The sequence below is a fragment of the Oryx dammah genome, unplaced genomic scaffold (assembly GCF_014754425.2).
Source record: "Oryx dammah isolate SB20612 unplaced genomic scaffold, SCBI_Odam_1.1 HiC_scaffold_1, whole genome shotgun sequence".
NCBI lineage: Eukaryota > Metazoa > Chordata > Mammalia > Artiodactyla > Bovidae > Oryx > Oryx dammah.
The window spans coordinates 87,939,969-88,012,057 of NW_024070185.1; the positions used below are offsets into that span (position 1 = coordinate 87,939,969).

At 42.8% G+C, this 72,089-nt stretch overlaps 1 pseudogene; it reads left to right on the forward strand.

The window, feature by feature from the left end:
* Positions 1-35,904: 35,904 nt before the first annotated feature.
* LOC120860621 lies at positions 35,905-39,826 on the forward strand (annotated as a pseudogene).
* The last annotated feature ends 32,263 nt before the right edge of the window (positions 39,827-72,089 follow it).

The window sequence follows — 72,089 nt, forward strand, 5'->3', positions numbered from 1 at the left end:
AATGAGGCTAAATCATAGTTCCCCTCACAGGAACCACGATGAGAGAAGGAAATGATGCAGGAAAAGCACAGTGTCTGGTGCCTGATGCAGTGCGTGTCCAATGACCTTGGAAAAGAACCACTTGTTTCAACATGAAAAATCCACAGCAGGCCCATGAACTCTCGGTCTAGTAAAGAAAGTTCTGAAGGCTGGATATTCCTTGTTTAAAAGCATCCAGAAAGCTAGAAAGCAACTGATGGAAGAAATACAAAAGGATGATAATGATCAGAGAAAGTGGATTAAAGAGAGATCACTTTTCTCTGCTTAGGTTGGCAAGAATGTAGAAGATTGGTAGTACTTAGCACTAACAAGAATGAGGGGAAAGGAGAGAATATATTAATAAATAATATTATGAAACAAGCTCTGCCAGGGCAATTTGGCAGTGGTTGGACTCCAGGAATTCATAGTTTAGAAATATTTGCACAAACTCTCAAGGCTGTAGACATGAAGCTGTTCAGTGTTTATAAAGGCAAAGGCATGTAGATAACTGAGATGTACATCCATCAGGATTGTTAATAAATTATGCTTCAGCCATTCTGCGTAATGTCATGCAATCCTAAAATGAATGTGAGAAATACACTCAATGACATGGAAGAATGTCCCATACACATAGTTGAGTGTTTTTTTTTTTTAACTGAGTTGAAAAATGCACAAAGCCTCTGTTTTGTAAAACATATACCAGACACATGTTTGTGTCTGCATGGGAGTTATTTGCATATGCATGCATGTGTATGTCATTTGCCTATGCTGCTAAGTCACTTCAGTCGTGTTCGACTCTGTGCGACCCCATAGACGGCAGCCCACCAGGCTCCCCCGTCCCTGGGATTCTCCAGGCAAGAACACAGAACAATTCTGGACAAAAACACAAGGTACTGCTTGTAATGGTACTCTAGGCAACTGGGCTCAAAGAGGGAACTACGGGGCCATTTCCCTCTGTATCTTGACACTTCTACTATACTTGCTAAGTTATGCAGCCATCATCCCACTCAATTTTCCAAAACTTTCAGCACCCCCAAAAGAAACCCCATCTCTATCAATGTCACACCTTATTTTCTGTCAACAGCCTGCCTTTCCCCAAGTGAACACAAACCTACTTTCTTTATAGATCTGCCTCATCTAATTCCCTTTTCTCTGTTTTGTTTTTGTCTTTCTGTTTCATGCTGGAGACTTTTGTCAAATCCTTAATGCTTTACCTGTGTCATTCATAGTTGAGTGAGGCACCAAAAGATTTACTAGAAGCTCCTAGGTGCACCTTACTATAAAACCATGGCAGCATTTTTCTTTGTGAGGCTCCCAAGTCAATGACTCAGAGAAGGAAGTGGCAGCCCACTCCAGTACTCTTGCCTGGAAAATCCCATGGACAGAGGAGCCTGGTAGTCGGACACAACTGAGCGACTTCACTTTCACTTTTCACTTTCATGCATTGGAGAAGGAAATGGGAACCCACTCCAGTGTTCTTGCCTGGAGAATCCCAGGGACGGGGGAGCCTGGTGGGCTGCCGTCTATGGGGTCGCACAGAGTCAGACACGCCTGAAGAGACTTGGCAGCAGCAGCAGCAAGTCAATGACTATACCGGGCCACAGCTTGTGTATTTTGATGTCTTTAGACTAAATCTCTGGGACCCTGTCAGGCACAGGAGAGGTGTAGGCACCTGCTGCAGGATGTGGTGGAGGAAGAGACCAAGATAACTCACCTGTTTGCCATGCACACTTCCAACTCTCATGATGTTAGCAGCTCCACACACAAGCCCACCTGTCACAGTGGCTGTTTTCTTCAATACAAAGACTTCAGAGAGTCTTCAGAACACATTTGCCCACTCTCCACAGTTATCCACCCTTGCAGGCATTTAAATGTTCATTTCATCTTCTCCGCTAAGTCAATTACACTCCTGTCCACTTTATGTCTAAAAATTCATGTTTTTTATGTTCTCTTTTTTTCCAAGACTCTATTCTTGTACTTTGATTTTACCTATTTGTTTATTCTTTGTTCACTTATTTATTCATTTAGTCATTTTGCTCTTTTAGCAAAGACCAAAACATGAAAGTAAAATTTATATATTTTTTAATTGTATTACATTAGTGGGATTTGCAAAGGGAGAGATGGTAAATGTCTTTTAAATAGAAATCCTTTTATTATTCAACCTTTAGATTTTGTCAATTTTATAGTAATAAATTTATTATTATAATAAACTAATTTGAAATGAAATAGTTGAATCTTCCTCATTGTTAGTGAGAATGATATTTTATCAGATTACCCCTTTTACAAGTGCCCATTGACATCCTTTGCTAATTTTTCTATTTCTTGTCCTTTATTCTTGTTTATTATAAGTATTATATATGTTCTAAATGTAAATCCTCTTTCTGATTTGTACACTAAAAAATGTCTTCTCCCAGTTTACTACCTGTCTGCTAACTTAATGGAACCAATTCCAAATTCACCATGGAAAAAATATTTCCTAATTCTGATATAGCCAAATCCATCTAATTTTTTTGCCTATTCTTCAGGCTTTGGAGAGCTTGTTTACAAAATCTTTCCACTTCCCAAGATGACTAAAGTATTCTATATTTTCTTCCATTTCTTTAAAATTTCATCTTTTAGATTTAGGTCTTTAATCCAAACTGTTCAAATATGACATGATGTCAGGATCCATTATTAACACAGTCAATTCTTTATTAACACAGTCAATTTTGCCATCAACATTGACTAAATAATCTACCTCTATCTTATAAATTTATGAAATTATCTCCTACATAAAAGATGCCTGTGAACACTTGAGTCTGTTTCTGGGCTTTCCATTCTGTTCTACTTGAAACTGAAAGTGTTAGTCACTCAGTCATATCTGCTCTGCGACGCCATGGACTGTAGTCCACCAGGCTCCTCTGTCCACGGGATTTTCCAGGCAAGATACTGGAGTGGGTTGCCATTTCCTTCTCCAGGGGATCTTCCCAACCCAGGATCAAATATGGCTCTCCTTCACTGCAGCCAGATTCTTTACAGTCTAAGCCACCAGGAAAGTCCCCTAGATATCGCATTTTCATTGTGTGGTTTCATTTTCTACTTGTTTTTTGCAGACATAGAGGATGACGTTGACTGTTGTTTATTAACTTTGTTTTTGAAATGTATTTATTTTTTAATTGAGGGATAATTGCTTTACAGAATTTTGTTGTTTTCTGTCACACCTCAACATGAATAAGCCATAAGTGTACATATATCCCCTCCCTCTTGAACCTCCCGCCTATCTCCCCTCACATCCTCCCCTTCTAGGCTGATGCAGATCCCCTGTTTGAGTTTTCTGAGACATACGGCAAATTCCCATTGGCTACTATTTTACATATGGTAATGTAAGTTTCCAAGTTACTCTCTCCATACATCTCACGCTCTCCTCCACTCTCTACCCATCCATAGGTCTGTTATCTATGGTTTACTGACTTTATATCTGGAAATCCTTGAGACTGACATCTGTAATTGCTAAAAATCATGTTCATCTTGCTATCAATGTGGCAAAAACCACAGTCACAGAAAACTAACCAATCTGATCACATGGACCACAGCCTTGTCTAACTCAATGAAGCTATGGGCTATGCCATGTAGGGCCACCCAAGATGGATGGGTCATGGTGGAGAGTTCTGACAAAATGTGGTCCACCGGAGAAAGGAATGGCAAGCCACTTCAGTATTCTTGCCTTGAGAACCCCATGAACAGTATGAAAAGGCAAAAAGCTATGACACTGAAAGATGAACTCCCCAGGTCGGTAGGTGCCCAATATGCTACTGGAGATCAATGGAGAAATAACTCCAGAAAGAATGAAGGGATGGAGCCAAAGCAAAAACAATACCCAGTTGTGGGTGGGACCGGTGATGGAAGTAAAGTCCGATGCTGTAAAGAGCAATATTGCATAGGAACCTGGAATGTTAGGTCCATGAATTAAGGCAAATTGGAAGTGGTCAAACAGGAGATGGCAAGGGTGAATACTGACATTTTAGAAATCAGCAAACTGAAATGGGCAGGAATGGGTGAATTTAACTCAGATGACCATTATATGTACTACTATGGGCAAGAACCCCTTAGAAGAAATGGAGTAGCCCTCATAGTCAACAAAAGAGTCCAAAATGCAGTACTTGGATATAATCTCAAAAATAACAGAATGATCTCCATTCATTTCCAAGGCAAACCATTCAGTATCACAGTAATCCAAGTTGATGCTCAGACCAGGAATGCTGAAGAAGCTGAAGTTGAATGGTTCTGTGAAGACCTACAAGACCTTCTAGAACTAACACCCAAAAAAGATGTCCTTTTCATTATAGGGAACTGGAATATAACAGTAGGAAGTGAAGAAATACCTGGAGTAACAAGCAAATTTGGCCTTGGAGTACAGAATGAAACAGGACAAAGGCTAATAGAGATTTGCCAAGAGAACACATTGATCATAGCAAACACTCTCTTCCAACAATACAAGAGAAGACTTTACACATGAACATCACCAGATGGTCAATACCGAAATCAAGATTGATTATATTCTTTGCAACCAAAGATGGAGATGCTCTATAGAGTCAGCAAAAACAAGACCAGGAACTGACTGTGGCTCAGATCGTGAACTGCTTATTGCCAAATTCAGACTTAAATTGAAGAAAGTAGGGAAAACCACTAGACCATTCAGTTCACTTCAGTTCAGTTCAGTTGCTCAGTCATGTCCAACTCTTTGCGACCCCATGAATTGCAGCACGCCAGGCCTCCCTGTCCATCACCAACTCCTGGAGTTCACGCAGACTCACATCCATCGAGTCAGTGATGCCATCCAGCCATCTCATCCTCTGTCATCCCCTTTTCCTCCTGCCCCCAATCCCTCCCAGAATCAGAGTCTTTTCCAATAAGTCAACTCTTCGCATGAGGTGGCCAAAGTACTGGAGTTTCAGTTTTAGCATCATTCCTTCCAAAGAAATCCCAGGGCTGATTTCCTTCAGAATGGCCTGGTTGGATCTCCTTGCAGTCCAAGGGACTCTCAAGAGTCTTCTCCAACACCACAGTTCAAAAGCATCAATTCTTCGGTCCTCAGCTTTCTTCACAGTCCAACTCTCACATCCATACATGACCACTGGAAAAACGATAGCCTTGACTAGACAGACAGGTATGACCTAAATAAAATCTCTTATGATTATACAGTGGAAGTGGCAAATAGATTCAAGGGGTTAGATCTGATAGAGTGCCTGAAGAATGATAGACAGAGGTTCATGACATTGTACAGGAGGCAGGGATCAAGACCATCGCCAAGAAAAAAAATTATAAAAAGGCAAAAAGGTTGTCTGAGGAGGCCTTACAAATAGCTATGAAAAGAGAAGCAAGAGGCAAAGGAGAAAAGGAAAGATATACCCATTTGAATGCAGAGTTCCAAAGAATAGTAAGGAGAGATAAGAAAGCCTTCCTCAGTGATCAATGCAAAGAAATAGAGGAAAACAATAGCATGGGAAAGACTAGAGACCTCTTCATGAAAATTAGAGATACCAAGGGAACATTTCATGCAAAGATGGCACAATAAAGGACAGAAATGGTATGGACCAAACAGAAGCAGAAGATATTAAGAGGTGGCAAGAATACACAGAAGAACTATACAAAAAACATTTCATGACACAGACAATCATGATGGTGTGATCACTCACCTAGAGCCAGACATCCTGGAATGTGAAGTCAAGTGGGCCTTAGGAAGCATCACTACGAACAAAGCTAGAGGAGGTGATGGAATTGCAGTTGAGCTATTTCAGATCCTAGAAGATGATGCTGTGAAAATGCTGCACTCAATATGTCAGCAAATTTGGAAAACTCAGCAGTGGCCACAGGACTGGAAAAGGTCAGTTTTCATTCCAATCTCAAAGATAAGCAATGCCAAAGAATGCTCAAACTATCACACAATTGCTCTTATCCCATACACTAGCAAAATAATGCTCAAAATTCTCCAAACCAGGCATCAGCAGTACATGAACCATGAACTGCCAGATGTTCAAGCTGGATTTAGAAAAGGCAGAGCAATCAGAGATCAAATTGCCAACATCCATTGGATTATCGAAAAAGCGAGAGAGTTCCAGAAAAACATCTATTTCTGCTTTATTGATGATACCAAAGACTTTGACTGTGTGGATCACAACAAACTGTGGAAAATTCTTCTAGAGATGACCTGACCTGCCTCCTGAGAAATCTGTATGCAGGTTAAGAAGCAACAGTTAGAACTGGACATGGAACAACAGACTGATTCCAAATAGGGAAAGGAATACATCAAGGCTATATATTTTCACCCTGCTTATTTAACTTATATGCAGAGTACATTATGAGAAATGCTGGGCTGGATTAAGCACTAGCTGAAATCAAGATTGCTGGGAGAAATATCAATAACCTCAGATAGGCAGATGATGCCACCCTTATGGAAGAAAGTGAAGAAGAACTAAAGAGCTCCTTGATGAAAGTGAAAGAGGAGAGAGAAAAGTTGGCTTAAAACCCAACATTCGGAATACTAACATCATAGTATCTGGTCCCATCACTTCATGGCAAATAGATGGGGAAACAGTGGGAAAAGTGACAGACTTTATTTTTGGGGGCTCCAAAATCAATGCAGATGGTGACTACAGGCATGAAATTTAAAGACGCTTGCTCCTCGGAAAAGTTATGACCAACCTAGACAGCATATTAAAAAGCAGAGACATTACTTTGCCAACAAAGGTCCATCTAGTCAAGGCTATGGTTTTTCCAGTAGTCATGTATGGATGTGAGAGTTGGACTATTAAGAAAGCTGAGCACCAAAGAATTGATGCTTTCAGACTGTGGTGTTGGAGAAGACTCTTGAGGGTCTCTTGGACTGCAAGGAGATCCAACCAGTCCATCCTAAAGGAAATCAGTCCTGGATGTTCATTGGAAGGACTGATGTTGAAGTTGAAACTCCAATGCTTTGGCCACCTGATGCGAAGAACTGACTCATTTGAAAAGACCCTGTTTCAGGGAAAGATTTTGATGGGTGGAAAAGGGGACGACAGAGGATGAGATGGTTGGATGGCATCACCAATGCAATGGACATGAGTTTGATTAGGCTCCAGGAGTTGGTGATGGACAGGGAGGCCTGCCCATGCTGCAGTCCATGGGGTCCCAAAGAGTTGGACATGGCTGAGCAACTGAACTGAACTGAATGAAACATCTGTCTATTTTGTTTACTGCAGCATGTTTACCCAGCTTCTTGACTATTTTTCTTAATAAGATTTGGTATCTATTATGACTTGACTGTAAGATGTAAACTCATTTTATAGAATGAAGGCGAGCTATTGGCACATTCAGGCCACCAGTGCACAGTTCAGTTCAGTCGCTCAGTTGTGTCCTACTCTTTGCGACCCCGTGAACCGCAGCACACCAGGCCTCCCTGTCCATCACCAACTCCCAAAGTCCACCCAAACCCATGTCCATTGATTCAGTGATGACATCCAACCATCTCATCCTCTGTCGTCCCCTTCTCCTCCTGACCTCAATCTTTCCCAGCATCAGTGTCTTTTCCAATGAGTCAGCTCTTTGCATCAGGTGGCCAAAGTATTGCAGTTTCAACTTCAACATCAGTCCTTCCAACGAGCACCCAGGACTGATCTCCTTTAGGATGGACTGGTTGGATCTCCTTGCAGTCCAAGGGACTCTCAAGAGTCTTTTCCAACACCACAGTTCAACAGCATCAATTCTTCTACACTCAGCTTTCTTAATAGTCCAACTCTCACATCCATACATGACCACCAGAAAAACCATAACCTTGATTTGATGAAACTTTGTGGACAAAGTAATGTCTCTGCTTTTCAATAGGGGATCTAGGTTGGTCATATCTTTCCTTCCAAGGAGTAAGCATCTTTTAATTTCATGGCTGCAGTCACCATCTGCAGTGATTTTGGAGCCCAGAAAAATAAAGTCAGCCACTGTTTCCCCATCCATTTGCCATGAAGTGATGGAGTTAATTCCCAAAAGTTTTCCAAAAACACTGTGAGCCCTACCAGCAGCTCTGGTGAAAGTGCTCTGGCCTCAGGAGCACCTACTGCAGGACAGGCATCCACTGGGGTGTGCAGGCTTTAGGATGCTTTTTAATTATCATTCACTTTTTTACAGCACCAGTCACATAGAATATTATCTCAAATACACTTTCTCATCTATAAGAACACAATAGTGAAAAAGCAAATAAATCAGTGTAACAGAAGCTGAAAGATATTTATCTTTTTTCTCCAGAACTTATAAACCAAAGTGATACCTTAGTCTAGAATAAAAGGTTAAAGAATTGAAGTAATGAGGGAAGGCTGACATTCTATACTTCACAACCACTTGGGAGATTTCTTTTGCTACCCCAACTGAATGCTCTTAACTGGCTAGCCCTCCTTATGTTAACTTCTGATAGCATGAGGGTTTTGTACAAAAGGAGCATCAGATCTCCCTCAGGTTCATTCTGTTTTCCTTTGCTCACAGACGGGTTCATTTCCAGATTAAAACAGCATCTTCTCTGTGATGTTTAATTATGTGTCAACTAGGCTGGGTCTCAGGGTGCCCAGATATTTGGTCAAACTTTTTTCTGGATATGTATGTGAGGGTGTCTGTGGATGAGATTAGCATTTAAATTGATAGTCTAAGTAAGTTGAATTGCTTTCCCTTATGTAGGTGGGCCACATCCAATCAGTTGAAGACCTGAATAGAACAATAAGACCAATCCTCCCAAGAATAAGAGGGAATTCTCCAGCAGGAAGTCTTTACCCACACCTTTGACTCTTCTGGGTCTCCAACCTTCTGGCCCCAGCCTCCATAATTACATGAGCCAATTCCTAAAAAGATATGATATCTATATATACACATACATATAAAATTTCATGAGCCAGTTCCTTACAATACATAAATCAATCTCTGTGTGCATATATCATATCAGTTCTGTTTGTCTGGAGAATGCTAATCAATACACACCCCTTTGCCAAGACTGAAGTACAGCAAAACTACTACTTTGGATGAACTTGCACTGTTGACATCCCACCACAGCCATGAAATAGACCAAGAGAACATAAACACTTGACATGGAATTCTTCTTTTTCAAAGAAAAGATATTGGAAGCTGGTTGAAAATGATTCTTTGATTTGTGTTCTGCATTTTTGTCATTGAAATCCCAGATTTTTGGCAAAACAAAATCTCCAGAGCACACGATAAAATACGTTATTATCTCCAGTCTTGAGGAGTGATTCCAAGATCACTAAGAAACATGTGTCTTTTCTGAAACAACATTTAAGTATTTGGAAGCATAGCTGCATTCATGCACACTCATAAGAACAAAAATACATATTTGGTCTTCGGGGGTAAACACAGTAGCCTGACTCTTCTCATTAATTTTAAAGCCACATTGAATATAAGGAAACCAAAGGAGCAGTTGCTTCATTGAGGATGTTTCTAGACTAGAAACCAGTGTTTCTAGAAATATAACTAGAAATCTATGACCTCATCAATTCCAGGGAGTCCAGATACAAACAAGCCCCATCGATACTGACATGGCGAGTAGCTTCAGTGTGATGATGCAGACATGAGTCTCCCGTGCATGCCTTTCGGTGAGTAGAAGCACAGAAGACAAAACATTTCCTGAAACTTCTGACACGGAACCTTCAGGATTCACTGCACACAAATATTTCTTACAGGCTCCAAGTTCCTGTCTGCTTTCCTGTAGATAAGAATCCTCTACAATCAGATCAGCATTAACCCAACAACTTGAAGAACGGTATTTTGGGAACAATGTTTTTCTGGAAAACTGCAAGGGAATAGAAGTACTTTTCTTGAGGAAAAACAAAATAGATTTCCTTCCTCACAAATTTTCCTTATTTCTAGGAGCTGCTATTAGCTGGTATATGTATGTACTAAAAGTTTGGGCTTGTATTGACTACCATGAATGGTAATTGTCAATGGAGAAAATGAGAAATACACAAGAGGCCAGAGTGTTGGCTTACTCTGAGCATTTGTGGGGTTTTCTACTTTCCAGGTTAATGCCCAGTTTCTGTGTCGTTACTAATAGGCCTACTTCAGGGGGCATGATGGAAAATGAACCTGAGAAGGGGAATGTCTTCATGCATCGATCGCACAGTGCCTGGCACCTAGAAAGAGCCCAAAGTATAGTGGATGACAGGGTTCCTATTTCCAGTATTTTCAATGCTAATGGTCTGTCTCTGTTACCTTAATAGTACAATAAAAAGATAAACTTCATTCATGCTGAATTATCAGATAAAAAATTCTTTCCCACATCTGTTACTTCACCTTGCTTTTACTGAAGGATGAGTGAAGTGAAGCCGCTCAGTCATGTCCGACTCTTTGTGACCCCATGGACACCAGGCTCCTCCGTCCATGGGGTTTTCTAGGCAAGAGTACTGGAGTCTGTTGCCATTTCCTTCTCCAGGGAACTTCCCAAACCAGGGATCGAACCAAGGTCTCCCACATTGTAGACAGACGCTTTACCATCTGAGCCACCAGGGAAGGGATGCCTAGATTTAAAAAGCATAGGGCTACAATGTTTATTTTGGTCTATCAGCAGTAAAGCATTCGCCTGGAACACAGGAGAGGCGAGTTCAATCCCTGGGTGGGGAATTGGTTTGTATATTAGTTGGTATATGTATATACTATACTGGAGGAGGAAATGGAAACCCACTCCAGTATTCTTGCCTGGGGAATCTCAAGGACAGAGGAGCCTGGTGGGCTACAATCCATGGGGTCATAAAAAGTCAGACACAATTGAATATACAGGCTTCCCTAGTAGCTCAGACGGTAAAGCAATGTGGGAGACCTGGGTTTGATCCCTGGATCGGGAAGATCCCCTGGAGAAGGAAATGGCAACCTACTGCAGTACTCTTGCCTGGAAAATTCCGTGGATGGAGGAGCCTGGTAGGCTACAGTCCATGGGATCACAAAGAGTTGGACACGACTGAGCAACTTCACTGTTCACTTATGGAAGCTAGTGGTTCATTGGTTTTTAGATATCCAAAATATCTGGAGAACAAGTAATAGGTAAGAAGCAAGTCTCCTGGTGGAAGCTATTTTTAAAGTGAAGGCATTCTGCCAGGGTTACACATATGTTACAAATACTATGTTATACATATTCTGGGAGTATAATTACGTCTATTTGTTGTTATTCAGTTAGTAAATCATGTCCAGCTCTTTGCAACCCAAAGACTGTAGCATGCCAGGTTTCCCTGTCCTTCACTATCTCCTGGAGTTTGCTCAAACTCATGTCCATTGAGTCACTGATGCTATCTAACCATCTTGTCCTCTGCCACCCCTTTCTCCTTTTGCCTTCAATCTTTCCCAGCATCAGGATCTTTTCCAATGAGTTGGCTCTTTGTATCAGGTGGCCAAAGTACTGGACTTTCAGCTTCAGCATAGTCCTTTCAATGAATATTCAGAGTTAATTTCCTTTAGGATTGATTGGTTTGATCTCTTTGCAGTCCAAGGGTGTTTTTAAGAGACAGAAAGTCCTAACTCCATTTCTTTTGCATTTTATTCAATCCACATTTCCTTTTAGGAAACTATAAACTCCTAAAGTTTATAGTTTACAGTTGTGGTAATGTAATAGTGAGAAATTCAACCACAGAAGTAATAAAAGAAATACAAATAATACTGAAAACATTTTCCATCCATTGGATTGGGAATATTTAAAAGATTGATGATACAGTGTTAATGAGTTCTGTGCAATCCCTACTCTCACCAGTGTTGTTGGGAGTGTTCCATGCACAGTAGCTGGAGATGGCAGGTTGATAATAGGTGGCAAAATTTTAACAAGCATCAATTTTGATCCAAAGGATCACTTCCAGAATTTATTCTAAAAAGATAATGAGACAAATCTGGAAAAAAATATAAAGTAATTTCCATTGCTATATTGTTTTATACTAATCTTACAAAAGGGGGAAAGCTACATCTTAAAATTATCAGCTTTTCTCTAAATCCCATCTCACAATCCCTTACTTAACATGCTCATCCCTTCCTCACCAGCAGCCAAGTTCAAAGTCCTTGAAAGACCAACAAGGCCACATCCGATCTGGCTCCTCCTGTGTCTCCAGTGCTGGCCATTAGCCATGGTGAGTTTTTCTTTGCTCCCAGAAACAGGCCAGGTCCTCCCTACCTCAGAGTGCTTTCTGTTCAGAAGGTTCCCCCCTTCTGTTGTTCCAGGCCAACCTGAGTTCCCTTTAGGTCTTTACGAACACCGTCTCCCCTGCATCACTCTAGCTCTTTTTTCATTGTGGCCTTAGAGCACCTTATGTTGTTCCTACAAAGCATTTACACATTTCATGAAGCCAGAGGACCATGTCCCCCTGTGTTATATCCATGCCCTTCAAGCCTCCTGCCAGAACATAGTACATGCTCAATAAACACTTGCCAAAATAATATCTAAATTGTAGGACCAGGTTTAAAAATGATCTTAGCACTAGCTGCATTCCAAGCAGGAAGAAAGTGGTAGCTGAAGAGGCTTAGGCAAAGGCCATGTTCCCTCTATAGACTCAGCCCCATGGCTGTTCTCAGCTGTGAAGGCTCTGCGAGGTAAGTTTGCAGCATCTAGAGCAGATAAAGAAGAGCACAAAAACCAATTCTCTATAATAATCTAAGTGGGAAAAGAATAGACATATATGCTTGTAAAAGTGAATCACTCTGCTATACACATGAAACTAACACAACACTGTTAACTAATTATACTTCAAGATAAAATTTTAAAAAAAAGAGTAAAAAGGGATTGAAATTTAAAACTGAAACTTCTATATCCACCTTCATCTACTTGGCAGAAGAAAAAATGCAAGGACATATATGATTACAGTTCTTGACATTCTAGAAAAGGCACAACTAGGGAGAGAGTAGAAAGATCAGTGTTTGCCAGAGGTTAGGAGAGAAAGCAGAGACATTACTTTGCCAACAAAGGTCCATCTACTCAAAGCTACGGTTTTTCCAGTAGTCATGTATGGATGTGAGAGTTGGACTGTGAAGAAAGCTGAGCACCGAAGAATTGATGCTTTTCAACTGTGGTGTTGGAGAAGACTCTTGAGAGTCCCTTGGACTGCAAGGAGATCCAACCAGTCCATTCTAAAGGAGATCAGTCCTGGGAGTTCTTCGGAAGGAATGATGCTAAAGCTGAAACTCCAGTACTTTGGCCACCTCAGGTGAAGAGTTGACTTATTGGAAAAGACTCTGATGTTGGGTGGGATTGGGGGCAGGAGGAGAAGGGGACGACAGAGGATGAGATGGCTGGATGGCAGCACCGACTCGATGGATGTGAGTCTGAGTGAACTCCAGGAGTTGGTGATGGACAGGGAGGCCTGGCGTGCTGCGATTCATGGGGTCGCAAAGAGTCGGACACGACTGAGCGACTGAACTGAACTGAGGAGAGAAAGATGAAAGGCAGAGAAATGAGGATTTTTAAGGCAGTGAAACTCTTCTGTATGTATAATGATGAACACATGTCATTATACACTTGTCTAAACCAATAGGATAGGCAACACCAGGACCAAACTCTCCTGTAAACTATGGCCTCTGGGTGACTGTGATGTCGGTGTAGGTTCGTCAGGCATAATAAATGCACCAGTCTGGTGGGGGTATTGATAACAAAGGAGACTATGCATTGTGAGGGCAGAGGGCAAGTGAGAAATCCCTATTCCTTCCTCTTATTTTTGCTGTGAACCTAAACTGGTCTTTAAAAAAAATATTTTTAAATTGCAAGGACATAAGCATTTATTCCAGCATTGTTCATATTGGCAAAGGGGAGGAATGGAAATAAATGCTTATTCACAAAGGCATGTTCAAATAAATTCTGGTTCATTCACACCACAACCATCGAAAAGGATGAATTAGAGCTATATTTAATGACTTTGCAAGGTTTCTATGAGCAATTATGGAGTAAGAAAGACCAAATTCAGAATAGTGCATATTTTATTATCCCATTCTTAAAACAATGAAGAAAAGTTCTCTGCATCAATGTACATACAGGCAGACAAGCATGTGTGCAATGAACAATACCTACGGGCAATTCCACATGTGCAAGGAAAACCACTGGACACATGGAATCCTGCTGTCACATCTGAGCAGGAGGAAAGGAGGGAGCTTGGCGGGGACAAGGAGGTAAGGACAGCAAACACAAAAAGATTTTTGAAAAGCAAATTGTATGATCCATTAATATATTTACTTAAAATATATGTGTTTTATGTGTATAAATGGGGAACTTCAGCTTTACATATTATGTCTTCCCCCCATCTCTCACATCAGTCTAGCAATAAAATGCAAATTGCCACTTGTTTTGATTCCTCAGAAAATGTTCTTTCTCTACAAAGTAAACAGAAATCAGACAGATATCATTTCATAAATGGATTTCCAGTGACTGTTCTGGATAAGGAGATGTTTCTACAGTCATCTGGCCAAAGCCATTTGAATCTCACCAAATGACATTTTTTTTCTCTTTCTAGTTTGTGCTTTTCCTTGGAGAAACAACTCTATAAATGTTTAAAATTGGCACTAATTTTCATGCTGAATAAAATATGGTTGCATAGAAAATTGACTCCAGTAAATTTTTAAAAAATCAATGTACTCTAAGAATTAAGATAGGATGGAAAACTTTGTGCTGTCCATATTGAGATGTCCAGGTAATGCAAAACAAAAACAATCACTATTATAAAAGAAAATTACAAGAGAAAACATTTGTCATCCTCACATGAGAAATAAAATTGAAGGAAAGAAAAGGTAGCTTTGCTTGCATCTTATGGAAGCCACCATGAACGCAACTTGGTGCTAATTTGCCTCTTTCAAATTTACCATTCTTAGCAGCAAACTGTTCAGGATCCACCCAGCCTGAGGACATACTTTTCTAATTAAGCATCCTCACTGAATATTCTGACTTTGACCTCATTTCAAAGTTACTTAAGTTTTAAAGCTTGATTCAAGATCTCCAATCAGGATTTTAATAAAGGCCTGGAGCCATGATGAGTTAGTAAAGGCAACTAGGGATGTGAGGAAGATAGCCCAGTTCAGTCAGCTCAAGAAACATCTGGAGAGTCCACATTCTATGTGGGAACTCTGGAAATAATCTACAAAGTGCTGCAAACTTCTCCACTTTATCCCTTCACTCGTTCTCTCTAATCTAGCAATTCTTTACATGCATCCCATAGAGCAGCACTTTGGAACGTTAACATGTGTAGGAATTTAATGGGATAACTCACAGTCCAGGGAGGGGGTTGCCATTCTGCATTTCTAACAAGCTCCCAGATGATGCTGTTGCTCCTGGTCCACAGGTCACACTTCAAATAGAAAGGCTGTAGAATACCAGGTTAAGCAAGATGTTAACAGATCTTTAAGGAAACTAAAAGATTCCAAAGATGAAACTTTTGGGGAAATATTATATTAAGTTGAGGACTTCCCTGGTGTCTCGGACAATAAAGAAACTGCCTGCAATGTGGAAGACCCAGGTTCAATCCCTGGGTCAAGAAGATCCCCAGGAGAAGGGAATGGCTACTCATTCCAGTATTCTTGCCTGGAGAATTCCATGGACAGAGGAACCTGGCAGGCTACATTCCACGCGGTTGCAAGAATCATACATGATTGAGCAACTAACACTTTCACTTTTTTCACTATATTAAGTTGAACAAATGTCTGAAACTCCACGGAAAAGGGTGAGCTATCAGTTCAGCTCAGTTCAGTCGCTCAGTTATGTCCAACTCTTTGCAACTCCATGGACTGCAACACGCCAGGCCTCCCTATCCATCACCAACTCCCGCAGTTTACCCAAACTCATGTCCATTGAGTCAGTGATGCCATCAAACCATCTCATCCTCTGTCCTCCCCTTCTCCTCCTGCCCTCAATCTTTCCCAGCATCAGGGTCTTTTCAAATGAATCAGCTCCTCACATCAGGTGGCCAAAGTATTGGAGTTTCAGCTTTATCATCAGTCCTTCCAATGCATACTCAGGACTGATCTCCTTTAGAATGAACTGGTTGGATCTCCTTGCTGTCCAACAGACTCTCAAGAGTCTTCTCCAACACCACAGTTCAAAAGCTTTCTTTATAGTTCAACTCTCACATCCATACATGACTACTGGGAAAATCATAGCTTTGACTAGATGGACCTTTGTTGGCAAAGTAATGTCTCTGGTGAGGTATAATATATTAAAAGGTTTTACTGGAAATAAACAGTAAACAAAAAAAAGTCTCCAATCATCTCCTAAAGAGTTTAATATATTTTATGTTTCTATTATTAATTCTTCAAACTTAGAGATGTTTAAAATAGTAGTTAAGAACATGATTTTTACAATAGAACGCTTGCTAATCTCTGGCTCCCACTTTCCAAAGAGGACATTCGAACCTTTGAAAGATAATTTGCCTACCCCACGTAGGGCCACTCCCAGACTCAGATTCCAGGCCTAGGGAGTTAGTTGTTGAAGAACCTACTGCCTGCCCACGCCATTACACACACACCATCAGACCTGGCTTGGAAACCCCTCCTCGTAAAAGGACAGAATGGGGCAGAAAGAGAAGCAATATCCTGCCCTTCCTAATTCCTAAACACAGCCTTCCTTTCTAGACCTCTTTGACATTCTCCTGTTTCTGGACAGAGACCCAACTGTGCCCCTCCTTCTTGGTAAAATCCCCCAGGGCCTGCTTTAAATACACAGTAGAAGACAGGCAGCCTTAGCAGCCAGGCTAAGCCCATGGGGTAGGCTGCCCCCTGGTGGTTAGTCTGACCAGTCCTAGCAGTCTTGCATCTTGGCAAACGGAGAACAGTAATGATACGTGAGGATATGTGTCCTTCCGTTAATCATAAACAACTATGTCCCTGCTAGAGAGCAGGTGTCTTTATGTGCTTTGTTCACTGAGGTGTTCCAAGCACCTAAACAAGTCCGGCTCATAGTGAGTGGGTACTCAGTAAAGGTGTGCTGGTTGAATGTCCCATTGGAACAAACAGATGAGCTATGGTCAGAGATGACCAGCCAAGGAACTCTGACTGGCCCCATAGCTGGACATAGATATTCAGGATGCCCTGTAACTACTTTGCAGTTTCATTCATGGATTTTCTATTGCCATTTGCCTCCAGAAAAAAGGTGGCCAGTCCAACCCCAAAAGGTCCAGTCTAACAGTCTTCTCTAACAGAGAAGTCCAAAGGGCTTCTCTCCTTTGGAATGATGATCTATTGTTAAATGGGCATCATCTTAGATATTAGATAATAGGTTTAATACTCCCAAATCTTTGTTTTGATTTAAACTATTGGATGCTTTGATTACACTTTGGCCATAACAGGAAAACACGATGTTTTTCTGACCATTTAGAAAACTGACATTTCCCCAAACGTACATTTTGTTAGCCCAGGCCACATCAACATGGGGATAAAAGAGATCATACAGAGAGAGCAAAGTGTAGGAACTCTCTGACTTGTGCTTCCTAGCTCTCCAGACCCTCATGCTTGCATCCATTTCCCCACAGAGATTCAAGGACCCAAGGACTCAAAGTTCAGAGTACTCACATCCCCAAACACAAAACCCACAACCCCTCCAGGCCAAAGTCATGCCAAACTTTAAAGATGTTCCCATCACAGGACGTCAATAAATGTTGAACATTAACTGCACGGTGAAAGGTCACTCTGGAAATGATTCACAATGTTTGTAGATCACCCAAAAAGTGCACAGTGCATGAAGGCCCAAGTAAAGGGTATATTTGCCTTATCCCAGGCTTAACTTTGGGGTTAAGGAAGCCTCCTTATAAAATTCAGCTTTCTCCTGTGGCCCACATTTTGGCTTTCACACGTTCCTCAGAGGCTCAAAAAAAGCCTGCACTGACTGCCTCACCTCTGCAGCTACACCTGCAGGGTGACTGATGGGTGGTTTCAGCAAAGCTAACTAGTTTGGTTCTGGTTTCATTTGACTGGTCTCTTTGGTTACTCTGGAAAACTACTAGATTCTCACATACAAGCTCCAGGTAGAGACCTTTATCCATGGAAATTTGAGATGGAATGTGTAGATGAGCCATTTATTGCTTATTGCTGAAGAATCTGGGTGGACCTAACATTCAAATAAGAGGGTCTCCCTTGGGTCGTCTCTTCCCCACACCTCCTCTTGGCACACCATGACTGTCTCCACGAGGTCAGCTAATAGCTGGCAGAGGCTGTGTTTCTTTCTGTTTCAGAAACCGATGGCTTATGCAACCTGGGAAAAATTGCCCACAGCTGTCTCCCAAGAGTATGGATGAGTCAGCTCTCTGCCCCCTCATCAACTGGCTGTTCCCAGATGGGACACTCTATCTAGGGACCGGCTCATTGCCAAGGTCATGGGGATCAGAGGGAGGGCAAAGGCAGGCAAACATCTAACACACACCCTGGTAGGAATTTACCAGAACTGAGGACATGAAGCAGAGCAGAACTTGAAGGTTTCCCTTCAAGGCTGTTGACTAAAGACTTCCACTATGTTATAACACTGAAGTTTGACGAGCGTTTTCCAAGAATGAGCTAAAAGAGTTAACTGTCTCGCTTTACAGGAAAATTGTAGCATGCTCTAGGCACATAAAAGTCATTTTCTTTTCACAAGAATGTATCTACATTCATTGTGTACCTATCCTAACTCTATAAACAGTCTTCATTCTAAAGGGAGCCCTCCTACACTGTCGATGGGAATGTAAGCTGGTGCAGCCACTGTGGAAAACAGTACGAGGTTCCTCAGAAAACCAAAATAGAATTACCATATCCCACTCCTTCCCAGGAGAAAACTGTGATTCAAACAAATACATGCACCTCTATGTTCATAACAGCACTGTCCCCAGAAGCCAAAACATGAAAACAACCTAAATGTCCATCTACAGATGAACAGACAAGGAAGTTGTGGCACATATATATGGTGGAATACTACGCAGCTGTAAACAATGAAATCATGCCATCTGAAGCAACATGGATACAACTAGAGAGTATCGTGAAGCAAGAAGGGAAAAATACCATATAATATCACTTACATGTGGAACCTAAAATATGGCACAAATGAACCTATCTACAAAGCAGAAACAGACTCAAACATAAAGAACAGATTTGTGGTTGCCAAGGGGGAGAGGGGAGGAAGGAAGATGGACTGGGAGTTTGGGTTAGTAGATGCCAACTATTAACATTTAGAATGGGTAAGTAAGGTCCTAATATATAGCATAGGGAACTATATTCTATATCCTGCAATAAACCATAATGGAAAAGAATATTTTAAAAGAATGTATATATGAGTATAACTGAGTCACTTTGCTGTACAGCAGAGATTGGTGCAACATTGTAAATCAACTGTACTTTAATTTAAAAATAAAAGGCATTTCACACCATTAAAAGAAAAAAAAATGAACATCCCTCATTCTAACCTTCATTAAGGCTCAGATAGGGAAACAAAAGCACCCACAGGTGATTTTGCCCAAGTCATATCACTAGAAAGGGACAGAGTTTTGTGTCTAATTCCAGAAGTTCACCTCTTGACTACCTCACCTCTAATTGTCTAGTGGTTCTCACACTAGTTCCCAGACCTGGAACATTGGCATTGTCTGGGAATTTGATACAGGTGAAAAATCTCGGGCCCCAACTCATACTTACTGAATTAGAAACTCTGGGGGTTTGACCGAGAAATTTGTGTTTGAACGAGCTCATCAGGTGACTTCTGATGCATCTAATGTTTGAAAGCTATTGAACCAGGCCTTTGGAATGAGGTTTTTCATTACTGAGTGTTCCAGGGGAATTCTTGGGCAAATATCAGAAGAGAGTTGCTAGAATCCTTTCCAGAAACAAGTTAATAGTTTCCTTTTGTGTGGTACTGTGCAAAATGTTCAAAATTTTTAAAGATATATATTTATGAGCATTTTAATAAGAAATGTACTCACTCTGTGAGAATATTTCCCTTAGAAGAGGTTTACATGAACTTGGTGACTAATTTGATGAAATGCAAACAAGAGGGATTCAAGAATCACACTACATTTGTCATCTCAGGTCAACCCACCTCTTTCCATCCCACTTCCACCCTGGTACAAACCAAGTTTGTCTCTCACTTGGAAATGTACCCTCATTTCCTAATATATCCAACCTCTCCCGCCCAGAAGCCCCACTCAAGGTATTATCCATCCTGAAGTTAGAGTGATTTTTCTAAAAATTCTGAACTTGTTTAAAACCCTTACAAAATTACAACCCCTCATAGGATGAGGACCAAAATGCCTAAAAATTGTGTGGAACTACAAAATACCCTGAATAGCCAAAGCAAGCTTGAGAAAGAAGGACAAAACTGGAAACATCATGCTTCCTAATTTTCTTTATAAGCATCCATTACACAGCTATAATAATCAAAACAGTGTGGTACTGGCATAAAAACAGACACACAGATCAACATAACAGATTAGAAACCCTAGAAATGAACCCATGCATAAATGGTGAATTAATTTCTGACAAGGAGCCAAGAATATACCATGGGGAAAGGAAAAGGACAGTCTCTTCAATAAACTGGACAACCACATACAAAAGAATGAAACAAGATTACTATCTTAAACCATGCACAAAAACCAACTCAGAATGGATTACTGAAATAAAGTCTGAAACCGTTAAGCTCCTAGGAGAAAACACAGGAGATAATCTCCTTGACGTTGGCTTGACAGTGTTTTTTGGATTTGACACCAAAAGCAAAGATGATAAAAGCAAAAATAAATAAGAGGGGATCCATCAAACTAAAAAGCTTCTACAGCAAACGAAGACCATTAATAAAAAGGCAACCTAAAGAATGGACAAAGGGACTTACCTGGTGGTCCAGGGTTTAAGGATCTGCCTTACAATGCAGGGGGCTCAGGTTCAATCCAAGGCTGGGGAACTAAGTGAGAGGCATAGTAAGGGGCAACTCAGCCCACATGCCACAGTGAAAGATCCCGCATGCTGCAATGAAGATCCCACAAGCAGCAACTGAGACCCAATGCAGCCAAATAAATAAATATTTACAAAAAGAAAATAGGACAAAATATTTACAAATCATATATCTGATGAAGGGTTAATATGCAAAATATATATTAATAAAACACATGATTCAATAGCAAAAAAAAAATCTGATTGAAAAATGGGCAGAAGACCTGGATTTTTTTCAAGGAAGACATATAAATGGCCAACAGGTACATGAAAAAGTGCTCAGCATCATCAGGGAAATGCAAATCAAAATCACAAATAATACATTACCTCATACCTGTTAAAACAGCTGTCACCAAAAAGACAGGAGATACCACATATTGGCAAGGATGTGGAGAAAAGGGAATGTTTGTGGACTATTGATAGGAAAGTTAATCAGTGCAGCCACTGTGGAAAACAGTATGGAGGTTCCTAAAAAAACTGAAAGTAGGACTACCATATGATCTAAGCAACTCTACTTCTGGGTACATATCCAAAAGAAATGATGTCAGTATCTCAAAGAGGTATCTACCTGCCCATGTTCACAGCAGCACTGTTCACAATGCCCAAGATACAGAAACAAGCTAAATGTCCATCAACAGATGAATGGATAAAAGATGTGTGTGTGGGGGGGTGAGGTTGTGTGTATATGTGTATTATGTATGCGTGTGTGTGTGTATATATATATATATATATATATATATTTTATTCAACCATAAGAAAGAAAAATGCAGCTATTTGCAACAATATGGGTGGACTTTAAGGGCTTTATGCTAAGTGACATAACCCAGACAAAAACAAAGACTGCATGGTATCACATATATGAGGAATCTGGATGGAGGAGCCTGGTGGGCTGCAGTCCATGGGGTCGCTAAGAGTCGGACACGACTGAGCAACTTCACTTTCACTTTTCACTTTCATGCCCTGGAGAAGGAAATGGTAAACCACTCCAGTGTTCTTGCCTGGAGAATCCCAGGGATGGGGAAGCCTAGTGGGCTGCCGCCTATGGGGTCGCACAGAGTCGGACATGACTGAAGCGACTTAGTAGCAGCAGCAGCAGCAAGGAAAACAAAGTCAAACTTCTGGCAATCAAGAGTAGCAAAGTGGTTGTCAGGGGCTGAGGCCTGGGGGAGCTTGGCGGCAGAGAGCTTAAAGAAAGGGTACAAACTTTCAATTCTAGCATGTCTACATTCCGAATAGCTAAAATGTAGAACATAATGAGTACAGTTAACAATACTGTATTGTGTAATTGAAATTTGCTGAGAGTAGAACTTACATGTTCTCTCTTTATCACACACACACACATACGCACATGCACATATACACAAATAAATATAAGAGATGATATATGTGTTAATTAAGTAGATGGAGGACACTCTTTCACAGTGTTTATGAATATCAACATCAATTCAATGTACAGTTTAAATATTCAATTTTGCCTCCATGAAGCTGAAAAAATTTTAAATGCCTAAGACCCCTGAAGAAAGCAAGGCATGATCTGCCCATGCCTTCATCCCCAAAGACTTTTAATTATTTATTTATTTTTTTCCCCAATAACAGTATCATTCTTTTATTTTCTCAGAAATGCAAAGACATATACTCAGGTCCTTTGCACATACTGATTCTTCTTTAAATGCTTTCACTTTTATTTATCTTTTTAATCCATTCATATCCTGCAATATTCAGCTCAAATACTGCTTCAAGAAACCTTCCTGGATTCACCAGGAAATTTACAATGTCTGACTTGCAATCAAACATACCGACATGTATGGAAAAAAGAAAATACATCCTGTAATTAAGGTTAAAAAACCAACCAAGTGAAATTGACATCGGTGTCAGAATTAGCAGACAAGAATATTAAGTAATTGTTGTAATGTATTTCAGATGTTCAAGAAGTTAACTAAAGATGCAAAAATATTTTTAAAGAACCAAATCGAACTTTCTAAATGAAAGCTAGGATTCTGTGATGAAAAATATACTGGAATAGATTAGTGGAAATTAGGTCTTGGAAAAGAAACTTGACTATGTAGCAATAGAAACTGATCAAAATGAAACAAAAGACAGAAATAATTTAAAAGAAAAGAGCATCCATGGGTAGTTGGGCACTTTCGATTAACCTTCATGTTTCTTGTATGAAGGACTCATTAAGCCTCCTTTGTGTGGGTTTACAGTTTCAAGTTTGGAAATTTTTCAGTCATTATTTCTTCAAACATTTTCTTTACTCTCCCCCCAACTCTTTCTTTTCAGAGACTATATATATACATGCGTGTTATATACATAGATTATACATTATATATTATATGTTCATATATGTATATATTATTGTTGCATTGTTCAGTCACTCAGTCATGTCTGACTCTTTGCAACCCTATGGACTGCAGCACACCAGGTTTCCCGGTCCTTCACCATCACCTGGAACCTGCTCCAACTCACGTCCATTGAGTCAGTGATGCCATCCAACCATCTCATCCTCTGTCGTCCCCTTCTCCTCCTGCTTTCAATCTTTCCTAGCATCAGGGCCTTTTCTAATAGGTCAGCTCTTCATATCATCAGGTGGCCAAAGCATTGGAACTCCAGCTTCAGCATCAGTCCTTCTAATGAATATTCAGAATTGGTTTCCTTTAGGATTGATTGGTTTGATCCCCTTACAGTCCAAGGGACTCTTAAGAGTCTTCTCCAACACCACAGCTCAAAAGAATCAATAATCTTATAATTTTCAAGGATACAGAAAGCAAGATGTAAAATCTCTAATGAAATTATAAAATATTTTCTAATAATGTCTTAATTCAAAATATTGTTTTCGTAGTTCTTATTTTGCTCAATACACAAAGCCAGTAACTGAGTCAACACAGCAAATGGAGGAGAGCACGCTGCAGAGGCCAGTTCTGTTCCTGAGCAGACAGGAAGGTTACTTTCTCAGTCTCCACTGCAATTAGGTTGAGACAGGTAACAGATCTGGCCAATGGAAGTTGAGTGAAAATTGGATACTTCCTGGGCTGATTTTTAAAAATATCTCTCATGGGCTTTGCTTACTTTATGTAGCTGCAAGGTATAGGAGGATTGTCCAATCCATATTGTACATGTGGCAAGAATATGTAATTTTTATTGTAAGTTACTGAGGTTTCAGGGTTTGTTACTGCAAAACAGTCTAAACTATCCTAACTTGGACAATGGAAAGCTACAATTTGACCATCCAATAAAGATAAAAAAAACTCAGAAGAACACATAAGTTTAAATATTCATGACCTTGGATTTGACACTGAATTCTTAGATATGGTACCAAAAATATAAACAACATAATCAGGAAAATATAAACATTTGAATTATGATATTAAGGAAACATAATCACCTAGTGTAATAAAGATATTAAGTAAATGGTTTATTTTTAAAAGGTCTCATTTTCAAAAAATACTCACTGAAATATTTACAAAAGCTGTTATGTGACATCTGAAATTTGCTTTAAAAATAGTTTACAATTTGGGACAGGCATGGGGAGAGAGGTAGGCAGTAGGTAAAATAAGACTGGTCATGAGTTGGTAACTGTTAAAGCTGAGTGGTAACTACATGTAAGCTTACTATACAGTTGCCTCTACTTTTATATAAGTCTAAAACTTTTCATAATAAAAAGTTTAAAAAAAAAAAAAAGGAAAGGCAGTGCTTCTGCCCACGGCTCCCTCCCTAGAAAGGAACGCCCCCATTGCAGACCCCCAGGGCTCCTACTCGAGCAGGTTGCCCCCTTCTTTCTGTGCCTCCTTACACAGCCTTATCTGAATGCCAGCAAGCCAGCATTTCCCTCATTTCCCTCTCCTGGTTTTGTGCAATTCTGATACTCACCGAGGCAGCCTCCAATCACACTGATTTGTCTGCCTGGGGAGTCTAGGTTACCTCCAGTACTCTTGCCTGGAGAATACCATGGAGTGAGGAGCCTGGTAGGCTGCAGTCCATGGGGTCGCTAAGAGTTGGACATGACTGAATGACTTCACTTTCTCTTTTCACTTTCATGCATTGGAGAAGGAAATGGCAACCCACTCCAGTATTCTTGCTCGGAGAATCCCAGGGACAGGGGAGCCTGGTGGGTTGCTGTAAATGGGGTCACACAGAGTCGGACACGACTGAAGCGACTTAGCAGCAGCAGCAGCAGATGCATAAAGTATTGATTTTGTTAGTGCTTATTTACATAGTTATATTACTGTGATTCATGGGGTCACAAAGAGTCGGACACGACTGAGCGGCTGAACTGAACTGAACTGAAGTGATAGGTTTGGCGTTGTCTGCCCTCAACCAAGTTTTCCTATGATCCCTCTGTGATTTTGAAAAAAGCAAGGTTTTTAGGAGAATACATATAGGGTGTTATAGCAGAACCAGCAGCATATGCCTAGAATTTTTTCACAGAAATTAGGGGCAAACTTCATTATCAGCTATCACCTCACCCTCTCTCTCAGGCTCTGTCCCAGGAAAAGTTTGCTGTTTCAGAAGTTGCAAAGGCTCAACTAATGTGGTTAGAAGCACCTAGTTCTCTTTCCTTGCTTCAGTCTTCAACTTGGACTAAATTTATTATGTGGTTGGAGCCAAAATGAAACAATGAATTCAAACAAAATTCTGTTTCAATTTTTCAGTCTTTGGTGGTCTCTCTCTTTCCCAGAGAACTTATGCTTTAGAACTGTGGCATTGGAGAAGACTCTTGAGTGTCCCTTGGACTCCAAGGAGATCAAACCAGTCCATCCTAAAGGAAATTAGTCCTGATATTCATTGGAAGGACTGATGTTGAAGCTGAAATTCACCTGATGTGAATAATATACTCATTGGAAAAGACCCTGATGCTGGGAAAGATTGAAGGCAGGAGAAGGGGACAAAGAAGGATGAGATGGTTGGATGACATCACCAACTCAACAAATATGTGTTTGAGTAAGCTCTGGGAGTTGGTGATGGACAGGGAGGCCTGGCAAGTGCAGTCCATGGGGTCGCAAAGAGTCGCACACAACTGAGCGACTGAACTGAACTAAACTTCTTCCTGGAATAGTATTCAAAAGCCCAACCATTCCTAACTGGACAGAAAAATGAAACAATAGTAGAAATCTCTGGAGCCTGATGCTCTTGACCTGGTGAACCTGAATACCAGAATTTTCCTGAGCACTATTTTTTTTTTTCTCCTAAGTATCTGGTTAATCTCCACCACATGCATCTCTGAAAATAAAGAGATGGCCAATTGGTTCATCTGATGACATTTGATGGCCAAAACTGATGACATATTTCCCCAGCTTCTCATTATCCACAGTCCAGCTGGATCAAACCAGAGGAGCTTCTGGTCAAGTGACCATGACTGCGACCATCCAGAAATGAAGTTTCTGTCTTTGGACAAAGAGCAGGAAAGTTTACAAAGGTGAAGTGGAAGATAATATCCATTACCCTCTTTCTGTGGACAGCTTAGACAAGTAGAAGTTACAAGTTGGTTATATAAGTAATAAAGTATTTGGAGACTCATATAGTTCTCCAATGAAACACCTTCATATCATATGGTCCAACTCTATCATTTTCCAGATAAAGAAGCTGGACGCACACTGGAGCAAAAGGACCTGTCCAAAGTCACATAGAAAAAGCAAGAGAGTTCCAGAAAAACATCGATTTCTGCTTTATTGACTATGCCAAAACCTTTGACTGTGTGGATCACAATAAACTGTGGAAAATTCTGAAAGAGATGGGAATACCAGACCACCTGACTTGCCTCCTGAGAAATCTGTATGCAGGTCAGGAAGCAACAGTTAGAACTGGACATGGAACAACAGACTGGTTCCAAATAGGAAAGGGAGTACATCAAGGCTGTATATTGTCACCCTGCTTATTTATATGCAGAGTACATCATGAGAAATTCTGGGCTGTATGAAGCACAAGCTGGAATCAAGATTGCTGGGAGAAATATCAATAACCTCAGATATGCAGATGACACCACCCTTATGGCAGAAAGTGAAGAAGAACTAAAGAGCCTCTTCATGAAAGTGAACGAGAGTGGAAAAGTTGGCTTAAAGCTCAACATTCAGAAAACTAAGATCATGGTATCCAGTCCCATCACTTCATGGCAAACAGATGGGGAAACAGTGGCTGACTTTATTTTTTTTGGACTCCAAAATCCCTGCAGATGGTGACTGCAGCCATGAAATTAAAAGACACTTGCTCCTTGACCAACCTAGACAGCATATTAAAAAGCAGAGACATTACTTTGTCAACAAAGATCCATCTAGTCAAAGCCATAGTTTTTCCAGTGGTCATGTATGGATGTGAGAGTTGGACTATAAAGAAAGCTGAGCACCAAAGAATTGATGCTTTTGAACTGTGGTGTTGGAGAAGACTCTTGAGAGTCCATTAGACTGCAAGGAGATCCAACCAGTCCATCCTAAAGGAGATCAGTTCTGAATATTCATTAGAAGGACTGATATTGAAGCTGAAACTCCAATACTTTGTCCACCTGATGCAAAGAGCTGACTCATTTGAAAAGACACTGATGCTGGGAAAGATTGAAGGTGGGGGGAGAAGGAGACAACAAAGGATGAGATGGCTGGATGGCATCACCTACTCGATGGCCATGAGTCTGGGTAAACTCCGGGAGCTGGTGATGGACAGGGAGGCCTGGCGTGCTGCAGTCCATGGGGTCGCAAAGAGCTGGACATGACTGAGCGACTGAACTGAACTGAACTGAAAGTCACGAAGCTGATTGGGGCAGGACTGAGACAAGAGACCCTGTCAGGGTGCCATACAGCATACCTGAGGGAGGCCTGCCCCAGATCTGGAGCTGTTAGAGAAAAGTTCCCAGAGAAACAGCACAGTGAAGCAGAATTCTGGGGGATGCAAGGGGGTTAGCTGATGAAAGGGGAGAAGAAGCAGTTCCAAGGAGACAAGTCTGCAGCAGACCAGAGCTGAAAGAGAACATAGTGTCCAGCAGGCAGATGGATTTGCCAAGGAGCTGGGGAGTCGGGTAATTCCTAAAAGAACCTGGATTTCATCCTGAGGGTACAGAGAACCTCTGAGGCCATTCCAGCCGGGACTCTCCACTCCAGGCTACCTTTTACATAGCGTTCCTCCCTCCCTCCACCTGCAGCTCAGCCACCTGTGACACCAGCTCTAGACCAGGACAAGAGGTCTACAGGAGCAGCAGACTGGGACAAGTGCTGGGCCCCTGGCCTTGTGGTCTGTCTCACTGTTGGCATGTGATGGCTAAATATGTGTCCACTTGACTGGACCACGGGCACCCAGGCATTCGGCTATACATCATTTCTGGAGGTGCCTATGAGGGTATTTCCAGATGATATGAGTATATTCATCTGTAGAGTACGAAAGCAGATTGCCCTCCTCAATATGGGTGGGCATCTTTGAATCCACTGAGGGCATGAAGAGAATCAAAAGGCAGAGAAAGGGAGGAATCTCTCTCTCTCTCTCTCTCTGTCTCTCTGCCTAACTGCTTGAGCTGGGACATGGTCTTCCACCCTCAGGATAGGACTTAATACCATTCTCAGGCCTTTGGACTTGGACTACGATTTATATCACTGGCTCTCCTGGGTCTCTAGATTAAAAGCAAGAGACCATGGAACTTCTCCATAGCCACGTGGGCCAATCCCTATGACACACACACACATACACCCTATCGATTCTATTTCTTTGGATAAGCTCCATGGGGGCGGTTCACTTCCTTATCTGAATGTTTTGCTAGTAACTGTCACACAGCTTTAAGATCATTGAAGCAGACGCTCATGTAGTCAAAAGCTTAATGTCAGGCACTTACACTACAATGTATGTGCTGTATACATATAGCCCATATGTAGGCTTAGAAAGATGACTGGAAGGACATCTATTAAAATGGTATATCTGATGGTTGTAGGTTTACAGGTGATTTTTAAATATCCTGTCATCAAATTTTGATAAATCTGCAACAGTTTAGAATCAGAAAAGACTTAATACAGAAAGTGTTTATAACTTCAATTCTAAAGAAAATCATGTTGCAGTTAAGTTTATTTTAAGGAGAAAGTTGACCATGGCATTATCTTCATTCCATAAAGAGTCAATGAGAGGGTAATGACCATAAGAATGTAGCTATGTCTAAATACTAGCTGGATGGTTGGTATCACAAGCTAGTGCTTTTCCAAAATATTTCTGAAAACTGGGCTGGGAACCAGGGCTTGGCGAAAAGAAAATGTTGATCTTTTAGAGAGTTCTTATTCCAAATAAAGGCTGTAATTTATAAAAAGGATATTATAAAAATTTACATTATCATTTTAAGCCATAGTTAGTGTCTTGATAAATACATTCATATTTTCTGAGAGAACGGTTCTATTTTACAATCAACTTTTTAAAACTAGCACTGGAAAATAAGATTTTGAGGCACATGAAAATATCATTGATAGACAACAGTGCAGCAATTTGATTTTTCAGTCCCCTAGGCAGGGATGGGCCAGGGGCATTTAAAAATGGGTAAATATCCACAATGAGGTTGCTACTCCAGACTTCTTTGACCACTCTGCAACAGCTTCAGGGAATACGTTGAAACTGGTCCCTGAACCCAGTGAGACTACATGGAAGGCTGGCCTCTTCTGGGAACACACAAGGAACTCTGGACCTGCTTCTTTCTCAGCAAATTGATGGTGAAGGTCTGTGAGGCAAACTCCAGGTGTACTCTCTTCCTTCCTCTTTCTTCCTGTCTGTGTTCTTTCTCTAGCTCTTTCTGTCTTTCCAATTCTATTACCTCTTATTACTAGAATCTGCATGGGCAAAATGATGTAGAATATTGTGTCATGAATTTTTGGAACTATAAGGAGAAATATCTAAATTGCCCAAATAATTGAGCCATGAGCAGGTTACTTAAGTTTCAATGATTAGATAATTGCCCCAGTGCTTCCCTTGTGGATAAGGGTGGTCTAGCCATCCTTGGGGAGACACTAGGATCCTATGAAGGGGTTCATGAAGTCAAAGCTATTTTCATGATAACAGTAAGAAGCTATTTGTCTTTCACTCTCATTCCCTTCTAAGTAGTGGAATTTGCCAGGGGGTTACATGATGAGTGGAATCTCAGCAGACTAAATTCAGAATGACACAACTGTTTGATATGATATGAGAATCTAACTATTTTCTATTAAGGTAGAGGTTAAAAACCCCCTTCGTGGATGACAGCTTTGTTGTGGCAAAGGGGCTTGCATAATTCAGTGAGCCATGAGCCGTGCCATGCAGGGCCACCCAAGATGGATGGGTCATAGTGGAGAGTTCTGACAAAACACAATCTGCTGAAGGAGAAAATGGCAACCCACTCCAGAATTCATGCCTGGAGAATCTCATCGACAGTATGAAAAGGCAAAAAGATATGACACCAGAAGATGAGCCCATCAGGTCGGAAGGCTTCCAAAATGTTACTGGGAAAGAGCAGAGGGCAATTACTAATAGCTTCACTGGTGGCTCAGATGGTAAAGAGTCCGCCTGCAATGTGGGAAACCTGGACTCTATCCTTGGGTTGGGAAGATCCCCTGGAGGAGAGATGGCAACCCACTCCAGTATTCTTGCCTGGAATATCCCACGGACAGAGAAGCCTGGTGGGCTACAGTCCGTGGGGTCGCAGAGTCAGACACAACTGAGCGACTAATCAGACACAGCAAGAAAGAATGAAGTGGCTGGGCCAAAGCAGAAATGATGCTCAGTTGTGGATGTATCTGGTGGTGAAAGTAAAGTCCGATGATGTAAAGAACAATATTGCATAGGAACCTGGAATGTTAGTTCATGAATCAAGGTAAACTGGACATGGTCAGGCAGGAGATAGCAAGAGTAAACATCAACATATTAGGAATTAATGAACTAAAATGGACGGGAATGGGTGAATTTAATTCAGATGAACATTATATCTACGACTATGGGCAAGAATCTCTTAGAAAAAATGGAGCAGCCCTCATAGTAAACCAAAGAGTCTGAAATGCAGTACTTGGATGCAATCTCAAAAATGACAGAATGATCTCAGTTTATTTTCAAGGCAAGCCACTCAACATTACAGTTATTCAATTTTATATTCTAACCACTGATGCTGAAGAAGCTTAAGTTGAATGGTTCTGTGAAGACCTACAACACCTTCTATAACTAATACCAAAAAAGATGTCATTTTCACCGTAGTAGACTGGAATGCAAAAGTAGTAAGTCAAGAGATGTCAGGAATAACAGCCAAGTTTGGCCTTGGAGTACAAAATGAAGCAGGGCAAAGGCTATCAGAGTTTTGTCAAGAGAACATGCTGGTCATAGCAAACACGTTTTTCCAATGACCAAAGAGATGACTCTACAAATGGACATCACCAGTTGGTCGATACTGAAATCAGATTGATTCTGTTCTTTGCTGCCAAAGATGGAGAAGCTCTATACAGTCAGTAAAAACCAGACCCGGATCTGACTGTAGCTCAGGTCATGAGTTCCTTATGAAAAAATTCAGTCTTCAATTGAAGAAAGTGAGGAAAACCACTAGGCCATTCTGGTATGACCTAAATCAAATCCCTTATGATTACACAGTGGAGGTAATGAATAGATTCAAGGGATTAGATCCGTTAGACAGAGTGCCTGAAGAACTATGGACAGAGGTTTGTAACACTGTACAAGAGGCAGTGACCAAAACCATCCTAAAGAAAACGAAATACAAGAAGACACAGTGGTTGTCTGAGGAGGCTTTACAAATAGTTGAGGAAAGAAAAGAAGCAAAGGCAAAGGAGAAAGGGAAGGATACAAGGATAGGCACTACAAAGGACAGAAACGTAAGGACCTCACAGAAGCAGAAGAGATTAAGAAGAGGTGGCAAGAATACACAGAATGATACAAAAAAGGTTTAATAACCGCATAACCACGATGGTGTGGTCACTCACCTAGAGCCAGACTTTCTGGAGTGTGAAGTCAAGCGGGCTGCAGAAAGCATTACTACTAACAAAGCTAGGGGAGGTGATGAAATTCCAGCAGCGCTATTTAAAATCCTAAAAGATGATGCTGTTCAAGTGTTTCACTCAATATGTCAACAAATTTGGAAAACTCAGCAGTGGCCACAGGACTGGAAAAGGTCCGTTTTTGTTCCAATCCTAAGAAAGAGCAATGCCAAAGAATGTTCAAACTACCATACAATTATGCTCATTTCACATGCTAGCAAGATTATGCTCAAAATTCTTCAAGCTAGGCTTCAGCAGTAAGTAAACCAAGAATTTCCAGATGTACAAGCTGGTTTTCAAAAAGGCAGAGGCACCAGAAATCACATTGTCAACATTCATTGGATCATGGAGGAAGCAAGGGAGTTCCAGAAAAACATCTACTTCTGTTCCGTTGACCATGTTAAAGCCTTTGACTGGGTGGATCACAAAAACTGTGGAAAATTCTTAAAGAGATGGGAGTACCAGACAAATTTACTTTCTCCTGAGAAACCTGTATGCAGGTCAAGAAGCAACAGTTTGGAACAATGGGCTGGTTCAAAATTGGGAAAGGAGTACAACAAGGCTGTATATTGCCACCCTGCTTATTTAATTTATCTGCAGAGTACGTCATGCAAAATACTGGGTTGTATGAATCACAAGGTGGAATCAAGATTGCCAGGAGAAATATCAAGAACCTCTTTAATGATGAGGGTGAAAGAGGAGAGTGAAAAAGCTGGCTTGAAACTCAATGTTAAAAAAAAAAAAATTAAGATCATGGCATTCAGTCCCATCACTTCATGGCAAATAGGAGAAAAATTGGAGACAGTGACATTTTATTTTCTTGGGCTCCAAAATCACTGCAGATGGTGACTGCAGCCATGAAATTAAAAGGCACTTGCTCCTTGGAAGAAAAGCTATGACCAACCTAGACAGCATATTAAAAAGCAGAGACATTACTCTGCTGACAAATGTCTGCCTAGTCAAAGCTATGACTTTTCCAGTAGTGATGTACGGATGTGAGTGTTGGATCATAAAGAAGGCTGAGTGCCAAATAATTGATGCTTTTAAACTGTGGTGTTGGAAAACACTCTTGAGAGTCTCTTAGACTGAAAGAAGATCCAACCAATCCATCCTAAAGGAAATCTATCCTGAATATTCATTGGAAGGACAGATGCTGAAGCTGAAACTCCAATACTTTGGCCACCTGATGTGAAGAATTGACTCATTTGAAAAGACCCTGATACTGGGAAAGAGTGAAGGCGGGAGGGGAAGGGGACAACAGAGGATGAGATGGTTGGATGGCATCACCAACTCAATGGACATGAATTTAAGTAAAATCTGGGAGTTGGTGATAGACAGGGAGGACTGGCGTGCTTCAGTCCATGAGGTCGCAAAGAGTCGGACACAACTGAGCAACTGAACTGAAATGAACTAAACTGGCAAAAGGTGGGGAAAGAAAAACATGTTCAGGCACAAGAAGTCAAGGATGATAGTTATAGTAAAAGTCATAGTGATCATCTGCCCCTCCCAGTGAGATATGTGCTTTCACATTTTAGCTTCTGAGGTCATCTATCACCATGAGAGGATCCAATAACCAAAAAGTCACGTGCAGATGTGCATCCATGAAGAGAAGTGAAGGCAGAACTCGAGAGGAACAATGCCTCAGGTTGTCACACTTGGAAACACATTTGCTGGCAGGTCATGAAAGTTGGTGAAAAGATATATATGCTTAGTTTCTTAGTCATGTCCAACTCTTTGTAGCCCTTTGGACTGTAGCCCATTCAGGCTTCTCCATTCATGGGAATTTTCAGGCAAGAAGGCTGGAGTGGGTTGCCACTTCCTTCTCCAGGGGATCTTCCCAACCCAGGGATTGAATCTGCATCTCCTGTGTCTCCTACATAGCAGGCAGAGTCTTTATCTGCTGAGCCATCAGGGAAGCTCTGAAAGTGAAAAGATACACGTGGTGTCATTCAGGTCATTTGTACAGGACAGACAGCCTAGGCTGGGAGTAAGCTGTTAGCATACATGTGTATATTCTGCTTTCTGACCACTCCTCCTTTCCCCCCCGCCTTTTTTTTCAAGTATTTGTTGAATTGAGCACCCACCATGTGAGTAGCCCTGAAGGGAGTGACTGTGAGTGAGGTTGTGGGGACTTGTTTGCCAAACAACCTGATTACGAGGTTGAATTTTTAACCATCTTGGAGATTTTACGTTGTGGTAAAAGGTGGTAGTGAGGTTGATAGGGAAGTTTAAGCCAGATTACCCAAATCTCTCTGATATTTTGATAAACATTATAGTTCTAAGAAGATCTTTCTTTCCAGATAGATTACACAAACCCTTCTGGGCATGTAGAGAAATATCAGTAAAATGAGTCATCATTAATGCTTCTCATCATCAGAATAATCATGGCAATAACACTATAAGAGATGGAATGTTACAGGGTATGGTGGAGCAGAGGGACATTTTGCAAAAAGATAGTAAATTTTGCCCTAAAATTCTGTAAATCCAAATACAACTGTGAATATATTTTCATAGCAGTTTGAGTTTCCCTCCAGGAATCAGCAAGGGATGATCCTCCTGCTTTATCTTAAAAGAAAGTGAATGCTGAGATGAATTCACTGCTTTCTGAAAAAGACATGAAAAACCCAGGTGGCAGCTTGTGGTCTATCGATGTTCTGACTATCATGACTCCTCTCCAGGTCTATATTTAGTGTGATCTGATTGAGTGAGATCACACGCTCAGAATAAACTAAGCCCAGAATATCAGCTATGATTTACTTCCAGAGGCAGTAATAAATCTCCCTCTTGAAATTGTGTTTGTTTGCTGCTGGCTAGGTTCCTGCTCCACTTGTATTATTCCTCAAAGCTATAAATATATAAAATTTTAAATGGATAATAGATCTATCTGATAGATATTTGCCCCACTGATTGCATCCTGTAGGCACAGATTAATCTCTTTAAAATATGATTATTTATGATCATTTCTTCAGGATCCATCTATACAGCTAAAAAAAAAAAAAAATACCAGCTTCTGGTAATCACCTACCTCACAGTGGATTTCCTACTAAGTGGAATAAAGTCTGAATTTCTCTCAGCTACTGAAAATAGCAATTTCACCACAATAGAAGGAAAATAACCCTAATAGGCAAAGATATTTGAGCCAAGTTAGACTTGGAAACATAGTGCCTTGGTCTTGGGATTAGGTCACAGAAAGTTAGCTCCCTATCTATTTATAATGACTGAATTTGAGCTGGGTGGAGTTTGTGGGCACATCTTAGAAGAGCAAAGGTGGATATTTGCATTGGTCATAACCTGACATATCCCAGGTGAGGCTGTGTGGTGCCCTTCTGAAGACAACACAGGGTCCTTTGCTGCCTGGGTGAGCATCTTCACCTCATAATTCAGGAAGGGCAAAATAGGAGATGGCCATGTGGAGTCTGGATTGGATGCAGCCAAGTCATTTCACTGGGCTCCTGGGGTTGACGTTTTATGCCTACTCAAAATCAGGCAGCTGTTTCTCCCCAGGCAGACCTGCAGACTCCACAACCCTGGGTACTCTCACTCCCACTCTGAAATGAGGAGAAAATTCAATCAAACAAAACCAGTCCAGAATTAACACATGTAAAAGAATTACCAGAAAACAACATTAAAATAGCTAATACAAATATTTTCCTTCTGTTTTCAAAGTTGAGACTTGAAAAATATATTTTAAAAGCACTCAATTCAAGTTTTTTGACAGGAAAACTATAATTTCTGAGAGAAAAAATAAACTAGATGAAATTAACAAAAGATTAGACATTGCAGAGGAAAAGATTAGTGATTTTAAAGACATAGCAATAGAAACTATCCAAACTCAAACTGTGAAAAAATGAAATCAGAAAGTATCAGTAAGTTGTGGGACAACTTCCAAAGACTCAACATACAGTTAATCGGGACCCTGGCAAAGAACATGACTGAGGGAACAGAAAAAAACGTTTGAAGAAATGGTGGACATTTTTTTTTTCAAACAATGAAAATCCACAGATACTTAGAGATGCAATGAAATCCAAACACAAGAAACATGAAGAAAATCAAACCAAGATACACCAAAATTCAACTACTTGAAACTAGTGACAAGAATAAAACCTTAAAAACAATATGTACAGAGGGAAAAGGTAAGTATAAAAGCAAATTTATCACCCAAAAATTTATCTGCTATGCAGATAGCAACACAGTAAAGTAATATCATGAAAGTATTGAAGGGGGAAAATATCTGTTAATCTAGAACTCAACATCCATCAAAAATGTCTTTAATTTGATTTGGGGGAAGACCTTTGTTATGGTTATGGGCTTTCCACCTCTGCTGGATCAGGAAGCTGGGGACACGCCCTCAAATGCCGCGACTGGTACCTAACCCTAACCGTAGCCCCTCCACTGCCCGTGAGACATTCCTGTGGCTTTTTAAATGATTGAACAATGATGGAAGTGGATCCAAAGTGACTTTTGTACTGAAGCAGAAGATTCTTATTACCCTCCATTAACTCAATTCAGTCTTCAGGAACAGGTGGAACGAGTGAAACCCAGAAAACTGAGAAGAAGAAAACCTCACTTTGGAGCTTTCTCCATGACTGTTCTTAAGCCCTGCCTTTCTACTTGTTTTAATTTTGCTTTGAATTTATAAATAATGAAGACCAAAGAAACAGAAGAAACATTGGGGAGCTTTATACCAAGAAATTTGCCTTGAAAGCCGCTATTCTTGGAGGGAAATCATATCAAGTTCCTGTTTGTTTTAGTTTTCTTTTTAAACAAGGTTTCATATGTCCTTAGATTTTGAAGGATAAGACAAATAAAAACTCATACCTGCAGACTGTTTTTAGCAGCCATGTAAGAATAATGAGATTTGTAAATTAAGGGCTTTGTAATGTGGATGGATGCTTTGCTACTAGAGTTGACTACTCAGAATATCTTTTATAGCTCTTTAATGTTTTATTTTTGATCTATCACTTCAATGACATTATTTGACCAAACAGAAGTCATTCTGTGTTTCTAAGCTATGAACTTGTTATGAACAGTATTTGCATTCACTGTGCAAATGTCCATGTATTATCTATTTAAGCAACACATAGCGCCATCACTCAAGGAAGTTGAATGAGCTGAACATTGATATAGCTCTTTCCCCTTCCCCCATTTTTTAAATGGAACAAATACGTTTTATGTTCCCCTCTCTCTCCCCTTTTTCCTTCCCCTTTGGGAAACATGTCAGGAACTAGATAGTTTAAGATGAGCAGTTGAGGGGACTGAGAGATTGATCCACACAGAGCCTGGCTTCTTTGTGCTTCATCGTAAGGCATTCTGCTGGCCAGGCTAATTAAGTACCGTCTTAACAAGAGAACCTCATGGAAATCCAGCTGGCAACTCAAAGAAGTTCAGGAAGCAGAACCACAGGGATTATACTCTGGGATCCTGGCCATGAGGTTGGAGGCCTCACCTTGTTGAAAAGAGACACTGGATTTAAACAGTGCAGCATGACTTTGTTCCTGCTTGGCTACATTTCTCAACATCACAGTCAGCTAAGTCACCTACAGCAACTTTCAAAAAACATGGAGGGCACCTATCCCAAGGAGATGGTAATTTGGAGTAAGCTGTTGTAGACATAATTCCTCTGATGGCTTTTCCAACAATGGACCTCTTTGGATAATAGGAGATTCTTGGCACCAGCTCTCCCTGTTCTGCCATGATTCTGTGGACTCTGGTGTCTCTAAGGGAGCGTATGATGGAATCACAGGGAACCTATCTAGTTGGCATGGCTCTGCACTAGGTCATGATGGTATAAGCCAGCATAGTGGGGTTGGCACTGAAAACCATCACCACTGGAATGGCAGCTTCCACTTCAAGAAAGAATGTGCCTTTTAGGAAAAGCCACCTACAGATACTAGAGGGGAGAAGAAAGAAGATAAGGTGGAAAAGTTGCTATTTGAAGAGGAAGACTTTCCTCCTTTGAATCCAGAAACTGGCAAACAGAATCAGCCATGCAGACCTATTGGGACCCCTTCTAGAGTGTGGGAAAACCCACCCTAGTGCCAAGCAGCCCTCCAAAATGCTAGTCATCAAAAAAGTTTTCAAAGAAGATCCTGCTGCTGCCTTCTCTGCTGCATTCACCAGGATCTCATCATGCAAATGGAAACAAATTGTTAACCATGGTTCCAAGTGTCTGTAAGAACCTGGTTCCTAAGCCTGTACCACCTCTATCCAAGGCCAGTGCATGGAAAGCTAATAGAATGGAGCACAAATCAGGAGCCCTTTCCTCTAGCCAGTTCAGTTCAGTTCAGTTGCTCAGTCGTGTCCGACTCTTTGCAACCCCAGGAACCACAGCACACCAGGCCTCTCTGTCCATCACCAACTCCCAGAGTTTACTCAAACTCATGCCCATTGAGTCGGTGATGCCATCCAACCATCTCATCCTCTGTCGTCCCCTTCTCCTTCTGCCCTCAATCTTTCCCAGCATCAGCTTCTTTTCAAATGAGTCAGCTCTTCGCATCAGGTGGCCAAAGTATTGGAGTTTCAGCTTCAACATCAGTCTTTCCAATGAACACCCAGGACTGATCTCCTTTAGGATGGACTGGTTGGATCTCCTTGCAGTTCAAGGGACTCTCAAGAGTCTTCTTCAACACCACAGTTCAAAAGCATTAATTCTTTGGCGCTCAGCTTTCTTTATAGTCCAACTCTCACATCTATACATGACTACTGGAAAACCTATGGCTTTGACTAGAGGGACCATTGTTGGCAAAGTAATGTCTCTGCTTTTTAATATGTTGTATAGGTTAGTCATACCATTCCTTCCAAGGAGTATACATCTTATAATTTCATGGCTGCAATCACCATCTGCAGTGATTTTGGAGCCCGAAAAAAATAAAGCCTGACACTGTTTCCCCATCTATTTGCCATGAAGCAACGGGACCAGATGCCATAATCTTCGTTTTCTGAATGTCGAGCTTTAAGCCAACTTTTTCATTCTCCTCTTTCACTTTCATCAAGAGGTTCTTTAGTTCTTCTTCACTTTCTGCCATAAGCGTAGTGTCATCTGCATATCTGAGGTGATTGATATTTCTCCCAGCAACCTTGATTCCAGCTTGTGCTTCTTCCAGCCCAGAGTTTCTCATGATGTACTCTGCATATAAGTTAAATAAGCACAGTGACAATATACAGCCTTGACATACTCCTTTTCCTATTTGGAACCAGTCTGTTGTTTTATGTCCAGTTCTAACTGTTGCTTTCTGACCTGCATACAGGTTTCTCAAGAAGCAGGTCAGGTGGTCTGGTATTACCATCTCTTTCGAATTTTCCGGTTTATTGTGATCCACACAGTCAAAGACTTTCCTTTAGCCAGAGTCTATTTTTACAGACCAATCTGTTATCAAACCAATAGTACTGGCTGGTGGTGTAGTTTTAAGCTCTCTCAAAGAGAGCCCCACCAGCACCGCTCCTCCAATTGCAATCAGCTCCTCTCATCTGACCAAGTTGACCCGCCAAACTACTGACAGGAAGAGCGAGCTCCTGAAGACTCTGAAGGATGACCGGAAAGGGGACTTCTCAGAGAGCAGAGAGTGTGAGAAGCTGAAAGATTTGGAGGACAACAGCACATCTGAACCAAAGGAAAACGAGAGGAAGGCTGTCCTCAGAATGGTCTCGCTCTCCCTGTAGAAGAGGAAGGGGAGGTCCTCTCTCACTCTTTGGAAGCAGAGCACAGGTCACTGAAAGCAATGAGATGGCAGGAGTGTCCTGAAAATGATGAGAATTTCCTGCGCCTCACAAAGGATGAGCTCAGAGAGTTCCACATGAAGACAGAGCAGCTGATAAGAAACGGCTCTGGGAAGAATGGCTTCTTGCAGAGTCGAAGTTCCAACCTATTCTCCCCTTGGAGAAGCACTTGCAGGGCAGAGCTTGAGGACTCAGACACGGAGACAAGTAGCAGTGAGACATCTGATGACAATGCCTGCAAGTAGGCATACAAATGCCCACAGTGAAATCTGACCCAGTAAACTCAGCTTGTGTGTTTAGGGATTATACAGAAGAAATCATTCTTTTCCTTTTCTTACGTTATTGTTGAATACTTCATGCACCCGAGAAACAATCATATCCCAAAGAGAGAGCAAGCAGTTGGCTTGTTTAGCTTTTGTTGTTGTTCTTCTCTGTTATCTGCTTAATAGAAAGAACTTTGTGTGGTGGGAAAGATTTTTAAAACACACACACATACACACAGTATATATGGGGCAATGCTCAGGTGGAAGCTGGCAGTGCAGAGAGGAAGAGACACTGGTCTGCAGCAACAGCTTCTACTACCAGCCCTTGGGGCACTCACCCCATGCTCAAGCAATCACTGTCAATGACAAAGTGACTATTGAAGTTATAATTGTATTAAATTAATGCTAATAATTTGGATATTTTATTTCTGGCTGCTCAGGTAAGGTTAGCCCTTAACCAAGCATATGTGGTTCCCCCCCACCTTTTTTTCTTTCTGGGTACAGCTGTAAAATATTTGGATATAGGAAGTGTTGTGCTATTCTTGCAGCCTTGATATTCAGGGTGGATTGTAAAATATAAATTTTTGTGAGATTTCAAAGATTAAGATTACTTTGATAACATTATTTACAGATTTAAAAAATGTGGTTATCACAGGTCTGTTGAGGGGGAAAGCTACTGCATAAAATAACTAACTTGAAATAAATAGTTTGCATCAGTTTGGGGGGGGAAAAGCTTTAATTTTTTTAATTTTAAAAAGCAAAATCCAATGTATTTCAAACTTACAAAGCCTCAAAGAATTTCTTATAAGTAGACCTGGAACCCAGATCTCCCACATTGAAGATGGATTCTTTACCATATGAGCCACCAGGGAAGCCCACAGGTAGACTCATACATCAGGAAATGTTATGGGGTGTCTCTGCAAGCAGGTAGGTGATTAAATCAGATGAAAATAGGATACAGGGATAAAGCACCAGAAATTGTGTCTACATGAATGAAAATATATGGTTTCTTCTTATTGTTTAAAGCCTTTTAAAAGATAGTTGCTTCTATAAAAATACAAACTATAGATTTTGAGATTTGTAGTAAGCATTAGAAATCGTATGGTAACACATCGATAAAGCGCAGGAGGGGAGGAGTAACAGCAAACTCCTGTGGCCTTCTTATATTATGTATGCAGTGGCCTAACATCACTTGAAAGGAGATCATGACAAGTATACCAGAAACCCACAGTAACCACTAAAATAACAAAATACGGCATTTTTCTTCAATTATTCAACTAAAAGAAAAGACATACATTGCCAGTATTCAAAGATGAGAGAAGTGACATCATCACAGATTCCACATATATTAAAAAGAATGATAAGGGAAAACTGTGAACAACTTTCTGTTAGTAAATTTGATAAGTGAAACGGATAAATTCCTTAAAATTCACAAGCTGCCAAAGTTTATTTAAAAAGAAAGAGATAACCTGATAGAAATAAAATAAATAAAAGCAATGTAGTCAATATAAAACTCAGTATTCTGAGTAGTTTCAGAGACTTAGATTCTGAAGTTTGCTCAGAATTACACAATGTGATGACTGGCTTCTGCATTAGCTTACTGTTTAATTTAAATCTTGAATGCAATCCCACTATCATGAAGTTGGTCAAGGCACTCCCACGTGAAGAAATTCAATTGGTGGTTAAAACCATTCCCACAAAGGAAACTCCAGAAAATTAAACACAGAGGCGTATATCCTAACCTATTCTATCAGGCCAGCTACCCTAATACCAAAACCAGATAAGAATATTATAAGAAAATAAAACTAAAAACCAATATTCTGCATTAATATGAATGTGAAAATTCTAAATAAAATTTTAGCAAATCAGGGACTTCCCTGGTAGTCCAATGGCTAAGAATCTGCCTTGCAAAGCAGGGGGATGAGGATTTGATTCCTGGTTGACAAACTATGAGCCCACATGTCACAGAGCAACTAAGCCCATGAACTGCAACTACTGAGTCCAGGATGCTCCAGAACTTGTACACCACAATTGGAGAACCCATGTGTCTCCACAAAAGATCCCGCATGATACAACAAGATCTAATGTGCTGCAACTAAGATCCAATGTAGCCAAATAAATAAATTTTTTTAATGTAACAAATCAAAGTCAATCATGTATGAAAGGGAAAATACATTATATCAATCTGGGTTTGCAAGGAATGCAAGGTTGGTTTAACATTTTAAAAATCAATGCAAATGAACATAGTTATAAACTTTAAAATGTAAAAGATTAAATATAAAAAACTAAATAATTACTTCCATTTACAGAAAAAGCACTCAACAAAATTTCACGTCTATTTCTCTGTTTTGCCACAGAAATAGCTTATTAGGAAAATCCATCAAGAAATTATTTCTCCTTTATGAAAATGCCAAATACGATAAATGGGGTCCAGGAAGAAATATGACCAATAAAATAGGGTCTGAGGTCTTATAGACTTTAATACGATTTTGACAATAGATGACATTCACCTGCCCAAATGAACCAAATTGTTAGCCAGCCAAATAACCATAAAAGTTTATTCATTTTCTTTCCATTAAGATAAAAAGCAGGCCTTCCATATCTATGCCATCGGGTCTACCTCAATATGTGATAAAATACTGAGCAAGTGAATTCCAAACAGATAGCTTCTGTGTTATTGGCAGGCACTGAGTGAGTCAAACATCAGTTAGCAGCAGCGTGGGATACAGGGCTCACAGGTGGGCTGAGTGAAGGCTGTGAGGCTGGTGGTTTCCAGGTCCGGGGTGGGCTGGATAGAGTTGAGCAGGAAGCAGGTGGGCACATAGGGTTGAGGAATATGGCAGGCTTTGGGCAGCTGTCACAGCAGGTTGTCTCCAGTAACCAAACCACATGTGAGCAGGGGCTGGGCAGGCAGACTCATGCCCAGAATTTGTCAGAGGAGCAGATAGTAGTGGCGGGGCTGGTGGGAACACTGCAGCAGAGGGGAGCACAGCAGGCTGTGGCACTGGGAACCCGGTTTGCTTTTGGCATCTTGGAGTGAAAGACGGACTGTCTAGGATGAAATGTCTCCTCTCACTTCGGGGCTCTTTATATATCCGCTTCATCAGGTACTGGTCTACCAAAAGGCTTCGTCTCATTTTTATTTATGCCACCGTTTTCCACTAAAATTCTCTAATCAATTTGACATTTACCTGTCCATTAAGAGTACCTGCCTTTATTAAAGTAATTGTGTTTTTGACTCAATGACTTATCACTTTTTGTCATAAGATGATCACATTTTATATCACAGGGTCCTGGAATGCCAAATATTACATGAATTATGGATAATTAGTCCAAAAGACAATTCAGCTATAGTTTTCAGAGGCTAAATTCTTCTCATTTTTTTCTTCTTGGTTTTAAATAATATGCACAACATGATATGATTTTAATGGCTAATTTTAGAATATGCAACTCAAATGATTAATTCGATCAACAAAGACATGGCTAGCTACAGATGAATGTTGCATATGACTATATGCATCTCAGATGTATTTGCCTTATTTATTTATGATATAATTAAATTTCTATTGAGCAAGAAAGTGACAGACAGAATGGAATAAGATGAAGCACTTTTCACTATTTTTTAAGCTCACATCTATTTATAATTTTTAAAAAAACTCAGAAAATTTTAGCCATAAAGGTACTTATTCAATCTGATAAAGAACACCTACAGAAAACCTATAGCTAATGTAATACTTAGTGGTAATGACTGAATGTATTTCCTTGATTCAAGAACAAGACAAGGATGTCTGCTCTCATGACGTCTAGTCAGCACTATACTGGAGGTTCTGGCAGTGTAAGCAGGCAAGCAAAAGAGATAAAAGACATTTAGATTGAAAAGAAAGAAATAAAATTGCTTTATTGATTTATGATCATCCCTGTATATTATACAGAGTGAAGTAAGTCAGAAAGAGAAAGACAAATACTATATATTAACACATATAAATGGAATTTAGAAAGATGGTGCCAACGATTCTACTTGCAGGACAACAAAGGAGACACAGATGTAAAGAACAGACTTTTGGACTCAGTGGGAGAAAGCGAGGGTGGGATGATTTGAGAGAATAGCATTGAAACATGTACATTGCCATAAGTAAAATAGATGCATGAAGCAGGCACCCAAAGCTAGTGCTCTGGACAACCCAGAGGGATAGAATGGAAGGGAAGAGGTTCCAGATGGGGGGATACATGTATACCTGTGGCCGATTCATGTCAATATATGGCAAAAAAAATCACAATATTGTGAATTAATTATCCTCCAATTAAGATAAATTAATAAAAAATCTTGATAGAATCTATTTTTTTTAATTGCTAGAACTAATAAGTGAGTTTAGTAAGCTTCACGATTTTAGGTCAACATACAGCTGTTAATTCTATTCCAATATACTAGCAATGAACAATAAGAAGTTGGAATTATTAAGATAATATGTGAAGGAGTCTTTTGGGCCTAGAAAAGAAAATAACAGTTTCAAAGGCCCTTGGTGAATTATCTAACTTCGGAGAAAACAAAACAGAACTTTAGGTCCCGCCCTGATGCTCCAGGCCAGTTGCATCTGTCTGGGACTTATCACCCCCTGTCCTGAAACCTTCCACCCCCTACACCTGCCCAGAAGACTTATCACCCCCTGCCCAACTACAAATCCCATCTCAACTAAAGTATACCCAAAACATCCCACCTGATTAATGTTTCCCTTATCACTTACACAAATCTCCCTATAAATATGGAGCCTCCCTGATCCCTCTCTGCGCTCAGCCTGGTCATTAGACCGACTGTCGCCCCTCCTTGCCTGGATAAAGGTAACCTACTTCTGTTGAGGTCTTCTTTCCTTTTTCTGCCTCGGCCTGAACTATACCTTACAATGTGTGTGGGTGTGCACACGCTCTGTCATTCAGACATGTCTGACTTTTTGTGACCCCGTGACTATGGCCAACCTGGATCCTATCCATGGAATTTTCCAGGCAAGAATACTGGAGCAGGTTGCCATTCCCCACTCCAGGAAATCTTCCTGACCCAGGGATCTAACCTAAGTCTCAACTCCTGCCTTGGCAGGTGGATTCTTTACTACCATACCACCTGGGAAGCCCATTAAGATAATACCATTTATAACAGCATCAAAAAACATAAAATACTTAGGGATAAATTTGACAAAAATGTGTAAGACTTACAACTTAGAGCTATGAAACTTAACTCACACTTACCACTGTGAAATACTGATGAAAGAAATTAAAGAATACCTAAATAAGTTGAGAGATATACCTTATTCGTGGATCAGAAGGCTCAATATTACTAAGATGTCGGAAATCCCAACAAAATTCCCAACAGCTTTGGTTGGGTAGAAATTGACAGACAAATTCTAAAATTTATACGGAAATGCAAAGTACCTGGAATGGTCAAAACAAACTATCAAAAAAGGACAAAAGCTGGAGGTCCAACACTATTTGGTCTCAAGGTTTCTTTTTTATTATGCTGTAGTAATCAAGACTGTATGGAACTGATATCAAGATAGAAAAATAGGCCAATGAATAGAGTAAAGAACCCCAAAACAGACCCACACATTTATGGACAACTGATTTGTTTGCAAATATGTAAATGCAATTCTGTGGGAAAGAATGGCTTTTTTCAAAAAAAGTGCTGAAATAATTAGACATCTCATGTAAAAAATTTTAAACTTTCATCCATACTCCATACCATATACAAAAATTAACTCAATGGCTCATAGACATAAATGTAAAATGAGTTTTCTAGAGCACAGTCTGGGATGCAGGAATTTGAGAAAGGAATGATTGTACAGCCTGGTGGAAATTCACAAACAGATTTTCCACGGCCTTTCGAAAGGTCATCATCATGGACTGAAAGGCATCAGACCATTTTTATAGTTGCCAAGGGGCGGTAGATTGTGGATCCAGTAAAAAAGATTTATAGGATTTCTGTTCCCCAAATCCCTAAAGAAAGAAAAGCAAAAAAACAGGAAACTAGTCCACTATTAAAAGAAACCACAAAAAATAATAAATTGACTGACATTTTACTACACTACATTTCTTCCTATAAAACATAGGACATTCTGATGTATCTTCAGAAGTTTAAACAGAAGTTTTCCAGGTTGTAGATTCAAGAAATTCAAGCAGTACAGTCAAAGCAAAACAAACTCATTGTTCAATCTGTCTGACTCTTCGAAGCTCTGGAGTTTGCCTGGGAAGTCAGAACACAAAGACTGGATTCTGCATTAACTTTCCATTCTATTCAGATCTTAAAAGCAAGCCCAGTCAGGTGGAGGTCAGCCAGAGCATACACAGGTTGTGTGTGTGTGTGTGCGTGTGTCTGTGTCTGTGTGTGTCTGTGTCTGTGTGTGTGTCTGTGTGTCTGTGTGTGTCTGTGTGTGTCTGTGTGTGTGTCTGTGTGTGTGTGTGTGTGTCTGTGTGTGTGTGTCTGTTGTCTGAGCGACTCCATGGACTGTAGCCCACCAGGCTCCTCTGTCCACAGGATTCTCCAGGCAAGAATACTGGAGTGGGTTGCCATGCCTTCCTCCAGGCGATCTTCCTGACCCAGGGATCGAACCTGGATCTCCTGCATCGCATTCTTCACTATCTGAGCCACCAGGGAAGCCCAAGAATACTGGAGTGAGTAGCCTATCCCTTCTCCAGGGGATCGTCCCGACCCAGGAATGGAACTGGGGTCTCCTGCATTTCCGGGAGATTTTTTACAAGCTGAGCTATTACTGAGCAACTGTTAGTCTGCTCAAGGAGCAGCAGGGCAGGGAGGGACAGTTTCCAGTTCCCACCAGGCACACGAGCACAGGACACAGCTCTGCACCTCCCAGCAGTCACTCAGCAGCTAAAGCCTGCACCCCTCAGCCCCACAAGCACCTTGCCTTCCTACAGGCCATCTGAGCCCACCTCCTTGCTCTGTTGATGATTAAACTGCAATTAAAACATATTTAGGGACTTTCCCAGTGGCCCAGTTGTTTAGAATCCACCTGCCAATGCAGGGGACTCTGGTTTCATCCCTGATCTTTGAAGATTCCACATGCCACGGGCAACTAAAGCTGTGTGCCACAGGAACTGTAGCTTGCATGCCACAGCTACTGAGCTCAAGTGCCTGGAGCTGTGCTCCACAACGAGAGAAGTCATCACAATGAGAAGCCTGTGCATCACAACTAGAGAGTAGCTCCCGCTCACCACACTGGAGAAAGTCCTAGCAGTAACCAAGACCCAGCACAGCCGAAATAAAATAAATGATGAAAACATCTAATTTAAAAATAAATAAAATAAAACAACATGTCTGAGCATCAGAATTTAACAAGGTGTATCAAGATGGTACTGGAGAAGACCCTTGAGAGTCACTTGGACAGCAAGGATATCAAACCAGTCAACCCTAAAGGAAATCAACCCTGAATATTCATTAGAAGGAGTGATACTGAAGCTGAAGCTCCAATACTTGGGCCACCTGATTTGAAGAGCCAACTCATTGGAAAAGACCCAGATTCTAGAAAAGATTGAAGGCCAAAGGAGATGGGAGCAGCAGAGGATAAGATGGTTAGATAGCATCACTGACTCAATGGACATGAATTTGAGCAAACTCTGAGAAACAGTAAAGGACAGGGAAGCCTGGCGTGCTGCAGTCCTTGGAGTTGCAAAGAGTTGGACACAACTTAGCAGCTGAACACACAACACACACACCAAGGACATGAAAAATTCTTTAAATCTTCTGACCTAATCATCCCACCTCTAGGAATATACTCAAAGGATATTAAGTGAAAAAGAGACAAAACTGTATGTCTACAGATGTTACAATAGTGTTATTTCTAATGATCAAGAAGTGAGAACAGCCTAAACATCCAACAGCAAACTATGTCTCGGGCTTCCCTTGTGGCTCAGCTGGTAAAGGATCTGCCTGCAATGCTGGGGACCTGGGTTCAATCCCTGGGTTGGGAAGATCCCCTGGAAAAGGGAAAGGCTACCCACTACAGTATTCTGGCCTGGAGAATTCCATGGACTGTGTAGTCTATGGGGTAGCAAAGAGTCGGACATGACTGAGCAGCTTTCACTTCAAACTATGCCTCAGCAGTAGAGTATTACACAGCTGTTAAAAGCAGTTGTAATGAAGAAGCAGGGTTTTGACAGTGCAAATTGATGGGGAAGGGCTTTGACAGCACAAACACTAGAGGAAACTGAAGGAAAAGCAGACTGTTTATGGTAGTGGACGTGGGAAAAAGCGGTTTGGTTTTATTTCCTGCACTTTGCAAAACTTTTCTCCTGGGGTGTTCTTAACCTGGAGTTATGGGCCCCCTGCTGGTAGAAGATCTCTGCTGCTGCTGCTGCTGCTAAGTCGCTTCAGTCGTGTCCGACTCTGTGCAACCCCATAGACGGCAGCCCACCAAGAATCCCCAAACCTATATCCCAGTATTGTGTGTACGTGCTATTTTTCCACTTACAAAGCAAACTCCTGAAATGATTAACTACTTGGTTCTGACCACCAGGAAACTTGAGTCATTTTTTGATAAGAAAACAAAGAGTATGAGGCTCTAACTATTCTCCTCCCCTGCACAGAGTCCACTTCCTGGGGCAAAGGAAAGCCGTGTACTACCTGCCAATCCCACTGCCCAGAGCCTGTGGGGACCCCAGTGCCTGAGGGCTCTGACAGCAGTGGCTGAAGAAGCTGGTGGTGGGGCTGGAGGGTGGGAAGGAAGACCCACTTTCTCTTTTATTTACACTCTTCACTCAAAGGCCTTATCTCTTTCGGTCAGTTGGGTGTTTTTGTTTGTTTGTTGTCCTTTTCTTGGTTTTTTTTTTTTTTTCAAAAGGCAGGACATTTTCTGGCTCACTGCCCCATCTGCCTGGACAGACATGTCAAAAGATGCGGGAACACGTACATTCACCCCTGATGCAGATTCTTCCAGGCCTGGGCCTGCAGAATTCTCTGCACTTCTTCCTGCTTTGCAGAATCACAGAATAAAAGCTGTCACCAATCTCATCTTCTTAGACTTTTCATCACCTACTCTCAGAATGCCCCCTTTTTTTTTTCTGTCCTAGGTCTTTGTTGATTTCTCTACTTTAGGAGAGGAGGGCTACTATTTGTTGCAGGACACAGCTCTAGGCGCCCAGGTTTCAGTAGCTGTGGCTTGCAGACTGAGGCAACTTAGCAGCAGCAGCAGCAGCAGACCCTAGAGCATAGGGTCAGTAGTTGTGGTACGCAGGCAGCTGCCCTGTGGCACGTGGGATCTGCCCCGACCAGGGATCGAACCCATGTCCCCTGCAGTGGCAGGCGGATTCTCAGCCACTGTGCCACCAAGGAAGTCCTCAGTGGGTCATTACTATCACGGCTTTCAACTTTTTGACCCCGGAATGCCTACACACCTGAGTTCCCCTGGGTGCACACCCCCTTCCTGGAGAGGCATTACACAGGCATGTGGAGAGAGGCCTCACGTGCACCGTATTGCCCGGCACACTGCTGCCCAGAGGGGTCACAGGCTCCAAACGCAGCATCTCAGCTCCTCTCCAAACACCCAAGTGCTGAGTCACGCCCACCGATAAACACGTCAGCTGGGCGTGGGGGGACTCCAGGCCTCTGACGGCCCAGCTCCTTGCTCTCTGGAAGCCTGGTTTTTGGAGGGTTGATGGGACAGCTTTACATTATAAGAGCACACACCTCTAATTGTTTGGCCTCTTTACTAACCGACACTGGCATTCCCTGCTCTACAGAACTGCTCACACTCCCCCTTCAGGCTAGCAGCTGAGTCTTGGGAGGGAATATCTTGGGAAACACTGAGCTGCTGACCTTTCCCACGGAGTCAGGGCCTCACTTGTATTTTTACCAACTCCAGATCATGGTCCTGACCCCCTTGGGGTTAGAAATCCTTCCTAAATCAACAAAATCACTTTGAAACGTACCCCCAAATGCCAATACCATCATCGCCATTTCCCGCTTAGTTAAGTCACAGTCAACTTTTAAATTGTATTACGAGACTCTGGGCAGTAACATTCTCTTCAAGCATCAGCCACATTACGGTAGAGAGTTGCTCCTGCTGGCAGGGGATGCTGGCCCCAAGGTGCATGAACAAGGCACAGAGGGCAGCCAGTGTGAGGAAGCAGTTTCCTCCAGAAAGCCTAAACTTTATTTTACATAAAAGTATATAAATTTTATATGCAATATATAATTTTGAAATCACTAAGAGTATAGCTGCATCATTTTATAGGTGATTCTTATGAAGACATATTAATTAAAAAGGAAAAATCCAGAAGCTAAAATCCCATGGGCACAGAAGACACTTGGTCCACAGATGCTGGTTCGCACTCAACAGGAACATCATGGCCTCATCCTCTGCCTACAATCAAGGAAGCTATTTTGCTGTTAATGCTAAGACATATCCTAAGTTCAGAACCATGAAAGAATCAACAAAATCCTCTTACAGGAACCCATGAAGTTGATATGGAGCCCTGCTTTGGCCCACTGTGTGTACTAGTCCTTGGAGATCTCTGAGAGTTGGCAGTCAGAACTGCCCATGGGCCCAAAGGTTTAGTAGAGAATTACTTTCTTTATTGAAACCTTTCACATAGCTGGTAGACAGCGTGCCCGGATCTGTTGTTCGTGGTGGATTTGTTCTATGTGTGTCCTGACTGGGGCAGCCTGGGTGAGACAGTGGGGGCACAAACCTGCCAGAAGTGAAGTGGAGATGCTCTGAATCCATGGTGTGTGTGTGTGTGTGTGTGCTCTAGGGCAACACAACCTAAGTCCACAGCAAGAGACCCATGTTCCTAGGGTTGTTACCAAACCAAACTTGCATCTGCCACTGACACAAAGGTTGTGGTTGAGGAAAGTACAGTGTTTATTTCAAGGCACCAGGCAAGGAGAACAGGTAGCAAATGCCCAAAGTACCCAACAGGGCCAGAACTGGGAAACCTTGGAGCCAACATATTGCTTTAGTTTTGGTTGTGACGTAAGCAGACTTATCACTGCTCTGTCTTTGTTTCTGCATTCCTTTGCTTCTCTAATCATCAACTGCTAGAGCTTGCTTGCTTTCTCCACTCATAGATGGCCTAAGAGGCCACAGTATATCCCCATGGTCTTTTTCCCAATCATCAGTAAGCAAAGGGCTCTGGGAGGGTTCTGTCACCGGGAACCTCACTGGATGGTTTAGATAAGACTTTTCCTAAGTCTGCTTGGTTTCAGGGTGACATCCTCTTGCCTATAGGCTGGCCACCTTCCCACCAGCCCCCAGAGCAATAGAAAAGTCCCTTCAGTGTCCCTTCACAAATACCTTCTAACATGAGGGAAATTTCTGGAGTGATGGAGATGTTCCATAACTCAATGGTGTTTGAGTTATACAGATATAGGCCTTTATCAAAACTCATAGGATGGTGTAGATAAGACTTGTGAAGGAGAAAAAGAGACATCTGTAAAGTGGATGTATGTTTGATGAAGTGCGGCAGTGGAATGACTGGATGTCTGCAACTTTCTTTGAAATGCTTCAAAATATGTGGTAGATTACCACAATCCCACTCCTAGGTATATACCTAAAACAAAGGAAAGCAGGGACTTGAACAGACATTTGCCCACCCATGTTCATATCAGCATTATTTATAATAGTCAGAAGGTAGAAGCAACCCAAACGATTGTTAACAGAGGAATGGATAACAAAATGTGGCATATACTTGCAATGAAATATTATATCACCTTAAAAAGGAACCATATCACACGCTAGTAACATGGATGAACTCTGAGGACATTATTCTGAGTGAACTCAGCCAGTCCCAAAAAGATTACGAGGGACTCATATGAAGGACCTTGAGTAGTCAAATCACAGACACAGAAAGTAACACAGTGCTTAGTAGGGGGAGAGGGAGAGGGGATGGGGAGTTAGTGTTTAATGGGAACAGAGTTTCTGACTGGGAAAATGAAAAAGGTCTGGAGATGGATAGTGGTAATGGTTTCATGGCAATATGAATGTACTTAATGCCAGTAAACTGTACACTTGAAAATGGTTAATGTGGTAAGTTTTATATTATGTACTGTTGTTGCCGTTATCTAGCTGTTAAGTCGTATCTGACTCTTATGCGACCCCATGGACTATAGCCTGCTAGGCTCCTCTGTCCATGGGATTTCCCAGGCAAGAACACTGGAGTAGGTTGTCATTTCCTTCTCCAGGGGGTCTTCCTGACCCAGGGATCAAACCTGTATCTCTTGCATTGGCAGGCAGATTCTTTACCACTGAGCCACTAGGGCAGCCCCTATTATTATGTGTATTTTGTCACAATCTAAAAATTTAAACATCCAAATAAAGTATAGAGCCTATTTAATTAAAAGTATGAGGTAGATCAATATAGAGATGGATCGCTAGATATGAAAAACAAAAACAAAAGAAGTTCAGTGTTTTTGTAGAATCCAGTGGTAGGTGTCTGTCCTTCACTATCTCCTAGAGCTTGCTCAAACGCTTGCCCATTGAGTCACTGATGCCACCCAACCATCTCGTCCTCTGTCAACTCCTCTTTCCCATCAGGGTCTTTTCTAGTGAGTTGGGTCTTCACATCAGTTGGCCAACATACTGGAGCTTCAGCTTCAGCATCAGTCCTTCCAATGAATATTCAGGATTGATTCCCTTTAGGATTGACTGATTTGATCTTCTTGCAGTCCAAGGGACTCTCAAGAGTCTTCTCCAACACCACAGTCAAAAGCATCAATTCTTCAGCGCTCAACCTTCTTTATGGTCCAACTCTCACAAGTCCTGCACCAGGTCTTATTTGTGGCATGAAGTATCTCTAGTTGTATGTGGGATCTAATTCCCCAACCAGGGTTCAAACCCAGACCACCTGCATTGGGAGCACAGAGTCTTAGCCACTGGACCACCAAGGAAGTCCCAAAGGGAACAGAGGGGGCTCATTTGACCATCATTCCCAAGGACACTATAGCAGTAATTTGATGAAGGGCCTTCTTTCCTACACTTCACCGAGACCTATCACTTTATAGAAAGGGCCGTAGACTATCAGCACAATTAGCACCACTTCCCATCCTTTGACCATAACAAACACTAGTAATGGAGCTAAGAACTGCATCCAACCATGTCTCAGGGTCATTTTAGCACAGAGCTGTAAGTAATCACTAGTGATCAATCCAGGTTAGCCTCCAAAATTGAAAATTGTCGCTGTCCTAAGGTCCAGACACTGGGTTCCAGAAGAGACAGGAAGCCAGTAAAACATGCTCTAAGTGGGAAAGAGGCCAAGCAAGTTCGCACCAGTGCTGAAGCAAGGGGCCACCACTGCTCTGGGCAGTGGGGTTAGACACAGAAGGTAGATTTTGGAGCAAAGGAAGGAGAAAACGAATGTTTACTTTTCAGGTATACCTAACATTTTGGGGAGCAACCATATCTGGTTGGCAGCTTTTCAGCAAAGAACTCGCCTTCATCCCTAAGCTGTTGCAGAAGTAAAGGAATGAGGTCTTAAAGAAAACATATGTGGGACAGAGCAGACATGACCTAAACAGTGAAGGGCTCTCACTCTCCATAACTCATCATATTTGGTCATGAGCTCAGGGAACCCCAACGAACATGAATCAGGTCAGCTACCATACTGAAATAGCTTGGTGCCCCAAAGCTATCCAAGCAACAGAGGCTGCAGCAGAAGGCTCTGAAGTCAAATACCTCTGCTGTGTGACCTGCATAAGTCACTTAACCTCCTGAGCTTCAGTGTCCTGTCTATGAAATGATGAGTATTGTCACATGGCTGCTATGAAGGGTGCATGAGTGATGCTTGGAAATGCTAATTAAATACCTGGTATACAGTGGTGCTTGCCAGGAGCCAGCGTGGAGAACCCTGCCCATGGCAAAGGTCATGAGGAAGAGGCCTGACGGGCAAAGGCGAGATCAGACCTCAGGGGTCCCCCTGGACTTTCTCAAGCATCTACCCCTAAAACCAGAGTTTGCCTGCCTTACTGCATTAGGCTTTTCGCTTACGTTTCTGACATTAACAGGGGCTATCCCCAACCACCTTTCTCTGGAAAGAGTTAACTTAGGGCTCTAGTTGATAAATCTCCTGGGCATGAAAGGAGTGTTTCAACCCCCCTGTTAGCATTCTAGCTTACTTGGCAAGTTTATCCAGACTCTTACAACATTGTTAAGCCAATACTTGCTGCCAAGTTCTCACATCCCTTATCCATTGTGTTCCTGGGAGTACATATAGTCAGGATGTAAAAAAAAACAAGCAGCAGCTTTAGCATTAGCAACATTAGACTCTGAGTTAATAAGTTCTTTCTTTGCTGTAGCCCGCTAAATCTTTGCTCCATAAAAATGTAACTCTGTACTTTAAGGGTGACGCAGGCTAGGAATTTGAGAAGAAACACTTTAAGGGAAAATTATTGTTCTGGCTGACCAACCTTTATCAAAAAGGGGTCATAAAATATCAACAAGCCTCTGGGCCAGAAGATAATGTACAAAAAATAAGACTCTTACAAAAAGGAACCTGATATCGATAAAAGTTAAAACTGATGAAATGTTGAGTTGACTCTACATTTTTCACCTTGCTGTATGTACAACTCAGGGTATAAAAGCCCCGAAAAAAAATAAAATAAGTGGGCCTTGCTCACCAAAAAAGCTTGGTCACCCCATGTCATTCTTTTCTTATCTCTTTCTCTATCTTTTTTCACTCACTGATGTCGTCCATCCTGAAGGTATCCCTGGACTCTGCTGAGGCTGGACCTCGATAGGTGCTTAATAATGTTGGGTGGTGTGTTGGTTGGTTAGTTGCAATGGAAGTAGATTTGTATTAGTAACCACAAGAAGCCTGTCACTATAGTCCTCCTTCCCTGTAACCTAAGTGACAAGTGAGGTATGGAACACGTCTTTCTTCCTGCATCTCTTTGTGTGAGGCCACTGAGATCTCCCCCACTACTGGCTTCAGGACCACTCTGGGCCCAGGAGGCTCCTCTTCACTCCCAGAGTCTGTCCCTCCTCAGAATGGCAAGGTCCCCTTTTGGAGGGGCACGTGACTCAAGTGCCCAAAGCTACCCAAGCTCCTCTAAAGAAGTCAGCATGGCTGGATAAGGCATGAGGTCTTGTCCAACCAGGTCACACACTTTTACTTCACCCTCAGGTGAGTGTGTAAAGACACCTGAGAATTTCTACTTTAAGAGCATCCTACAAATAGATAGCTGCTGTGAAGTTGCTATATAACACAGGGAGCCAAGCCTAGTGCTCTCTGATGACCTGGGGTGGGGAGGGGAAGGAGGCTCAAAGGGCATATAAGTATAATTATGGCTGACTTGTGTTGTTATATGGCAGAAGGCAATGGCACCCCACTCCAGCACTCTTGCCTGGAAAATCCCATGGACAGAGGAGCCTGGTAGGCTGCAGTCCATGGGGTCGCTAAGAGTCGGACACGACTGAGTGACTTCACTTTCACTTTTCACTTTCATGCATTGGAGAAGGAAATGGCAACCCACTCCAGTGTTCTTACCTGAAGAATCGCAGGGACGGGGGAGCCTAGTGATCTGCCATCTATGGGGTCTCACAGAGTCGGACACGACTGAAGCGACTTAGCAGCAGCAGTAGCCGCAGCATGGCAGAAACCAGCATAGCACTGTCAAGCGATTATCCTCCAAATAAAACTAAATTTTAAAAAAAATTTTAAATAAATAAATAAAAGCATCCTGCGTTTTCCACTAAAGCCAGAACTGTTTCTCATCTTTGAAAGCAGAGGTCACCCTCACTGGCGTGGCCCAGGCTACAGGTCTCCACCTGTCCCCCATTACCACCTTTCTCCTTTCTCCACTGTCCCTCATTCCCACACACCCCCTTCTATCCCCAGGAGGTGCCATTAAGGAGGGAACGGCCCAGAAATCTGGGATCCACACAGGAAAATTATCGCAGACACTTTACTCCTGTTGACATGGAGAACTGACCTCTCAGGGAGCAGCTCCCACTGTTGGCGACCCGCAAGGAGGCACTTAGTGAGACATCTAGTCTCCTCGTGGCTACAGACACTCAATGTGCCCACCTCCTTGGATCACCTGCAACGCCTGCTTGGCAGGGACCAAAACAGAGCATGACCCAGGAACACTGGAGACCTGTGCCCCTACATTCACCCAGGACGTGGAGACCAGGGCTGGTTGCCTTCATCTGTGAGCTTGGAGTCCCTGTTTCCTCCCAAGAAGCTTCAGGGAGAGGTCTGTCTGTCTGGGATACACACAGGAGACACAGAAATAATGTTTGGGGAAAATCATCTTACAATTTCTTTTAGTGACAGAAGAGACTCTTCTCTGCCTGGCTTTAAATGCATTTGTGAGGCATATTTCTGAAGGTGGCTTGTGTTTCACGGGTCATAGCATGGATTTTTTAAAATTCAGAATTAGAACTAATTTGATGCCATTATACAAACCAAATGTTACTCTCCCTCTGTCTCTCCCTCTAACACTACTGGGACCTGACCCCTGCCTGGCGGCCAGGCTCAGTCACTGGGCAGGAAGGACCCGCTCAGGAGCGCCTCCTCACACCCCACCCTCCTGCGCCGCTCCGATCTCCTTGCCTGGCTCCGGGCTCCCCTCTCCGCCGCAGACCCACAGGGTGTGCACACCCCTCACCCAGATGCACCCACGTGCCCTGGTCCCTCCGTGCACCAGGTCACCGTGTGCTGTGACCCAGCAGGGCTGCACCCCACCCTGGTCAGGTTGCCAGCAAAACGGAGAACAAAAACACGAGCTGCTGCAATTCTTCAGGTCTGTTCAGAAATGGACATGTCATTCCAATTGAAAAAGGAAAATCACAAAGAGTGGGTAGCAACATTCTCTTAACAAAAATAGCAGAAAAAAAGCTGCTGAGAAAATAACAAAATACTGCTTTTTATAAAAGGCAAAGATGTGCTGGATTCATGATAGGCAGGAATCATCTAGGCAGAGCCCTTCAGCACTGTGAAGACTAACCATTCTGAAGATCACGCACTGGCTCCGTATTGAAGCAGTCAGGTGACTGGTTGCATAAAGAGGGTGAAACCAGAAACATCTATGAATCTGTAAGCTTAGAATGAAGGCTCACATAGAACAGCCTCCATATAACACTGTATGGTGAGGTTCTTATGTCATCTTATGTTGGTAAAGATACTAAGGTCTAAAAAATTCTGAAGAAAAATTATTTTCAACTTGGAAATATAAACTCAGCAAAACACCAGTCATAAGTAAAAATAGACTAAAGACAGTTTCATTCATATAATGAATCTCAAAATTGATTTTTCTTTCACCTTCTTTAAGGAACTACTAGAGATAATCTCTGGCAAAATTAGGAAGACAGGGGAGTAAAGACACAATGGGTCCAACCCCAAGAGTTAGGGGAAGCTCCAAGTTGAAAAATATGCCATGGGCCTAGACAGCGAACAGTTCAGATGTAGTGGGCTATAGAAGTGTTTGGAGGGTAAGACTCATCGGGGAAAAGGAGAACAAATGTTAAAAAAATTATACCTTTGGGGACAATATAAAAATATGTGAGTAGGAAATTAAACAAGTAGAAAAAATGAAACAATTACAAACTTCAGGAGAAACAAAAATTTTCATAAGAAAGGAAGTATTCACCTGGAGCCTCAAAGAACAATACATAGCTATACTGGTAACATAAATATTGGTTATTAATCCACCTCTCCTAGACGATGTCATGGAAGACATGGAAAAAAAGTCTCTCCTTGGAGAAAGCCCATTGACAATGCCTAAAATTTATCAAATCAAGAAATAACAAGGGACTTCCCTGCTGGTCCAGGGGTTAAGAATCTGCCTTCCAATACAGGGGATGTGGTTCAGTCCCTGGTCGGGGAGCTAAGAGCCCACAGGCCACTGGGCAACCAAGCTTGCACTGTAAGCTAAGCCTGTGATCTAGGTCCCATGCACTACTACACCGAAAGATCTCAGATGCCACAAGGCATTTGTGTGCTGCAGCTGAGACCCAATGCAGCCAAACAAATAAAATGTAAACATTAAAAAATTAAAAGAAATAATGGTATAAGTACCTTGTCTAGAAGCATGGAGGTGAAGGCCAGAAGAAACAGCTAAACAGAAGTTTAAAAGTGACTGACCTCTGAAGAATGGGGCTCGGGCACAGAGAAAGTGACCAAAGGGTCTATTATTTTTATCTTGAGACTATCGGTTCTGTTTAATACTTTCAATCACAAGTATGTTTTACATTAATAAATATTTACTTATTTCAATACATAAATATTCTGAATGATGACCAAGCTGAAATTTGTCTGTGAAAGGGCAGAAAGAGGAAGGGCAGCAATTAAGGATAAAGGTAATAAATTACCTTTACAGAGACCAGAGGGCAGGGACTCCAGAGGACAAGTGAAGACAAACTCTTGCAGACAGGCACAAAACCCAGGTGGGAAGGAGAAGATGGGGGCTGATAAAGATACCTGGAAAGGTTTATATCAAACTTGGTAATGATTCAAAATGAAATGTCTTGACTTTACTCCTTTACACTTTTTTAATCAATGCTGGGAGGGATTGGGGGCAGGAGGAAAAGGGGACCACAGAGGATGAGATGGCTGGATGGCATCACTGACACGATGGACATGAGCCTGAGTGAACTCAGGGAGTTGGTGATGGACAGGGAGGCCTGGCATGCTGCGATTCATGGGGTCGCAAAGAGTCGGACACGACTGAGCGACTGAACTGAACTGAACTGAATCAATGCTGGGGAATATTTTTTCCTAGTGTTCCTAGACACCTGATAGGAGAATTTGTAATGCGCTGCTGCTGCTGCTGCATTTATGCACAGGACTGTGATATGTTCAAGGAAACTTCAAGCAACAAAAATCCAAGAAATGAAATTCCTAGCCATGAGAATAACATGGCTACTGGAGAAAACGGTGCATACAACCATTAAGTATTTTCTTGGGTTCAAAAGGACGTTAATACAACTTCTCAGGAAACAAAAAAACAACCTACCTAGGATAATTGCACAGAATTGACTAATTTTTCAAGACAATGACAGAATTTTCTTCTTTGTCTAGGTTTTAAGTGATGTGTCTGCTCCAAAAACTTAAGGAACTAGTTTGCCAGCGAAAGTCTTTGTTGCTGTGTTATGTTGTCTTTCTATTTCCAGCATGCATACATTTGAGAAAGGACAGAGCTGTGGAACATACAGATGATAGAACGAAAAGTAAAAGTCGCTCAGTTGTGTCTGACTCTTTGCGATCCCATGGACTATACAATCCATCGAATTCTCCAGAATACTGGAGTGGGTAGCTTTGCCCTTCTCCAGATCTTCCCAACCCAGGGATTGAACTGGGGTCTCCTGTATTGCAGGCGGATTCTTTTCCAGCTGAGCTACCAGGGAAGCCCCATAAAATGAAGAGGGAATTGCTTTCTCATTATTTTGTTAATTTGGTGCTTAATGCCCTATAAGCAGTGATGTTTGTGTCTCACTTAGGGGAAATGGCTTGCAAACATGGCTGATAATTTGTCTCCGTGTTCACACCCTCAGGCAGCCTCCTCCCACACTGACTTTGGGTACAGCCACCAGTGGAAAGATAGTAAATGTGATGCAAACAGACTTGACTGAGTTGCATCTGCTTGGTATCCCCAAATTCCCGTGGGAATGAACTCAAGTGAGCCTGCTGGGGGATTAGCCACCACAAGGAACAGAACCACAGTGCCCAGATGCCCGCCTGCCTTCCGACCACAGATACATGGGAGAGCCCAGCAGAGACCACTGAGTTAGCCTCACAGTCTCTTAGACTTGTAAACAGTAGAAAATAACTGCTGTTTTATGCCTCTAAATTTCGGGATGCTTCTTGTGCAGCAAAAGCTAATAGCACAATTCCTCACTTAAGCTGCTCCTCTAATGAGCAGTTCAATCTTCACCCCCTCCCCAAAAGAAATAGTTCGTTTCCATTTAGGAAGACATAGCTACAGAGTCCCAAAGAGCAAAACTCTCACCACTCAAATATTCTTCCAGAATCCAGGTGAGAGGATGACAGAACCAGCAAGTGAGAGCTCAAAGGGAGCTCTTGATTAACAGGAAAAAACGTCAAGGCCTCCCATACGGACATATGCCAAACATCACTGTCCTCCACAGGTTCACGTTTACTGACACCAACCACAACTGTTGTCATCTTGATCATAGTTAGGAATCACCTTTAAAAAAAAATAGCACCTTCTCAACTATAAAGAAGACCCTTGAGAGTCCCTTGGATTGCAAGGAGAACAAACCAGTCAATTCTAAAGGAAATCAATCCTGAATATTCATTGGAGGTACTAATGCTGAGGCTGAAGCACCAATACTTTGGCCAACTGATAGGAAGAGCTGACACATTGGAAAAGACCCTGATGCTGGGAAAGATGGAAAGTATAAGAAGAAGGGGATGACAGAGAATGAGACGGTTGGATGGCATCACCTACTCAATGGACATGAGTTTGAGGAAACTCCAGGAGATAGGGAAGGACAGAGAAGCCTGGTGTGCTGCAGTCCATGGGGTCACAAAGAGTCGGATATGACTGAGTGACTGAATAACAACAACTGAGAGAAAAGTTCATGCATCACCAGGTGCTCTGTGCAACAAAGTCCATTCAAAACATGCCTTTATCAAGTTGGAAACAAGGCATTCACCAACAAATGAGCTAACAGAAGAGTTACCGCATTTAAAATCACCAACATTCACTATTAAGTTTAAAAAAAAAAAGAGTGACACTATTGGTTTGGCCAAAAAGTTCATGTTTCTTCCATAAAATGTACAGAAAATTCATTTGGCCAAGCCAATATTTGCTTGTATTGTCTTTGACGCCCCCCAGCTTTGGAGCTCATTGATCAGGAACTGAGCAGAAGCCGCATCCTACCCAGGCCTCCCCCACTTCCTCGCTGCTCCAGTTGCCATCCTCCCCTCCCCACAGCGCTTGAAGACAGAAGGTTTTCCAGAAGGGATGGGCAGTGGCAGGCCTGGAAAACTAAACTGGCAGGTGGTGGAAGTCAGTGCATTTAAAGGCCAGTGTTGGACTTGTACTAATTACAAAGGTGCAGATAACCCCAACGAGGAAAGCCTGGCAGGCCCACCTTACCAGGTGATCCCAGTTGGCACCAGTGGTGTGACACCAACCTCATGGGACTCACAGCATGGTGCACTGGGGAGGAGACTGTCGTGTATGATATTCTCACCCAAAACGCACGACCTAAATTGAATTGTGAGAAAACAGCAGACAAACCCAAATTGAGGGACATGTGACAAATCCCAGCCATTGATCTTCAAAAGTCTGAAGGTTGTGAAAGACAAAGAAAGGCAGAGGAACATTCCCGACTAAAAGAGCCCAGGGACACACGATGACTAAATATAACATGTGAGACTGGGCTGGGTGCTGGCCCAGAAAAAGACATTCGCAGAGCCATGGGTGATATCTGAATGAGGGTCATGCACTTGTTCACAGTGCTGCATAAGGGCAGAGTCCCTGGTTTGACCATTGTCAGGGACTAATCCGTTCTCACTTGCATCTGACTCCTTGCAGCTCCATGGACTATAGCTCCTCTGTCCGTGTAATTTTCCAGGCAAGAATGCTGGAGTGGGTTTCCCATTTCCTACGCTAGGGGATCTTCCTGACCCAGGGATTGAACCCGTATCTCTTGGGTTTCCTGCATTGGCAAGCAGACTCTTTACCACTGAGCCACCTGGGAAGCCCCACGTAACTCACGCAAAGATGTTAACACTAGGGGAACAGATGGAAATTCTCTGCTCTCATCAGGCAACGTTGAGTCCAAAGTCAATTCAAAATAATGTTTTTAAAATTTTTTAATAAAATCTCTTCAAATTTTAATAAGAAGGAAGGAGAGAGGAGAAGGGGAGGAGTAGCAGGAGGAGGAGGGGAGGAGAAAAAGGAGGAGAGAGCACCATGTTCAGCTGCATTTCATCTGCTGATGCAAAGTGAAGGAAGACTCGCTGACTCCCCAAGGTGCCCGAGTGCTGAGCTACAGAAAGGCAGCATCAGTGAGGGTGGTGACAGGAGGGGACAGAGACCACCTGTGCGTGTCCCCCAGCTCTGCCTCCTGACAGGGACAAATGTATCACGTTTGCCTACTTGCCCAAATCTCGATGATCCGAACCCCCCTCTCCACATACGTAGCAAGAAAGCCAGTCTTTGGTCCCCAGGCCGCCTCTTCCCTTCCTCGGTCCCTGGGCAGGGATGTAGTGGCCATCCAGCAGAAGCGGACTTGGACTGCCCACCCCCTGTCTGCTGGGCTCAGCTCTGTGTACACAGGCCCTTTGCCCAACCCACCATTGTCCCGACAGTCTGGATGAAGCTCACCGCTCTGAAGCTGTCCCCTCAAAGCCCTGGACTCGTTAGGTTCCCTCCATGGATTCCAGATTATAAAGCTGACCCTCTGATCTGGCTCCTGGCTCCGTATGTGCCTCTCTGAGATGGAGGTGGCTGCCCATGCAGGGGCCACCAGGGGGCAGTGTGAACACGTCACAGGCCAGCCCGGCAACATCCTCAGGTCATGCCTCAGATTTCACACAGGAAGCCAGCACACCCAGAAGAAAGAGCACCAACGTGCTGGCCAGTGGTGGGCCTGCAGTCGTGTCCAACTCTGCAACCCCACGGACTGCAGCACGCCAGGCCTCCCTGGCCATCACCAGCTCCCAGAGCTTGCTCAAACTCATGTCCATTGAGTCGGGGATGCCATCCAGCCGTCTCATCCTGTGTCGTCCCCTTCTCCTCCTGCCTTCAGTCTTTCGGGACTGAAGGTTATTTCTATTCTCTTTCTGTCTTCTTTTGTATTTTCCACATTTTCTATCATTAATAAATAACTTTCACAACCAAACCAATTTCAGGCTAGGTCAATAGAGGTTTTTCTTTTTTTATGCATCATCCATACCCACATGTTTCAAATACACACATGTCCCCTACAAAGACCCTGAGTGGGGCCGTGGGCACTACAGATGCTCCCCGCTCAAGGGCAGCCACACCCCTGAAGCGCTGTGCCAGGCTGTCCTGGGCCACCTGGATCCAGCAGCCCCTCCCTTGGCCAAGTTGCTATGTCCCCACGTGCCCAGTCGCCTTGTTGTAGATGAATCCCATTTCTTCTTATAAGTTAAAACACCTGCCCTTTGCATTCTTGAGGATTTTTCTGGGGACTATTCTACCCAGCTTCCCTTCAGAGCAATCAGTTCCCAAATTCTTAGTTATTTTCTGAGTCTTCCCGATTCCCCACCTTCCACCTCATCTGGGACAAGGCTGAAGGCTGAGCCATGCTGGGATGGCCCGAGTCTCTCACAGCGGCTCCTGTGCGGCAGCCAGCCCTGTACTCAGGGTCACCGGGTCCCCTCAGGCCCTGTGTTCTCCTCAGAGGCCTCACACCAAGAGGCTTCCCCAACGTCCTTGCAGGGCATCTGTGCCCCTGTCCAGGAAGGCACCAAAGACACCCCCACAGCAGCTGGTCCCGTGGGCTCTCAGGGCTGGGAAGGAGCACGAGGCTTGTCCACCCCTTCTGGCCTGGAGCCCCTGTACCCCACAGTGCCCCCCAAGATCACCTGCATACCCCATCCTCACGCAGGAGATGACAGCTTCACCCCGGACACCAGGTGTGACCTCAGACCCACGTCACTGAGTGTACAACCAGCCCTCTCCTCACACACAGGCAGCAGCTGGGTCCCCTGCACTTTCAAAGGTAAAACCGTCTCATTTCTCCTCCGAAATAACACAGTACTGATACAGGGATGGTGCTCAGGCTGACTCTTAAACTCTAAATTAGACCTTGAAGCTGCAGTAAGCCATGAAGTGTGAGGAAAAGCCATTAACAGGGGGAAATAAGCACAAAGGAAAAGAACCTTAGAGTCCATTCTTCATCCTAATGCCAAGAACTCAGAAATCCATGCAGTTCAGTCTCTCACTTCTAGAGAGGGGATCCCGGTGACCCAGAGTACCGGGCTGACTGCTGCACAGGAGGCCGCTGTCTAGGACCCCGACAGGCACTCCCCGTGACCGATGCAGCTGTCTATGTATTTCAACATGTTTCCTCACAACTGTCTCCTCCTCTTCTCCCCTCCCCTCTTCCCCATCCTTCCCTCTTTCTGTCCCCCATTTGCCCTCCCTCACACCCCCCTCTGTGACCATCCTTCTCTCCTACCTCCCTCTGTCTCTCCTGCCCCAGGATCCTGGTCCCCAGGCTCCAGCCCACCTTCCTGCCCTCCTGCCCGCCCCCAGTAGCATCTCAGCTGCCTCTGGATGATCCAATGTGGGTCACACAGCCCCTACCCCAGTATCTGCCCATGAGGTCTCAGCCACAAACCTAAATGCAGACTGATTTCAGGTGGGAAGCTGGAGCCCCGCCCACCGCTGTGTGAGGGGATGGTTGACCCTTCTTTGCTGAAACTCTTTCCATGTGCCCAGGTCAAGAGGAAGCCATTCACGGAGACACTCTGGCAGGGTCATGACAGGATGGGGTCCTGAGGAGGCCCGCAACCCCAGACGCCTGCACTTAGGCAGCCTCAGAAATAGAGCAGAGGCCACCCTGCCTCCCACGGCCCAGGCACTCCAAGTCGCCCACGGTCCCACAAAGAACAGAACTCTGCTTGTTTCTCATTTCTGGGGGATGCCCTCACACCACATGAGAAGCCACGAGTTGAACAGAATCCTCCTAGGGCACCTGGGACTTCACACACTCCAGCCTGCAACCTCTAAAATGAGAAAGGAGGAGCCAGCCGCCGAAGAAGGTATGAAAGCTGAGACACCAGGTGCGCCCCAGCCCCACCCGTGGCACCCTCTCAGGAGGGTCCGGCAGGCCTCGGTAACATCCCTGGCCAGGGGGGTCGGGTGCTACCTAGTCCAGGAGTGGGAGGGCTTGTGCTTCCCCTCTGCTTCCTTCCTCACTCCCTCACCTGAGTCACGAGAATGAAAGGGGAACTTAGCAGCAAATCTTTCGGTAATCTTTTTTAAGCTTCAAAATGTGGTTTAAAAAATCAATTAAGGAACTCTACAAGAAAAAAAAAAAAATGGTTTCAAGTAAGTCATCTGACATGAGCCAGGCGTGACCCAGAACACCAATAAAATCTCTGTCCTTGGGGTCTTACGCTCAAGTGAAGACATCTGTGCTCAGACTACCCAGCCCCTGTCAGGACCTCCACTCCAGTTTGCAGAACACATAGGGCGTCTCACTCAGCCTTTGCAGGAACTCTTTCAAGTCCAGAAAACATTGCCACCAGGCTGGCAATTTCCCTCCATTCAGATTAGCCAAAAAACTCTTCTTCTCAGGGACTCCACCCTGAATAACTGTTTAAGAAAACCACTATCCCTCACACCCTATTTCCTTTATTTCACTCCTTGGGCAACTGTTGGGCTTACTTACTGCTTATTCTTGTACAATCAGTATCTCTCTGCTATGAGCTGTCAATTGAGAGCTTTCTCTCTCCCCTCAGACCTCCCAAAAAGCAGATGAATAATGACCATTTCTTTTAGTTTTTAGTTTAATTTTATTTTTAACAGCCTTATTAAGATACAATACGCATACCATATGATTCACCCATTTAAGTATATAGATCCATGGATTTTAGCATATTCACAAAGACCCAATTTTTAGAAAATTCTGTCACCCCCAAGAGAAACCTTGTATCCATTGGCAATCACATCTCATCTCCCCACAGTCCCGTTCCCTATCCCTGTCTTAATAAACCACTTTATTTCTGTCTCTACAGATGTCAAATTCTGAACATTTCACTGTGAATGAAATCATCCAGTATCGTCTTTGACTGGTGACCTTCACTGAGCATGTTTTTAAGGTTCCTACATATTATCATGTGTCAGTACTACAGTCCTTTTTGTTGTTGAATAATATTCTGATGTGCACATATATCACTACCACATCTAATTATCTGATCATCAGTTGATGGGCCTCTGGGTTGCTTCCAAGGACTGGCTTTGACGAATGATGCTGCTATGAACATTTGTACACAGACTTTTCCATGGACATGTTTCACTTCTCCCAGGTGTGTACATACAAGTGGAATTGCTGGACCATGTGGTAAACCTATGTTAACTTTCTCAAGAAACTATAAGCTGTTATTCAAAGAGGCTGCATCACTTTACACCCCAGCAGTACTGTGAGGTTTCCAGTGTCTGCAACCCTCCCCAATCTTGCTGCTAACCACCCATCATCTATTACAGCCCACCTGGAGGCTGTGATTTACGGTCCTCCAGTGATGAGTCACGTCAGCACCTTTCCATGTACTAATTGACCCTTCAGGTATCTTCTTTGGGCTTCCCTGGTGGCTCTGTGGTAAAGAACCCGCCTGCCAATGCAGGAAACTTGGGTTCAATCCCTGTGTTGGGATGATCTGCTGGAGCAGGAAATGGCAACCCACTCCAGTATTCTTACCTGGAGAATTCCATGGACAGAGGAGTCTGGCGGGGTATGGTCCATGGAGTAGCAAAAGAACCATTCAAGATTTAGCAACTAAACAACAATAATGTATCTTCTTTGGGAAAATGTCTCTACAGATCTTTTGCTGTCCTCACTGGGGTAAAATATTCTCAACTTAAAATGTACTACCTTAACAACTTTTATGGAGAAGGCAATGGCACCCCACTCCAGAACTCTTGCCTGGAAAATCCCATGGAAAGAGGAGCCTGATAGGCTGTAGTCTATGGGGTCCCTAATCATCAGACACGACTGAGCAACTTCACTTTCACTTTTCACTTTCATGGATTGGAGAAGGAAATGGCAACCCACTCCAGTGTTCTTGCCTGGAGAATCCCAGGGACAGGGGAGCCTGGTGGGCTGCCGTTTATGGGGTCACACAGAGTCGGACATGACTGAAGTGACTTAGCAACAACTTTTAAGTGTACAGCTCAGCAGTGTTAAGGATATTCACATTGTCCTGCAATGATCTCCAGAAAATTTTCATACCCATTAAATGACAAAACCCCATTTCTCCTTTCTCCGGGCATGGCAGCCTCCATGCTACGTTCCCTTTCCAGGAGTTTGACCCCTTGCTCATGAGTATACTAACTACAATTCCCTGAGTAGCATGATCCTGGGTAAACCATTTCCATTTTATTATGGAACGCTTCTGGGCATTGACCTATTTATAAGAGCATTTGTCAGACAGTACCCAAGACATCAAGGGTATTTTATACGTAAAGATTAAGTCCTTCAGTCATAAAGGCAGTTTCAATTCATGCCCGGTAGAAGCTAGTCTGCTGCTGCTACTGCTAAGTCGCTTCAGTCGTGTCTGACTCTATGCAACCCCAAAGACGGCAGCCCATGAGGCTCCCCCATCCCTGGGATTCTCCAGGCAAGAACACTGGAGTGGGTTGCCATTTCCTTCTCCAATCCATGAAAGTGAAAAGTGAAAATGAAGTCTCTCAGTCAGGTCCGACTCTTAGCGACCCCATGGACTGCGGCCCACGAGGCTCCTCTGTCCGTGGGATTTTCCGGGCAAGAGTGCTGGAGTGAGGTGCCAATGGCAACTCTCTGGTGCAAAGTCCCACTAGATGTCACTGGGTGGCACAAGTGGGCTTTTGTCATAAGCCCCAGCCTACACCCCATACAAGTCTACTTACTCCACAGAGAATTTGTTCACATCAGCACTGCTCTACACTGTTTGAAATTAACAACCTGTGACGACTCAAGCCATCTTATTAGTTCCCATTGACATGTCCAATTAATACTGATAGAAGGACAGATATACCCGCCTTCTGTTTTATAATTCTACGGAGAGGCAATATCCATCCTCATCATACATTCAGATGAAGAGATATAGACACTTCATAAACAGCCCATGCAGACAAGCCAAACTTTGTCCAAATCTTCATCCATCAACCCTTCCATTCCTGACTACCGAACTTCACCAACAGGACTTGGCTTTACAATACCAAGCAGGGAAAATGTTCCCCAGCTATACATGATGTCCATGCCCAGAAAACACTCAGGTGAAGGAGATACAACTTCTTCACATAAAGCCTGTTAAACATTCCTTTTTTTTCTTTTCTCCTTCTTTTTTTTTTTCCCCCCTTGCTGCACAGCTTACAGGATCTTATTACCCTAACTAGGGATCGAAACTGGGACCCCGGCAGTGAGAGCACCGAGACCTAACCACTGACGGCAAGGAAAGTCCCATATTCATATGTGTTTCGCTTTCGGTACCCAGCAGGGGACTGAACCAAGAGACTCTGGCCTTTTTGTCACTCCTTCTCTTGATTCAATTGCAGAACCATCACCACAGGTTAACCTGGTGGTTCAGACAGTAAGAATCCACCTGCAATGCAGGAGACCTGAGTTTGGTCCCTGGGTTGGGAAGATCCCCTGGAGAAGGGCATGGCAACCTACTCCATGCCCTTGCTTGGAGAATCTCATGGACAGAGGCGCCTGGCAGGCTACAGTCCTTGGGGTCGCAAAGAGTCAAACACAACTGAGCGACTTTCACTTTCACCACAGATGGCAGCTGATATGATTTTTTCCTGTTGCCATTTTTGGCTTGGACCTTTCCAAATTCCTCCAAACTGGAGTATATAAAGCAGCTTTGTTTAGGGAACCAGCAGGGGCTCTCATTGTTCCAGTCACCCTCCAAGAGTGCTGCAGAAGACCTTCATTTAGACATCAATAGCTGTTTTATTCACCCCATTTCTTCATAACTGTTTCAGGATTTCCATTCCATGGCACAAGTTCTGTGGCTCTCCCCTCATCTATGCCCCTTCCTTTGGCTATCAGCCTAGCCTTCCTTGTCACGTGCTATTTCGGCACACCTTTTCCCCTTGGATATTGCTCTGAGACTAGATGCAATAATCTGAGTTGGGTCTGCGTCTGAATCCCCAGCATATCCTCCACTGAGGGTTCTGAGACAAGAGGCTGTGGTTCCCCAGCCATAAGCTAAGCTTTTAGCTCTCACATAGAACAATAACCAAGGGATTGTATATTTTGGTCTTTTCATAGTATTTTGCATTTCCTTACAGATCCACTGAGCCAACTCCCCAGAATCTGGATTCATCATCTCTAAATTCCACTGGGAACTTCTACCTCCAGGAACTGACATCAGCATAGCAGCTGCACCATGGGCAAAGACCCCACAGCCACTCAGGAATCCCAAAACTTCCTTCTTCCCCACCCTTTTATCTTTTCTCCCCCCAAACCATATTTTTCAGTGATTTGAGTCATGCTAGCTAATTCCACTTTTTCCTAGCATTAACCTTTCCATCACCATCCCACCTGGTACACTGCAATTTGATTCTGGCACTAACCAACCAGACTCCAAAGTCCCACTATATGTCACTGGGTGGCACAGACCCCACAGATTAGAAAGCATGGTTCTGAACAAGACTATCCCTTACTTCAGAATTCCCCAGGCCACCTATACATCAGTCCGACTGGCTACCAATCTGAGGACTTCTCAATGACTCCCACCCCCAAGTCTGGTAATTCACTAGAAACTCATAGAACTCAAGAACTCGCTACACTTCTGGTTAAGTTTTATTATGAAGGATACAGATCAGGACAAGCCAAATGAAGAGACGCATAGCATGAAGTCTGGGAGGGTCCCCAACACAGAACTTCTGTGTAACTCTTCCTGTATGTCAAGCTCCACCATGTCCTAGCACATCCGCATGTTCACCAACCAGGGAGCACCAGGAAGCTTGGGCGTCCAGAGTTTTCACTGGAGTTTAATGACATCATCTTGACCAGTTGAATCGTTGGTCAGCCAGGTGGTTGAAACCAATCTCCAGCCACTCCCCTCCCCCTGCCCTGGAGGGTGGGAAGTCTGGCTGATGGGGGCTCTAAGCCCCAACCCTCTAATCATGTGGTTGGTGCTTCAGGGCTGACCACCCCATTCTGAGACTATCTATGCATCCATCATGAGTCGCCTCAGTAACATAAACTTATATGTGGTCCAAGGGCTCATTACCAATAACACTCCTATCATTCAGGAATTCCTAAGGGTTTAAAAGCTCTGTGCCAGGACCCCAGGACAAAGACTAGATGTACCCTTTATTATACAACAGGTACTTACCCCTACGGGCTTCCCTGGTGGCTCAGTGGTAAAGAACCCACTGCCCAATGCAGGAGCTGCAGCTTCAATCCCTGGATTGGGAAGATCCCCTGGAGAAGGAAACGGCAGCCCTCTCCAGTATTCTTGCCTGGAAAAGCCCATGGACAGAGGTGACTGGGGTCACAAAAGAGTCAGACACGACTTAGTGACTAAACAACAACTTACCCCTAAACCCAACCAGAGGGGCTGCAGCCGCAGAGGCTATCCAAGAAGGCTGCTGCCTCAGCCTCAAGAAAACATTTCTCTGTGACTAGACATGATCTGACTGAAGTCTGCAAGAAGATGTGTGTAGGTGGGGTGTGATCCTGAGGGAATCTGTGGCCTGCAGCTCCAGGCAGCAGTTTATCTGGTGTGATGTCCCCCACGGGGGGCTTCCCAGATGGCACTGGTGGTAAAGAACCCACCTGCCAATGCAGGAGGTATGAGACATGGGTTCGATCCCTGGGTCAGGAAGATCCCCTGGAGAAGGGCATGGCAACCCACTCCAGTTTTCTTGCCTGGAGAACCCCCATGAACAGAGGAGCCTGGTGGGCTCCAGTCGATAGGGTCACAAAGAGTCAGACAGAACTAAAGTAACCTAGCACGCACACATGCCCTGCGTGCTCAAGGCTAGATTCCGAGGTGCCACCAGATGGTTCAAAGCCCTTGATGAATTTTCCAGGACAGGACCAAATGCTCTGACCTGGGAGTTAGCCGCTGAGTTAACTTGACCCTTGCCTGGAAACAGCAACTCTGCCGTGGCAACCACCACAACAGGTCCCACTCACCGCACTCACATCCAGGTTACCCAGGCAGCCGACAGCCTCAAATGGTGGGAGGACAGAAGAGGGCTTCAACCAGCAAGGAAACACTAGTTCCAATTCTGCTGGCTAGCTCAGCAGCTTCTACAGTTTTCACACCCCCAGGCCTCAGTGCTAGACTATACAGGAGGCCCTTTCCCACACACATCCAGCTCTGAGCATTTAAAGGCATCAGGCCAGCATGGGGTTCCTCCAGTTAAACTTGACATTCTGTGAAGAATGAGAGAATCATAATGAATGAGCATTATTCATTTATTAACAAGTAAATAATAACATTGGTCAAAATAATAGCGAACACTTACATAATATTTATTCCTTACTGGATGCTGTTCTTCCAAGTTTGTGTGTATTGTTCATCCATTTAATCCCCAATAGCCTTATAAAAGAGGTGCGATAATATTGCAATTTTACAAATGAGGAAGGTGAGGCCTGACGAAGTGAACAAAGACACCTAAGAGGTTCTGTCTAAATACAGATTTTAACCCCAGGCACCATACTCCCTGGGGCTTCCCAGATGGCGCTAATGGTAAAGAACCCTCCTGCCAATGCAGGAGACAAAAGACACTGAGTTCAATCTGTGGGTCGGGAAGATCTCCAGGAGGAGGGCATGTCAACTCACTCCAGTATTCTTGCCTGGAGAATCCCATGGTCAGAGGAGCCTCTCGGGCTACATTCTATAGGGTAGCAGAGTCTGACACGACTGAAGTGACTTAGCACGCACACCACACGCTCTACTTGCCAAAAGAAAGCACACTTTGAAAAGTGTAAAAGGAGCACGACTGAGTCACCGGTATGAAAAGCTGGCCCATGTACACTGTCTTGGAGAGTGGCGCATTCACAGGCGGCATACTGCTGGGCAGGGCAAGACGCAGAGCACAAGATGAGCAGATTTATATGTGAATATCTCTGCAAATAGCCTCAATAAAATATTAACAAATTTAATTCAAAATGCTCATTAAAATAATAATAAACCACAGCCAAGTAGGATTTACCCCTCAGGAATGCAAGGATAATTCAAATTAGGACATCAACTCACACAACTAACAACATTAGTAAGTCAAAGAAGAAAAACCAGATAATTATCTGCAGAGAAGTGAAAATGATATTTTAGAAAACTCAGCATCCATTCCTGATTAAAATTTAAAAACACTTAACAATAAGTGAGTATTTTCTTATTATGATTTAAAAGCATATTTTAAACCAAAAATGAGTACCAATCTTGATAATGAAATACCAAATATTCTCATTACATAAATGTTGGTTTAAGATGAGAGAGGAACATGAGAGCTAAAAACAGTGAAGAAGGCAAAGCTGAAACCACCACCATGAAAACTGACATTACCACATACTTGGGAAATCCAGACACAACTTCAGCTCAGCTCAGTACAGTTCAGTCGCTCAGTCGTGTCCGACTCTTT